Source organism: Nicotiana sylvestris, chromosome 12 (assembly GCF_000393655.2).
Source record: "Nicotiana sylvestris chromosome 12, ASM39365v2, whole genome shotgun sequence".
NCBI lineage: Eukaryota > Viridiplantae > Streptophyta > Magnoliopsida > Solanales > Solanaceae > Nicotiana > Nicotiana sylvestris.
In genome coordinates this window covers 164259039-164331127 of record NC_091068.1, presented here as the reverse complement: position 1 = coordinate 164331127, position 72089 = coordinate 164259039, and the positions used below count along the sequence as shown (strand labels likewise).

Below are 72089 nucleotides of genomic sequence, written 5' to 3'. Positions count from 1 at the left end.
AAGGTTTTATATGTATAGTACTTGTATTTTATATTTATTTTAGTTGTTTCTCTTGTTTTACTGCTAACTTTAGATGTTCTCTTTAAATGTCATTTCTTTTGGATGTAGGTTGTCCAATGGCTTCAAAATACTTTAATTTTAGATGGAAACTTGGGGGGATGTTGATGAGTGAAGTAGGGCCACTGTTTGTTGGGGGTAGGATTGAATATTCCTTCAACATTGACTTTGATCACTTGTCTATCCAGAACCAGTAGATATTGCTAAAGATTTTGGGATTAAAAAGTCAGGGACAACTTATATTGTACCTTCTAAGGGTGGCAAAGTGGTAGAATTAAAACAGGACAGGGATTTATTAGACCTTGGAGTATTGTTAAATGATGGGGACACAATAGATATTCTTGTCTGCAATGACTCTAATTTTGAGGATGTGGGGCATATTAATCAACATGTGACAAGTGAGGGAGGAGGTGGTAGTGAATTAACAAATGTAAATGGGGGCAGCAGGGAATGTGGCCCTATTTTTAATCCCCAAACACCAACTATAGATCTAGATCTAGTAGAAGATATTGTCAATGCTGCCAGTGATGATTTACAGGGAGAAAATATTGTTAGTAGTGATGTAGAAAATTCCAATACTTCATCAGTATCTGAATTTGAACTTTCCGATGACTATGGAAGTGATATTCATGAAAAACTTAGGGTTGTGAAACAAGATCTGAAGGCTTACAACAAAAAAAAAGGGAAAAAATGATAGGAAAGAAAAACCAGATGGGTTTCTAGGTGAGGCTGGTCTTGATGAAGGTTATGAAGATATTGATAAAGTTAAAAAAAAATCTAAAAGATAAATTGGGAGGTGATGATGATAAGCCATATTATGACTCATCAGATGCAGATAGTTTTGCTAGTGAATCTGATGGTGAAGCTGTCAGTGATGATGAAGTAGGAGGAGGGAACTTCAGGGAAAGGAGAAAAAGCAACAGAGTAGTATATGATCCAGATTGTGAGAAGGTTATTTGGCAAATTGGTCAAGTCTTTGAAAATGTGAGTGAGTTTAGAGAGGCTTTGAGCAAGTATGCTGTAAAGAAAGGGGTTCAGTTGGACAAATACAAGAATGACCCAAGTAGAGTTAGGTGACAATGGACGAAAATTATAGACAAAAAGAAAACATATATAACAAACCCAACAAAAATATACTAAAATTGGACCTTCTAAATAGCAATAATATGACTGTATTCATACTTTATAGTTTCTGCATCCAAGAAATCTCCTGCCGGGATTAGCATTTGACCAAGAAATTTTTACACATGCCGGATATCCACATCAACAAAGTGTATTCATCTTTAATGTGGGGTATGGTGGAGAAAAATAGGACAGAAATCTGAAAATGGAACTAAGTAATTTAACTAATAAAAAAGAAAATCAAGAATTATAAGGAACTTGAGTTTGGCTTCAATAGAGGATGTTATAAATAGGAAGAAGAAGGATTGTAGCCGTTGGGATGTTATTTGGGGGCCTGTTTTTGGTGTTTGAGAGCTCTCTCACGCGCCTAAGTGCATCTGCCCCCACTTGCTATGCCATGTGGCAGATCAGGGTTTCTACATTTATATAGTCAAGTGTATGGGGTAATTAGGATCGGGCATAGTTCAGGGAGGACACTAATAATTTGAGCCAATTTTAGGGGTGATTTAAGGTATTTTGCCTTGTTTTTAAAGTCTGAATCTTAATTATTCTGATCTTAATCATTAAGTGTGTTTTTTTTACTTCACAACCAATTAATGGGTCTGAATATGTCTGTTTGATTAAGATCTATAACATAGACTTAATTTCATTAAGATGCTATCACATATTCCTTATTAACTGTCGCCACCGCCTACCATTATCAACTATCACTATGCCACCACAACCACCATACTCAACCACCACCACCACGGCACCATAATCCTCAATCATAGCCTCCAACATTATTGACCATCACCACCCACTATCCCTACCACTCCGACCACCATATAGCATTCTCATCCACAATCAACATTCATCCACATCAAATACCACAAATGACCACTCCATCACCATCAACAACCCTAGCTGGAACTGCCCATCATTATAACCTACTACCACCCACCCATCACATTCCTCAGTCACAACTACTATCACCACCCGTCATTATTAACTATCATCATCCATCACCACCATCCTCAATCATAATTGCCACCACTACCAATCACTACTAGCTACTAGCACGAACCACCATCATCAACCAAAACTACCACAAACCACCGCCTCTAGTCGGCATTCACCCGTTAGCCATCACCACCAACAACTATCACATTTTAAAAAATTATATATTTTATTGATAGAATATTGGATTAGTTAGTATTTCATTTGAATTTTATATCTATTAATTTTTAAATAAAGATAAGTTTTATACATTCAGATGTTAAAAATCAAACAGTCTTAATTATTTCTATTCAGATCTTAATACACATCTTAATATATTCAGATGTGTATTCAGATTTAAATGTCTTAATCTTAATACACATCTTGATATTCAGATGTGTATTCAGATTCAGACGTCTTAATCTTAACAAAACAAATGAGACCTAAGAGTCCTTCTTTCTTCATTCTTTGTGTATTCCGAAACAATAGCCTATTCATTCATATTAAGAGCCATAACATAAAGAAATTTTATTTAAGATTTTATATTTTATACTTTTAAATGGCAAGAATCTTTCATAAAGCATAATGGTGTTTTGCTCAATTTAAATTGAATTTACCTTTACAATGATAGTTATTGGAAAAGTAATGCAAAGTATTCTGCCATGAACTCATGAACCATAAGTATATATTATAAGAAACAAGTTTTGTAGGTAAGCATATATTATTAGTTGTAACTACACAGTAAAAAAAAATTACAAATATAACTACGATATTAAAACAGAAGTAAAAATTTCTTTTCCAGATAAAAGCTAAAATACATACAGCAAAAAATAATTATGTTGGTAATGGCGTAATGGCCGATGATGGCCCAAAAAAAGAGAAATATACATGGCACGTCACTTTTTTAAAAATATTTAAGAAAATGTTAGCAATCTTTATTTATTACATAAAGGGAATATTTTTTTTACATTTAGAGCATATCTTAAAGATAACCAAATAATTAGTTACCGTGGCAAAAGGCACAGATCATGGGATCTTTGCAATTTCACATTCTCTCTCATCGTTAAAAGAAATCAGATGCACTCTCTCTTCATAGTATCTCCTTCTTTTCTCCAATCACTCAAACTATCAAAATATATAATAAATTAGGCTGCATATTTCTCTCAGTCGATCCACAATTGTAAATCACGGAGACTTTGTGCCTTTTGCCATGGTACCATAATATGGATTTTCGGAATTCGCTTAATTGTTCAGAAAAATTACGGAGATTTTGCTCAATCATTCCAAAAATTCACAAAGATTTCGCTCCACTCTTCTTATCCTTTCGCTCAATTGTTTGGGATTTCGCTTAATTTTGAAGAATATTTCACGGAGATTTCGACCATGATTTCATCCATTTGCTCAATCAATCTCTCCAAATAAACCCACAATCCATAGAAATGGTATATATATATATTTGAGTTGTATATCTATTTTTGTATTATTTCTATTAGGCTTTCCAACTGTTTTTCCATAGAATATGCAACAATGGCAAAGTTAAAACAAGAAACATAAGAAGTAAATACGGAAATAACAACATTTATATGAACCATAATACATAATGCATTTTTACTAAACTACTGTTTCAACTTGAACAAAGCTTTTCTTTAAAGACATCATAAGCAGACTAGCATAAGAGCTAAGCACTATTTTGGAGGATTTCTGCAGGTTTTCCGGTTGTGACCTTGTTGTCCACACAAACCACATGTAATGTTACACCTTTTAGCCTCGGACTCACCGGCACCTTTGATTCTCATCTTCTTTGGCCTTCCAGGTTTAACTTTTACTTTTGGTGGCTTAACCGCATCCCCTAATACATCTTCGAGGATTTCCCATTGACTTTCGTCAGGAATTGGATAAACCGGAAATTCATAGGTCTTCATCATGTAATCCTTGCTATAGTATGCCGAGCAATATAATATTGGTATTCATCCATGTGGTATTTTGTCACAATCGCCCATGCATGCTCACATGGTATCACATCCAGTTAGAACCTTCTGCAACTACATTTTCTTTCCCGCATGCACACCACAAATCGCCTCCTATCATGTATACAAGTGTTTATTTGATGGAGTAACCTACATTAAGAAAAGTAAAATATTAACTTTATAAATTGTATAAAGTTTATACATTTTAATCATTATTTCCGGCTATTTTTATAAAGAGCCCGTACAGTCAACTTTTTCACTCATAAAAATTGAGCATAACTTATCCAAGTACTAAGGAAATTGGAAACCATTGAATGAAACCATTTAATCCATATTTCATTGTAAAAAGTTTATACAATGAAATGAGTATATGCGGTATATTTTTACATAGTTTAATATGTATTATGATGTAGTAACGTTTTTATCAGTACACTCTAATTTCATTATATATTCTAAGATTATACCTTGTATGTCAATTTAACTTACCGTCATGCTTCTCAACGCAATGATTTTTTCCCTCAGCATTATTTCATACTTTGTGCTAAGCATTGTACCAGTTGCCAATGCTGCGTTTCTGTTTGTGTTATTCCAAGCCCCAACGAGCTTCATCAAGTAGTCAAGCAGATCGTAGATAGGTAGATCCCTCGCTGCCTTATTCACAGAATTCATGGATTCCGCAATATTTGAGGTCATCACCATGGACCTGTTAACGATTGAATGCGCTGCCGACCACCTATCATATCCAATGTTGAATAAGTACGGTTTAACTCTCCCATCAATATTACATATTTCTGAGATGTATTGGTTGAATTCCTCAATTGTGTATGCTTTAGCCATAGCAAAAAATAAGGGCCTTATTTTCTTTTGGCTTTTCTTGAACCTCAACTTTATGTTGTTCCATAGATGGAATATGCATACACATTGAGGCACTTTTGGATACACAACTGACGTTGCCTTCAAAATGCTTTCATGCCTGTCAGATACGATGCACATTCCTTCTCTTATACCATATGTTTCTCGCAAATTCTGGAAGAACCACTCCGATGATGCATCATTCTCCGAATTAACCACAACATACGCGATCGGGAATATTTTACCTTATTGAACATCACAAAAATTAACTTTCTTTAAAATTTAAATTATACAACATATCAAATACGATAAAGCGGATTTGTTGTAAAGGTATGACGATATGATATGTTATACTAAATGTAGAGCTGCTATAGCACCAAAATAGTCGGATAATTTATGCACGTTATAGATGAAATAATTTCCATTACGATTATTATATTCAATCAGCATCTTGGGTGCAAGCCGTTAGTAACGTCCCTCTGTGTGTTGATTTTAGAAAGCTAACCTCGACAACAACATTAGGCATGCAGTACTCCCACCCTTTAATTGATGAGTAGAGTGCTACATATACATATAAGAAGCACCCGTCATCTGATCTTTCTAACCTTGTCACTGACCCAGGATTTGTATGCATTAACATATACAAAAAACCCAGCAGCTTATTATACGAATCGCTTGGTTTACCTCTCAACAGTTCAAACGTTTTTTCCCTCGACCTCCATGCTTTCATATAGTTCAAATCAACTCCATAATCCCCCTTGAGGTCACGTTGTATTTCTGCTGGAGTATACTCCAACTTTGGATCATCTAACTTGTTCATTATCAAACTTCCAACGAGATTAGAGGTAGCCTGCGGCTGTGAAAATAATCTGGAATTATTTCCACATGTGTGGACTTTCTTAAACTTTCTCACCTTAAATATATTCGAGGTGTTTAGGCTTGATGCCTTAAGATTCCATGAGCATTGATCATCCACACATACAAGATAATACCTGCAGTATAAATACATTAGTTACTTTTTTGGTTTCAAATACAAAAATTAAATTAGTAACTTGGTTAAAAACTCGAATTATATATACTGGCACATATAAATCATACATATACCATTCCATGTATATTTCGTGCATATGCTCTAAACCATCAGTTTAATCTTTTTACCCAAATATTATACTAAATTTATACCATTTAACAGTAGTATATGTGAATATACAGTTACTAAATACTAAATTTACAAGACATGAAGTACACTTGCTACAATTAGCTATATGCACGTATCTTCAGCCGGCCATATGTAGATAATGAGTGAAATTTATATAAGATTATTCGATAACTTTACATTTACCTTGTTTTATTTGAACGATCAACCTTGAACTGGAACTTCTCTCGGATTGCAAGATGTTTCATAGCGTTTTGCAGTACATCCTTATTTTTGTACAACTGCCCTTCATTACCCTCTTGATGTGTACTGATGCCGATTATACACTCTTCATCGGTATGCATAACATCATTGTCCTCTCTATTTTCGGAATTATTCCATTCAACCGGTTCCATATTAATGTCAACCATTGGCAAATTCTGAAAATGACTGGAGTTTGCCTTGTTAACAACAGGAATCGAGTATGTAGCGTCATTACCCTGCCCTTTAAACGTTATACACAATGGATAATCCGTGAAAGATAAATTTTTGCTTTTCAACTCCAAGTACAAGCCCAAACTCCTTTCGTCGTATATTTTCATGGGTGGAAACTTTCACGGAATATTCAATATCCATCATATCAATATTTGCGTCGACTCCAAGTATCTTTGATATCTCCAAACGAATCGATTTAAAATTGCAATCCATACTGATCAATACCCCATCGACGCTAAAATTCTTAAACTTGTGTTGCATATCCCATTCACCGCTATGTTGAACCAAAATTGTGATTCTGTTATTCATGGCAGAAGAAGTATATGAGATTTTTCAGTTGTTTGCTACCTATTCGTTGCTGCTCATCTGTTTAAGTAATACTATAGGGCTTATGGAATGCGGCAGTTACAAATAATAAGATTTGCTGACAATAATGACTAATTATCTTAATTAAGTAGTAGTAGGTAACTGAAATGCGTGATTGAAGTTACCATGTTTAAAGAGTTTTGGCTAGGAATATAAATATTTGCTTGCCTATATGTAAAAGACATAATGCTGCTATATGTGCGGAAATTTTCCTACAATTTTGCCTAGTTATGTTTTTTGCTCCAAAAAAAAAGTACCGGATTTGATGTTACTGTTAGCATAACAGAGATGTGAAAACATTAAGTATTTTAGTAAAATATTATTATATTTAATATATCTCAAAACTAGTTAACTATAGTTAAATACTAATAATTCTAGTTAAACAAAGTTACATGTTGATTGTTTAATGGCCGGGTGTAAACACCTGGTGTGGGTAAGTTTTACACCATTTCTATCAAACCTCACCATTTCACGGAACATTTTATGCTTTCACTCACAGGATTGCATCAACTTTAGTTGTTAAATCTTCTGTGTTGTCTATGATGAATAAAACAAGATGAAATTCATGTAGTTCATTCAGGGCGGCTCAAGCACATATGTAGCCTAAAGTCATATTAAATGTGGTCTAAATTTTTAAAAGAATGTTATGATGTTTGTTTTATTTGAAATCTATTTTCCTAGCTTTTTGAGAAGCAAAGTTCCTTTTCTGAGCCGAGGGTCTATTGAAAACAACCTTTCTACCTGCATTAGGTAGGGGTAAGGTCTGCGTACAAACTACCCTCCCCAGACCTCACATGTTGGGATCAAACTGGGTTTGTTGTTGTTGTTGTTGTTTTGAGAAGCAAAGTTGTTTTATAATTGATTTCTTCTAATAATTCCTTTTCAATTGATAATATAGTCAATCTATTTAATTTTTCTTAAGACATTGTTGGTCTTAGGTACGATTTTATCAATTTTAATTTTAAAAAACTTATTTTCTTTAAGGCAACTATTGCAGAAAAACTTTACTTTTGTACTAAAAGTACTAAATGTTAGTATTATTTTTAAATACTTATAAACCAATTATTTTTTAAAAAAATGGGGCCCCCAAATTTGGGAGCTAAGGCATAAGCCTTACTTGTGATAAGCTTAGAGCTGGCCCTGAGTCGATTTGGAATTTATAAGTATGCAAGTGTCCGTTCTTGTTATTGTACGTAGTAGAATAAAGCTCATCTACATGTAGTTTGACAATTTTAATTATCAGGTCAATTATAAGTTGTGAAGTCTTGTTAAACATTCCGCTGTTGTAATTTTCTCTTTTCCTATTTTTGCTTACAGCTTGTTTGGATGGTTGTTACCTATTGTATTGTATCATATTGTTACTTTAAATATAATGTTTGTTTTGATTGTTACTTAAATTTTATTGTATCGTACTGTCAAATCCGTCGTTACGTAATGACGAAAAATGTCACTTTATGTAACGACAGATTTGATGTGATGGCTGTATTGGTCAAAATCTGACCGCTGTGGTCGACCCAATCGGGACCACGTCCAAACAGCGGGATAAGGAAAGACGCCATGACTTACTCCAAACCACGTATTCACAACGACGAAAATGGATGTGGTACGAAGTGGCTATGGCCCGAAAACATAGCAAGGACATCGAGACTATATATATATATATATATATATAGGGAGGGGACCTTCCTAAAAGGAGAGGGGGAGCTTTTTCTCTCCCTCGACTCTGTAATCTCCTTAGTGAACCGATTGGTGAAAGAAGAAATGAAAGACTTTGATAATTTATTGCTCTTATTTCATTTTTACGCATCATTTTCTGGTTTGTTTATAGATCTGGAGTTTACTATGTTTGACTAAGATTTACCTCTTCAACTTCTTTAATTGATTTAATAAAAAAGGTTTCAATATCTTTTGGTCAAACAATTTGGCGCCGTCTGTGGGGATTTCTTAGTGAAAACTTCCTAGTCTTCTCTAGATCAAAAACCGGAAACATGGCCACCCACCAAAGAGAACGATAATGATAGCTTGCAACTGTTTCAAAGAAAATGGAGGAGACGAAAAAGGAGAATTAAGCACTCCGTGACCAAATGAGGGGAAAGAGAGCTGAATACGGTTACCTAATTCAGAAAACATCACCCCCATCAACCATTAAAGCGCCAAGCAAAACGAGCAACGCCACAGATCTACCTTCATTCCCCAACTCATTGAATCGGAATAAGGAAATATCATCCTGGCCCACCTTCTGCCGATTACTCGAACAAGAACGCAGGCGCCACGCGAGCGAGCGAGGAAACAACTCAACTGAAATAGGGGAAATTACTACCAAACAATTTGGTTGTCATCCACCAAACAAACCCAACCCCTAGGAAACGATACCCCTTGAGTGGTCCTCCCTCACCCTCGCCAAGAAGGCTTCCAAAGAGGGCCTTCCTGGGGACCTAAAAACCCGGCCGACGAGGGGGAAATCCCCGAGTCAAAGTGTAATTCATCGTCCCGCCCGCCAATGACATTTCCAGACCGGAAAGTAAAAACGTTAGACAGGGAAACTCCAATATGCACGTGAAACGAGTGTGAGCAAAGCAGCAGTGTTTTCTGCTCCCCGATATCACACTCCCGATGTAAATAAAATCAGGCGAACTAGGACTTCCCCAGAAAATACCCAACTCTCCAAAAAACCAGGACTCACGACGGGTTAATATTTCGACGAAAGTTCGAAATAACACCCTTAAAGGCAAGGGCCTTCGCCAAAAGAGATGAGTTCGACTTCGATCGAACGACGACGGGTTAATATTTCGACGAAAGTTCGAAATAACACCTTTAAGGACAAGGGCCTTTGCCAAAAGAGATGAGTTCAACCTTGATTAAACGACGACGGGTAAATATTTCGATGAAAGTTCGAAATAACACTGATCACTGCCAACTCCACACTACTAAAAGGTAGGAAGAGAGGGTCGCAATAGCTTTTACCCGATATGAGGTTCGTGATCGATTTCCATAGGGAGATAGGAATGGAGTCGAGTATCTATCTAGACTAGAGTTGTGTATTTGTTCCTAATGTCACTTCCATACATTTTTGGGTTTTTGATTATAAACTACTATTATCAAACTATTAATTGAAACTAGATTATGCTACGAGATAATTGCTAAGTTGTATCTAATGGGAAGAAGGGTACTAGGGTCATGACATTACCTACGTGGCTAATTGACAGGTAGATGTTACTAAAGTTCGATTGACATAATTGGGGCTTATTGCTATAACCGTTGCACAATTTTACCCACTCTCACACCTCTCGGTAGAGAGAGTGATTTTGCCCAATTGACTCTCTCGAGACCAAATGGGTAGGCAAATTAGCTCAAGCAACTAGGGTTCAAGTTGGGTAATTACTCTCTCGAGGTTTAACCCTTTAATTGGGACTATCAATTCTCTTGAGTCCATCCCAATTCTTTGTTGGGTCAATTTTGGAGACTTAGACTCTCTTTCTCAAGAAGAGCCAAGTCAACTTAGCACAAACCAGTGTTTGCAACCACCAATTCATAGATTAAACCATAAAATTGACCCAAATAACAAACATCCATAGTCAATCTAACAATAGATGGCAACACTCATCAATTACCCATACTAGGGTTGAGCCACAACCCTAGCTAATGGGTTTATCTACTCATGCTTGAAGAAGAAAATAGAGAAATAGATGAAGAACAAGGTATATTAATTAAATGCTAAATTAAAATACAAGAATCTGTCGTTAATTTGAAGTTAAGATGCCAAAAATGGATACAGATGAAGTTCCCACGAGCGCAACTAAGTTCTGGATATATCTGATGACCTAAAAATGGTAAAATATTCTATTTATACTATGCTGGAAAAACTGGAAAAAATACCCTGCGGGGTAAGCGCGGGCCGCATAAAATGGACCGCGGCCATGCTAGGCTCTTGGACTTTAATTCTGGGCTCTCTGACTTGGGCTCTGCGGACCGCGGCCGCGGAGGCAGCTGTCGCAGTCCGCACAACCATGACCGTGAACCGCATTGGCATTTTCCATCTTTCTGAACCGTGAACCTTCACCGCGGACCGCACAATGTGGACTGCGGCCGCGTTGCCTGAAGCCTGGTTTTGCCATCTCTCTGAATCACCTAGTGCGGCCGCATTCGACTTTGTGCGGTCCGCACTAGGCTTGTTTGCCCTCAGTTTACTTTGTCTTTGATACTTGAGCAAGTTTCACTCCTTTTGAGCCGATTTTTGACATTTCGTCACTTTGTCGATCAAACCTGCAATCAAGCACAACTTATGAGCTTTTTGGGACTATTTTGTAACGATTTATAATCAAAGCATAGGCAAGAAGGAGCATGAAACTCGTTAAAATCCCTACTTATCAACTCCCCCAAACTTAAGCCTTTGTTTGTCCTGAAGCAAACAAAATAAGACTCACCCCTTAAGGGAAAATCCAAGTATTTCCAACTATCCTAAAGTAACCTCAACAATCATCATTTGTGTGACGACCCGACCCGTCGTCTCATGAGTTACCGCTCCGTTTCCCCCCATTTTCAGCTTCTTTATGCTTCATTATCCGTATCTTGTGTGATCGAGTTGATTTGGAGTGGTTTTAGTAGGAAATGAGACACTTAGTCTCTTTTAAGGAAGCTTAAGTTGGAAAAGTCAACCGGATGTTGACTTATGTGTTTGAGGGCTTGGATGTGAGTTTCGATGGTTCGGTTAGCTTCGGAAGGTGATTTATGACTTAGGAGCGTGATCGGAAGGAGTTTTGGAGGTTCGTAGTAGATTTAGGCTTGAATTGGCGAAGTTGATATTTTGGCGTTTTCCGGTTGATAGGTGAGATTTTGATATAGGGGTCGAAATGGAATTCCGAGAGTTGCAGTAGTTCCGTTGTGTCATTTGGGATGTGTGTGCAAAATTTCATGTCATTCGGACGTGGTTTGGTTGAGTTTTTGATCAAAAGGGTAATTTAGAAGATTTTGAAATTCTTAGGCTTGAATCCGATGCGAATTTGGTGTTGTGATGTTGTTTTGAGCATTCCGAAGGTTGGAACAAGTTTGAATGATGTTGTGGGATATGTTAGCATGTTTGGTTGAGGTCCCAGTGGCCTTGGGTGAGTTTCGGGTGGTTAAACGGACTATTTCATCTTTGGAAAAGTTGTAGTTTTTTTTTAGCTTCAGCTGTGCACCAGAAAATTTCTGGTGCGAGGAGTCCAGTATGGAAGCTCATTTCTTGAAATATATAAGGAATCAGAAAAAGTGCAAAACATGTAAGTTGTAGCCCTTTCATTCTAGTTTTCAGAAAGTTAAACCATTCATGATTTTGATATTTTATCAGAAAATTATGACGAAGCGAATATGGCTGGTGGATCAGTTTTGACAGAATTTTCTGATGCATTTTAGAAGCTCATATCTCGGAATATATAAAGAGTTATATGGTGTACAACCTATCAAATGAAAGATTTTAGAGTCTAGTTTTTAAATATTCAAGCCGTTTGTCATTTGAATATTTCCATAAGGAGTTATAGGCGTTTTAACGGGAGGTGTACATCAGGAAAAATGGTAAGAGGATGTACAACCTGCACAGCGCAAGGTACACCTCGATGAAGCCTGGGCAGAATGTTTTTAAGTCCTCTTGTCCGCGATTTGGGTACCCTTTTCAGCCATAGTTGATCATTTTGAGAGCTTTTTGAAGGAGATTGAAGAGGGATTCAAGGAGAAACGTTTGGAGGTAAGAATTTCGAACCTAAAACTCATTTATATTGTGAAATCCACCTAGAAAATCATTGAATTCTTGCTAAAAATGGAAGAAATAGGGCTTGGGATTTTGAGATTTTGATTGGGGATTTGGAGGACCATTTGGGGTCGGATTTGAGAACTTTTGGTATATATGAACTCGTGGGGAGATAAGGAACCCGTTGATGTAAAAATTTCTGAATTTCGAGAAGTGGGTCCGGGGCTCGGGTTTTGCTAATTTTGGGATTTTTGATATTTTTTGATTGTTTTTGATTGGGTTTTGTTCCCTTAGCATATTGTGACGTATTCGTTCTGGTCAGATTCGATGCGCGAGGAGGCTGATTTGAGAGGCAAGGGCATAGCGAGCTAGAGATTTGGCCGGTTTGAGGTGAGTAATGATTTTAAATGATGTCCTGAGGGTTTGAAACCCCGAATTTTGCACAACATAGTGTTATACTGAGATGAGACACACGCTGCGTGATGAGCGTGGGGTTCATTGCTACTGGGGATTGTGACTTGGTCCATCCCAATTGATATTTTCACTACATTTTTACTGAGACTTATGTATTGTCATCATGACTTGGGCTAGTTGCCATGTTTGGGGCTTTGTGCCGACCTGTAGAACCCTTATGGGATATTTGACTGATTTTCCTCACTTATTTGCTAAAAATCATATCCTCAATCATGTTTCTAATTGTTTAAAAATGATATGAATCGGGTTATGAAATGTTAATCATAAATGAAAGAAATATGTGGGCTGAGATCCCTACCTTATATTATTGTGCCCGAGAGGCTGTGATTATAATGACTGAGAGGGGTTGAGGACCCAATAGTGAGGATATTATATATGATATTGGATCGGGCTGCACGCCGCAACAAATATGTAAATATATATATATATATATATATATATATATATATATATATATATATATATATATATATATATATATGGATCGGGTTGCACGCCGCAGCAATATAGAGCTTGGTTGTAGGAGCCCCTTCGGAGTCTGCACACCCCCATTGAGCGCAGTTGACTATTATTATTATGGATCGGGCTGTGCTCCACAGCGATATAAGGATCGGGCTGCACGCCGCAACGGTATATGTATATATATGTTTCGATTTCGGTTATTGTGAGAAGTATATGAATTGAGTATTGAGGGTAAGAAATAAGTAAATGAACAGAAATGCTCGAAGAGCGGATTTATACTAGATTAATGCCTGTCAAACTACCTATTTTCACCTGGTTCAAAGATTTTCATTCAATTTTCTTTACTACTTGCTCTTTAAATGGTTTTACTACTTTGATATAAAACTGCTTAGTGCCTTTACGTGATTTCATACTGTCAGCCATTATTTATTATTATTACTCACTGGGTCGGAGTACTCACATTACTCTCTGCACCGTGTGTGCATGTACAGGTGTCCCTGAGGTGTAGAGCGAGTTTTCCTGCCGACCTGGACAGGCTGAATATCAGGAACATCTTGTGGCTGACTGGAGGAAGCCTCCGATGGGTCTGCCAACTGGATGATCGCCTCATCTGCACTAGGGAACTTCCTCTTCTTCTTAGGAAGCCTCTGTGTCTGCTCCTGCTGTGGCTCTGCTGCTAGTACTGTTGCTGGAGCTGGGTCCTCAAATAGCAAATCTAAAGGCAGCTGGTCTGCCTTCAGTCTGTCCACATCCGCTCTAAGCTCCTTCACAGACTCCTTGGAAGCCCATGTTTTGCGCAGCTTCTTGTGCTCCTTGGCAAGATCCTTCAGGGCCTTGCCATGTGAATCCACTGCCTTCGCCAAGGCAGCCTGAGAATCAAGGATCTTCTGCTGGTTGGCAAGAATCTACTTAAGTGAATCCTCGATAGACTGGGGCACCTGCACTGGCTGTGGTGCCGACTGAGCCGTAATGGTGGAGGTCAATGTAAACAACTTGGACGAAGCAGTCGCCATCCAGTTGTTCAAGCTATGAAGTGTCTGACTCAGCTGGTGGGAGGTGATAGGATGGGCCCGGGAAGATGGAATTCCCGGGCCAGCTGAAGTAGAGAGGCCAGCAGTAGTGGAAGGTCCGGGAGGCATGTCAGCAACTGTGGAGGCAGGCTCAGTGGAGGGCTCTACCATAACCGGCTCTTAAGACTGGCCAGTTGGGGCAGAAGCACGCGGCTTATAATTCTTGTCCTTGGGGTTGTCTGACCCCTTCAAACTATACCACGAAAACGGAGCCACATGTTTGACCTTGATGTCAAAAGGTCTCTTCTCCACCTCCAGCTCCAGGAAATACATAGTGAGGGTGCTGGGAAAAGGGTAGTTCCGGTCATGCTCAACCCCCACTGCAGAAATGACGCGGGACATCACATTGCCCACATTGATTGAGTATCCCGCCATAATAGATGCAACAAGAACAACCCGGGTAAGTGGAATAGTCTGATCATGGGTAGTGGGGTCGAGTCGACTGCACACAAAAGTCAACCACCCCCTAGCCTCAAAGTTGAAGGTCCTCCGAAGTATTTTGGCCCCTGCTTGCAACCACTCTGGAACCGTACCCGGGAGTGCCAGGTATGAAGCTAACCACGAACGAACCTCCTCGCCCATTGCCAACTTTTCATTGTAAAGGGACTCATCTTCTTCATTGAACCCCAGGTATTCATTTAGTGCCTTCCCGGTAAATACCACATTTTTGTTTCGCACTTTGGTCACTTTAGTGCCCTTCAAGATGTGGGCCACATTGTTATAAAACTCCTTGACCATATGCTCATTCGCCTTCACACAATTATCTTTAAAGTGCTCCCAACCCACTCGAGCTCGAAACTGTCTATGTACATTGGGGTGTAGGGGTAGAAGGTCTCTGTCAATGAAGCTCCTCTCAAGAATCAACTTTCGTGCCGGCCACCATTCCCTAAACTTGTGGAACGCCACCTGGCTGATGAATCTATCTTCCCAAACAGCGGGATTTCTAGTCCGGTCAATACCCCCAACCTGAGGCACACCACCCCCAGGTAACTCCCCATCTCCCTCATCACCTCTAGCACCCTCTCCAGATATTGAAGCTGTGGGAGAGGTAGAGTATTCATCCCCACTACCTGCTGCTGAGCCCTCAAACGACCCAGAAGAAATGTTGATTGAATCTTGAGCATCGGGGGAAGAGGGAGAGTGTCTTTATGTATGGCCCTCTCCGGATAAGGGATGTATAATGGGACTGAATCCGAAGAGATCTCCCGGGAAGGCTCGTACTCACTCCCCGAGTTGTCAATGGCTCTGTCAGCCGCTTTTATGGCCTTTCTCATGTCTTTGATGTTTTTTCTAGCCTGTAGAGTGAGTTTTACCATCCTTTGCTTCCCTCCCCGGGAAAAATCACCTAGACCGGGTTGTTTCGAGCCTTTGCCTCGTTGTTTAACCATTGTCTGCAAGCACAAACATCTAGCTTTGTTAGTATCAGCACAGGTAGTGAATCAGTTGTGAAAAATGAATTGCAGAACAGAAGCCCAAAAGTTGCAAAAGATATTGTAGACACAGTGCACCGCGGACCGCACAAAAAGGAGTGCGGCCACACTGAAGGCACCGCGGACCGCATAAAAGCAACCGCGGTCTGCATTGGGGGTAAGGGCTAAAAATTCATCCTCTGAATCTCACCACCGCGCTCCACACAAAGTGGCATCGCGGCCGCAGTGGGCCAGTGCGGACCACACAAAACGTAGTACGGCCGCGCTGGGCAACAAGTCAATCTTTCAGAACATAAGCACTACGGTCTGCACAAAGTGGTACCGCGGACCGCATCAGAGCACTGCAGATCGCACAAAAAGGACCGCGGTCGGCGGAGGGTGCTTAGTCAAGGCACTGAGTTAGGGTTCATGGGTTTTGCCTTTTTGTTCAAGTTTTTACCTAACTTTGTCCCTACTCAATTTACCCAGTTAATAATACTCCTCAAGCACACAAAACTTAACAGTTAAACTAAACTAACATCAAAATTGAAGAATTACAGGGGGGAAGAAGTCTACACAGTTAATAGAAAATGACATAAAATGAAATTAAATACTTAAAATAACAAGAAGTGGTTGAATTGTTACCAGATATTGAGAAGAAGTGAATAAACACAATGCAAACAAGCTAGTACGAAGAAGAGGGAAGATGAACAATAATTTTTAGGTATCTGAGAATCAATTTTTTGAAAAGGGTAACCGATGACCCATGTGGTCTATTTATAGAAAAACATGTGGGACCCGATCATGCCTACCAGCGCGGCCGCACAAAACGGACCGCGGACCGCGCTGGGTTTGTTCAGAAGAAGCTTGATAAGGCAACCTCTGCGGTCCGCACAAAACAGACCGCGGTCGCGGAGGTCCACCACGGTCCGCACTAAATGGAATACAGCCGCGGTGGCAATCTTCAGAGAGTACCTCACTTGGCATTCACCAGTGCGGACCGCACAATGTGCAATGCGGCCGCACTAGCAACTTCAGAGACTGTTCAATTTTTCCAAAATGTTTTGCACTGTATCAACACAATCCCCGCAACATTTCACAACGAATTAGCTCAAAAATCAATCCTACACTACAAAGAAAATCAAAGAAAACAAGAAGAAAAAGACATGGGTTGCCTCCCAAGAAGCGCCTGATTTAATGTCGCGGCATGACGCATGTTACCATCACATCACTTTAGATGAAGAAGTGCCACCACGTGGCTGTCATCAAATATTCCAAGATAATGCTTGACCCAGTGCCCATTAACTCTGAAAACTTCACCATTTTTGTTCCTTAGATCAAGAGCACCAAATGGGGTCACAAACACAACTTCAAATGGCCCACTCCACTTTGACTTGAGCTTACCCGGAAACAGACGTAACCGGGAATTGAACAAGAGAACCATATCTCCAACCTTGAACTCCTTACCCCGAGCATATTTGTCGTGAAGGTACTTCATTTTGTCCTTATACAAGGATGAACTTGAGTAGGCATAGAATCTAAACTTATCGAGCTCATTGAGTTGTTCAACACGAAGATTTGCCGCAACATCCCATTCCAAATTCAACTTCCTCAAAGCCCACATGGCCTTGTGCTCTAACTCAACCGGAAGATGACAAGCTTTTCCAAACACCAACCGATACAGAGACATACCAATCGGAGTTTTGTAAGCCGTCCGATAAGCCTATAGAGCGTCATCCAACGTTTTCGACCAATCGGTCCTATAGCATTGACACTTTTTGACAAGATGCTCTTAAATTCTCTGTTGGAGACTTCCACTTGACCACTAGCTTGAGGATAATAGGGGGTAGAAACCTTATGATTGACACCGTTCTTGGAAAGCAACGTGTCGAAAGCCTTGTTGCAAAAGTGATACCCCCCATCACTAATAATCGCACGAGGAGTGTCAAACCTTGTGAAGATGCTCTTTTTAAGAAATGTCACATCACTCCAGGCTTCATTATTAGGCAAAGACACGGTTTCAACCCATTTTGAGACATAGACAACCGCCACGAGAATGTAAGTATTCCCACAAAAGCTAACAAATGGACCCATGAAATCGATGCCTGAAACATCAAAGATATCCACTTCTAGAATCGTATTGAGAGGCATCTCATCTCTTTTTGAAATTCTGCCCGCTCTTTGACACTCATCACACCTCTTCACCAAATCACCCGCATCTTTGAACACGGTGGGCCAATAGAATCCACAACTAAAAACTTTCGAGGCGGTCCTCACCCCACCATGATGGCCACCAGAGGGTGAAGAATGACAAGCCTCTAAGATACTTAATTGTTCTTCCTCCGGGACACATCTACGAATCACACCATCCGTGCAAATCTTGAACAAGTATGGTTCATCCCAAAAGAAATCCAAACTATCCCGCTTGAGCTTATTTCTTTGGTTAGAAGAGAGCTCACACAAGATTATTCCGGTCACAAGATAATTGGCAACATCAGCAAACCATGGCATATCCTTCATTGACACCGCAAGGAGTTGTTCGTCGGAAAATGAATCATTGATCTCAAGGCCGTCACAAGGCCTCCCCTCCTCCTCCAAACGGGACAAGTGGTCCGCCACTTGATTCTCACTACCTTTCCGGTCAATAATTTCTAGATCAAACTCTTGAAGAAGTAACACCCATCTCATCAATCTTGCCTTGGAGTCTTTATTGGTCATCAAATACCTAATGGCAGCATGAGCATTATGCACTATAACTTTGGCTTCCATAAGGTAAGGTCAGAATTTTTCCATAGCAATAGCCAACAACTCTTTCTCGGTGACTGTATAGTTCCTTTGAGCCTCATTCATGGTCTTGCTTGCGTAGTACACCAAATGAAATATTTTGTTGATTCTTTGGCCCAAAACAGACCCAACCGCAACGTCTCTAGCATCACACATGAGCTCGAAAGGCAAGCTCCAATTTGGTGCGGTAATGATGAGGGTAGAAGTCAACTTGAGATTGAGAAGCTCGAATGCTTGCATACAACTCTCATCGAACAAGAACTTTGCATCTTTCTCTAGCAACTTGCACAAAGGGTGTACCACTTTGGAAAAATCTTTTATGAACCTCTGGTAAAAACCCGCGTGCCCAAGAAAACTCCTCACCCCTTTGATAGAAATAGGGGGACGAAGCCTTGAAGTCACCTCTATCTTGGCTTTGTCAACCTCAATTCCTCACTTCGAGATTTTGTGACCTAACACTATACCCTCTTCAACCATGAAATGACATTTTTCCCAATTAAGTACGAGGTTTGTGTCTTCACACCGGGCCAATACTCTATCCAAATTTTTCAGACACTTATCAAAAGAATCCCCAACCATGCTGAAATCATCCATGAAAACCTCCAAGATATCTTTCACCATGTCGATGAAATAGCCATCATGCAACGTTGGAAAGTCGCCGGAGCATTACACAATCCGAATGGCATTCGAGAGAAAGTGAATGTGCCATAGGGACATGTAAAAGTTGTCTTCTCTTGGTCCTCCGGGGCAATTAAAATTTGATTGTACCCCGAGTAACCATCCAAGAAGCAATAGAAAGCATGCCCCGTAAGATGATCTAGCATTTGGTCAAGGAATGGCAATGTGAAATGATCTTTTCGGGTCACCTTGTTTAGCTTTCGGTAGTCCATACATACTCTCCACCCGGTGACCATGCGAGTAGGAATGAGTTCATTGTTGTCATTGGTCACCACAGTCATACCACCCTTCTTCGGCACATATTGCACCGGAGAAGTCCAAGAACTGTCAGAAATAGGATAAACCACACCAGCGTCTAACCACTTGATAACCTTTTTCTTCCCCACTTCTTGCATCGCCTCATTTAATCTTCTTTGATGCTCCAAGGAAGGCTTTGCATCCTCCTCCAAGATGATTTTGTGCATGCAAAATGCGGGGCTTATTCCCCGAATGTCAGCTAGAGTCCATCCAATTTCCCTTTTTCACTTTTGAAGCACCGCCAAAGTGGCCTCAACCTGCATGTTAGTAAGGCAAGAAGAAAGAATGACTGGTAAAGTAAAATTTGAACCCAAGAATTCATACCTGAGGTGTGGAGGAAGTGGCTTCAAATCCAACACCGGTGGCTCCACAATTGATGGATTTGTTAGTAGAGTTTTCCGGTTTTCAAGATCCAAAGATAGCTTCCTCGACTCATAAGAATAAGAGCTCATCCCATATAGGGCATTAACAAATTCCACTCTACTAGCATCATCATTGACATCCATGTTCAAAAGCACGGCCTCAAGAGGATCCTCCACATTGATCATAGCACTGGTATCATCCACAATCACAACTGTGACAAGGTGTACAAATGAGCACACCTCGGTGCTATTGGGTTGCTTCATAGATTTGCAAATGTGGAAAACGGCCTTTTCATCTCCCACTCGGAAAGTGAGTTCACCGCTTCAACATCAACCAATGCCTTCCCCATTGAAAGGAAAGGTCTTCCCAAGATAATAGGAACTTCATAGTCCACCTCACAATCCAAAATCACAAAGTCGGCCGGCAATATGAATTTATCCACCCGTACAAGCACATCATTAATAATGCCCAAAGGTCGCTTCATCGATCGATCCGCCATTTGAAGTCTCATTGAAGTTGGCCTAGGTTGCCCCATACCTAAAGTTTTGAAAACCGAGTAGGGCATCAAATTGATACTAGCTCCCAAGTCACAAAGAGCTTTGGCAAAATCCGCACTTCCAATGGTGCAAGGAATGGTGAAGGCACCGGGATCTTCAAGCTTAGGGGCCATTGAATTCACTATAGTACTAACTTGGTGAGTCATCTTTATAGTTTCACAGTCCATAGAATGCTTCTTTGTAATCAAGTCCTTCATGAATTTCGCATAACCTGGCATTTGTTCAAGCGCCTCCACCAGAGGCACATTAATAGATAAGCTCTTCATCATGTCAATGAACTTTTTAAACTTATTATCATTCTTCTGCTTTGCGAGCCTTTGAGGATAAGGTGGAGGCGGCCTTGGTAGAGGAGCCTTGGCTTTTGGCATAACCGGCTCGGGCATGTCAATCACGTGTTCCCTAGACGGGTTCATGGCATCTTGAGTTTCTACATCGCCCTCACCAGTATCAATCCTTACATCATTGTTCACATTTTCTTCAACCACCTCTTCAACAATCAAAGGTACATCATCATCCCTCAACTCAACATCTTCATCCACAACTTGCTTTTGCTTTGAGGCATTCACATCACCGCCTCTCCCACTTTTTGTTGTAACCGCCATCACATGATTGTTATTTCCACCCTTCGGGTTCACTACCGTATCACTTGGTAGAGCACCCTTCGGGCGAGTATTCAATGACTGAGAGATTTGGCGTAATTGCACCTCCAAGTTTCGGATAGAGGTGTTGTGAGAAACTAACTGTGCATCCGAATCCGCATTCCTCTTCATCATCTGCTCGAACATCATTTCAATTCTACCCATATCATTACCAGAAGAACTAGGACCATGAGAAGGGAAAGAGGGTGGATTGTTCGATTGTTGGTACATTGGGGGCCTTTGAAAGCCTTGCCTCCGGTTGCCTTGGTTTCCATTGTTGTTCCACCCGCCTTGATTGTTGTTGTTGCCCAGTTGTTGTTATTTCCATTCCAGTTACCTTGGTTGTTGTTCTGATTACCCCAATTGTTGTTTTGGTTGTTGTTCCAATTGCCACCACTTTGTTGTTGATTGCCCCAATTTCCTTGGGGTCGCCATTGTTGGTTTGAAGAGTTGCCTCTATTGCCTTGATAGTTGTTGACATATTGTACCTCTTTACTTTGGTCATCATAACCATCATTTTGACACCCATCATATTCATCAACAAACTACTCAGAATTTCCTTGCTTTTGTTGCCTCCTTTGCCTTCTCTTGTTGACAAGCATACTAACACCCTCCATGGCATTCACTTGGCGAGGATTCTGAACTTGTTGCAACTGTGCCTTAGCCAGTTGATTCATCGTAGTGGTAAGTTCAGCTATCGCTTGCCCGTGATCATGTAATTCCTTGTGCAAATGGATAACAGTAGGGTCACCTTGAGACACATTTGCTCTACTCTGCCATGCTGAAGAAGTGTCCGACATTTCATCAAGTACATCACATGCCTCCTCATAAGAAAGTTTCATAAAATTGCCCCCGGCCAATTGGTTAACAATGCATTGATTTGTAGTATTTATACCTCGGTAGAAGGTTTGTTGGATCATGACCTCGGTCATATTATTATTTGGGCACTCTTTCACCATCGTTCTATACCGCTCCCAAATCTCATGCAAAGGTTCCGTTGGCTCTTGCTTGAAGGTTAATATTTCATCACGAAGTACCGCCATATGACTAGGAGAGAAGAATTTGGCAATGAAATTATCCTCCAACTCATCCCAAGTTGTGGTGGAATGGTTGGGGAGTCTCTCGAGCCAATCCAATGCCTTTCCCTGAAGTGAGAACGGGAAAAGTCTCAATCTCAACGTATCCTCGGACACATTCGTCTGTTTGCTCCCCCATCATGTATCTATGAACCACTTGAGATATTTGTAGGCATTTTGATTTGCAGCGCCCGTGAAGTACCCATGCTACTCAAGTAAGGTCAACATCACATTGGTTATCTGAAAGTTGCCCGCCCAGATTCGGGGTGGGACAATAGCACTTGCGTAGCCCTTGTTCGATAATACTCTGGGAGCTACTCTTAGAGCAACCGGGGGAAGGTCTGGAATATTGTCATTTGGATTAGCATTGGCATTACGGCCTCTCCGTTGAGCTTGAGGTGCAAGAGGCACCTCATCTTGCTCAAGATCATATACCTCTTCCCCCGCTATCACGTTTCCAAGAGGATCATTAGCATTGTTTAAAGCCATGTTGGTACCTGAGTAATGATACAAACAAGTAAGTAACAAAGAATGAAAGAAGAACAATACACAAAACTAACTAAATAGATAGCCAAAACCGTTAGCTCCCCGGCAATGGCACCAAAAAGTGATCACTGCCAACTCCACACTACTAAAAGGTAGGAAAAGAGGGCCGCAATAGCTTTTACCCGATATGAGGATCGGGATCGATTTCCACAGGGAGCTAGGAATGGAGTCGAGCATCTATCTAGACTAGAGTTGTGTATTTGTTCCTAATGTCACTTCCATACATTTTTGGGTTTTTGATTATAAACTACTATTATCAAACTATTAATTGAAACTAGATTATGCTACGAGATAATTGCTAAGTTATATCAAATGAGAAGAAGGGCACTAGGGTCATGACATTACCTAGGTGGCTAATTGACGGGTGGATGTTACTAAGGTTTGATTGACATAATTGAGGCTTATGCTATAACCGTTGCACAATTTTACCCACTCTCACACCTCTCGGTAGAGAGAGTGATCATGCCCAATTGACTCACTCGAGACCAAATGGGTAGGCAAATTAGCTCAATCAACTCGGGTTCAAGTTGGGTAATTACTCTCTCGAGGCTTAACCCTTTAATTGGGACTATCAATTCTCTTGAGTCCATCCCAATTCTTTGTTGGGTCAATTTTGGAGACTTAGACTCTCTTTCTCAAGAAGAGCCAAGTCAACTTAGCACAAACCATTATTTGCAACCACCAATTTATAGATTAAACCATAAAATTAACCCAAATAACAAACACCCATAGTCAATCTAATAATAGATGGCAACACCCATCAATTACCCACACTAGGGTTGAGCCACAACCCTAGCTAATGGGTTTAGCTACTCATGCTTCAAGGAGAAAATAGAGAAATAGATGAAGAACAAGGCATATTAATTAAATGCTAAATTAAAATACAAGAATCTACCATTAATTTGAAGCTAAGATGCCAAAAATGGCTACAGATGAAGTTCTCATGAGCGCAACTAAGTTCTGGATATATCTGATGACCTAAAAATAGTAAAATGTTCTATTTATACTAGGTTGAAAAAACCGGACAAAAATACCCATACAGGGTCAGCGCGGGCCGCATAAAATGGACCGCAGCCGCGCTAGGCTCTTGGACTTCAATTTTGGACTCTTTGACTTGGGCTCCGCAGACCGCGTAAAATGGACCACGGCCGCGGAGGCAGCTGTCGCGGTCCGCACAACCATGACCACGGATCGCATTGGCATGTTCCATCTCTTCCGCGGACCGCACAAAAAGGCAGTGCAGCCGCGAAACCTTCACCGCGGACCACGCAATGTGGACTGCGGCCGCGTTGCCTGAAGCCTGGTTTTGCCATCTCTCTGAATCACCTAGTGCGGCCACATTCGACTTTGTGCGGTCCGCACTAGGCCTGTTTGCCCTCAGTTTACTTTGTCTTTGATACTTGAGCAGGTTTCACTCCTTTTGAGCCGATATTTGACATTTCATCACTTTGTCGATCAAACCTGCAATCAAGCACAACTTATGAGCCTTTTGGGACTATTTTGTAATGATTTATAATCAAAGCATAAGCAAGAAGGAGCATGAAACTCGTTAAAATCCCTACTTATCAAACACCCTTAAGGCCAAGGGTTTTCGCCAAAAGAGATGAATTCGACCTCGATCGAACAACAACAGGTTAATATTTCCATGGAAGTTCGAAATAACACCCTTAAGGCCAAGGGCCTTCGCCAAAAGAGACGAGTTCGACCTTGATCGAACAACGATGGGTTAATATTTCGACGAAAGTTCGAAATAACACCCTTAAGGCCAAGGTCCTTCGCCAAAAGAGATGAGTTCGACCTTGATCGAACGACGATGGGTTAATATTTTGATGAAAGTTCAAAATAACACCCTTAAGGCCAAGGGCCTTCCCCAAAAGAGAAGAGTTCGACCTCGATCGAACAACGACGAGTTAATATTTCGACGAAAGTTCGAAATAACATCCTTAAGACCAATGGCCTTCGCCAAAAGAGATGAGTTCGACCTCGATCGAACAACGACGGGTTAATATTTCGACAAAAATTCGAAATAACACCCTTAAGGCTAAGGGCCTTCGCCAAAAGATATGAGTTCGACTTCGATCCAACAACGACGGGTTAATATTTTGATGAAAGTTCGAAATAATACCCTTAAGGCCAAGGGCCTTTGCCAAAAGAGATGAGTTAGACCTTGATCGAACAACGACGGGTTAATATTTCGACGAAAGTTCGAAATAGCACCCTTAAGGCCAAGGGCCTTCGCCAAAAGAGATAAGTTCGACCTCGATCAAACAACGACGGGTTAATATTTCGACAAAAGTTCGAAATAACACCCTTAAGGCCAAGGGCCTTAACCAAAAGAGATGAGTTCGACCTCGATCGAACAACGATGGGTTAATATTTCGATGAAAGTTCGAAATAACACCCTTAAGGCCAAGGGCCTTTGCCAAAAGAGATGAGTTCGATCTCGATCGAACAACAACGGGTTAATATTTCGACGAAAGTTCGAAATAATACACTTAAGGCCAAGGTCCTTCGCCAAAGAAAAGAGTTCGACCTCGATCGAACAATGGGGGGTTATTATTTCGAAGAAAGTTCGAAATAACACCCTTAAGGCCAAGGGCTTTCGCCAAAAAGAAAATTTCAACCTCGATCGAACAACGACAGGTAATACTTTGACAAATGTTCGAAATTACACACTTGGGGCCAAAAGCCATTGCCGAAGAGAGAGTTCGAAAATATCCCTTAGGCCAAGGGCCATCAAAAAAAAGAAAGGGAAAGAAGGACTGGGACTTACGACGTGATAATACTTCAATGTAAGCCCGAAAGTAACATCCCTTCGGCGTCGTTATTAGAAAAAGAGTTAGATACCATTCGGACTATGATGGGACAACATCTCGACACAAATTCGAAAACACTGTCTCGCCAGCCAAAGCCGTCATCAAGGTCCCATTCAATCCGTATGACGCTAAATTCCCAAAAAGTAGGGAACTCATCATGCGGGAATCTACTTCGCACCAAAGTTATGAAAAGAAAAACAGGGAAAAAGTACAGAGGGCATATGACAATGAAAAATTCCTCTTTATACAAAGTCACTACGCAAATAGTCGCAGATTACATACGACTTGAACTAATAGAGTCTAAAAAAAGAGAAGAAACAACAACAACAACAAACAACGAATAACAAAAAAAATAGAAAATAGACAAAGACAACAATTCTTTCACTCGGCGTCATCATCGCCACCCTCTTCACCACCATCTCCAGGAAGTCCTCCCTTGTCTTCCGCTCCCTCATCAGCTTCTGGCGTCGCGGAGTCATATCCACAATTAACACGAGCCTCTCGTGCCTTCACCTGTGCTCCTTCATATGCTGCCTCAGTAACATTGCCCGCCTCCCACAAACTCTTATATATGTCCCCCTAGGCTTCAGCATGAACCTAAAGTTCGTGCAAATGACGGGGAACAGCGGTAGAGGAAGATTCGACTTGAGCCAACAGTTGCTCCTTTTCGGCCTCAAAGGCAGCGACCCGGTCTCCTAAGGACGACGCATCCCAGTCGATCTCACCGATGCGCTCCTCGAGCCTTGCTTCCCTTAGCGTGGTCGTCGCCCACTCTGACTCCTGCTCGGAGCGGAGGACCCAGATAGTGTTCTCTAGGTCCGCCGCCCTCGCCAACGCCGACGACTAGGCAGTCTTGATGTTCTCCAACCCGGTTACCTTTCTCTCCAACTCGGCCAATTTTTCCATCCACTCCGCGCTCATCGCCTCGACCTTGACAAGATTCTGATCCATCTCAGACTGCATCGACCGCAGCTTCCCCTGAAGATATTCACGCTCCGTAGTGACCCCTTTTCCCATCTCAAGCTCTTCGTCCTTTGCACGAAGTTGCTCCTCGAGTACGCTTTTATTGCGAATAGCCTGCATTAATTCCCGATCCCTCTTCTCCAATTCCTCACCAAGAGATCGATCACCAAGGTTCGCCTTCAGCCGCTCGTGCATCTCACGGCACTGGTTACGATAGCGCCGATACTTCTCCAACATCTTCAAGAAAATCTTGGCCCGAATATTAGCCCGGCGAGCACTCTCAATTTCCAGCATGTACGTCTGAAAAACGAGAAAATGGGTTAAGACCATATCACCGAGAAAAACGAAAGGAACATGAAAAGAAAGTGTAACGCACTCTCAGGCCCATAGCGGCCACTTCATTCATCAAGTAAATATTGGGAACCTCCCGAAGAGCCGCATTCTCGGCAGCAGAGCACAAGATGTCGAACTGCGGCACCAGGTCCTCCGTGTCCCCCAGGGGATTGATATCCGACAAGATCTCAAGAATACGGGACGGGCTTCCCGAATGAACCACCGAACGGGTAAGACCCTCTTCAAACATCCGAACATCATCAGGATCAAGGTCAGACTCAGATTCGTAGTCGTCGACCACGACACCCTTTCCCCTCTCTGCGACCGATGAGGAAGCACGACATTGCATTGAAGATGACGGCCCGTCCAAAGCAGCAACATCGGTCTCGGGAGTCTGACCCCCCATCGCGGCAAGCTGCTAGTCAATCATAGCAATCGGGACCTCCACGGCTGGCTCTATCTCCACGGGTGGAGTGGCATCAACTCCCGCCTCAGACCCCGTCAGGGGAAGGTCTTCCTCTAGAAGTATCACGGCCGCATGAGCTGTTTCATACTCCACACGCCGTCTCTTTGACGACCCCTCCCCTTCTGTGGCACGGGTAGATCCCTCCATTGGGTAAGTGACAAGGGTCAGATCCCTAGTTCTAGGGGTGGCCTCCATGCGTACAGTCACGGCCGTAGATTCAACTGAGGCGGACCTCGACGAAGGTCGAACAGTAGATGCTGAAGCAGGGCGAGCAAACAATGTAGGCTGACGAAAGGCTAGTGGAGGAGCCCACGCTCTCCGTACTCTCCCTGACATCGACGAACATCACATAAAAAACAAAGTAAAAAGGGTAGGAAGAAGAACAACGAACGAAAATGATATTACTCACCAGTAAGGGGCTTGCGTCCACATTTCTCATAGAAGGACGACCATATGCGGACCCTCGCCGTATGAGGAAGGATGACGTTCACCCACTCGCGGATACTATCAACAGGTGCATGAGGCAGTTTCGCGGTTGCAAAAACATAAACAGTTTTAGTACTATTCAAAGGAAAGCAGACGGGTACCATTCTGACCCAAAGTATAAGGACTTACGTGCAAAGTTCCATTTCTCAGGGAACCCCGTAGGATCCGCCACAAGATGCTCGGTCCGCACATAAAAGTAGTTCTTGTGAAGAGACGGTTGGTTCTGCGTCCATCTTTACCACCAAGCTCTTCCACCCTCGGTGGTGTAGACATGTAATTTGTGACCCTCCCCAAGATTTTATACATTTTAGCGTAAATATTTAATTTAGGTTTAGTATCGCTAATCTAATTAGTGTTGACTCTTTTACTTTATTTTTATCATGAAAAAATAAAAAAAATACAAAAAATATTTTTTATCTTTAGGTTAAAGTCAATTAGTATATTTATATTTATAGTATTATAATTTTTGAAAATACAAAAAAATTAGTTTCACTCGTAGTATTTAGTTTTATATTAGTTTATTTTAATTTAGAGTGATATTAACATTTTTATAGATAAAAAAAAAACCTGGTAGGGGTAAGGTCTGCGTACACACTACCCTCCCTAGACCCCACTAGTGGGATTATACTGTGTTGTTGTTGTATTTACATTTTTATAGATACATTGTATTATTTGGTCTTTGTAGCCTAAATTCAAACACAAAATATATGGTCCAACCCAATTACCCTTAGCCCATTCTTCCCAACCCATTAGCCCATTTAAGTGCAAGATTTAATCCTAGCCATCTATTTTCTTCTAATCCAATGGCCATAATCTCTTCTCACCTCCATATAAAATACCCAATTATAAAAAGCCTACCCTAAGTTTTCAATTTCTAGACCTAGACCTAGCTAAGACAAAAAATTTCCTATACTCAAAAAGAGGACAGCCGCATAACCCTTGAAGGCATTCTCACATACACTGACTTTGATTTTTCTGACTCTCATCGTCTCATCTTTAAAGAGAATTCATCTTCATTCTCTTCACAGGCAAAGTTGAAAGTTACGATTGAAAAAAAATCAAAATTCCCTTGTTTTGAGTTGTGATTGTTCTAGCTTTAAAACTGAATTGGAAAACACAAATCGATTGGTTGTTTGTTGTTTATTGAAAGAGGTTTTCCATATTGTCTTCTTGGGTTCCAAAGCTGGTTTTTATTTGGAATGGAAGATGTTTGTTGCTGTGTTACTGCCTGAACCTATTTATCTCTGCTTATTCTAGCTTGAATCTACCCTATCTAGCTTTTATTTGGCATTTGTAATCTGTTTCTGCACAACCAGTTGCCAATTTTCTTCGTTGGGGGAATAATCAATGATTAATAGATTCTAACTTAATCATTCCTAATCGACCACATCCATAATCACATCCTCCAGCCCGTAACGCCGTGAATTGAATTCACACATCCGCACGACCTCAAAAACCTTGTAAACGACATTCGTGATCTTTCAAAACACGAGCCTTTTATTTTGGTATTTGCAAGAGCAACAGTGCACTCAATATTTGAAAATATTAAGAAGAAGCTATACTTTTCGGCATTCAGATATGTGCTATCAATTGCAATTTGTCACTTTGCAATGGTTATGGATTTGTTGTTGTCGGATAGTTGAAGGTTTTAGTTTATCGTTTGACTGAGATCGATTTGGGTTTCGAGCTTTTCGGTGTCGATTCGAGGTTTTGATTTGTAATTCCGGTATCTCAGTCCAAGGATTGTTGCTTTGTTTAGTCCGATTGATTTGCAATTTTCAGCATTGTTCACCAATAAAAGGTCCATTTCTCAATTATCATTCTCATTTCATTGTGTTATGATAGCTTGATACGCGTGTTGGTTGATTTGTGATTCTACGTTCTTTGAGTATCATGTTTTAGTTTTTTTTTTTAAAATTTAAATTGTTTTAATTAGTTTTTATTTCGATTTGGATGTATGCAGTCTTGGTTCTTGAATAAATACTTTTAATTTGGTAGATAGAAATTGAAGTTGTTTTTTCTTGGCAAGGAATAAGAATGGTCCATAAGTTGGATCTTGAACCCTAAGGAATTTGGGTCAAGTAATAGATCATGCTAGCTAGCCTATTTACTACCCAATAATATCTCGTTCATAAATTTGACATCACAATAATCTCAACATTTAGGAAGAATAATAAACACCGTTAGAGAGCTTTTTAAATTTATTATCGTGATTATGTACACGTTCGTGTGATATAATTATGATTCCCAAAATAAATCGAGGTATGCGTTTGCGCAACTTCGGCTAAACTTTCTTAATATTAATAAAGTGTGATTAATTGTGTACACGTACGCGTAACATGATTCTTGATGCGCCGAACAAAATGAGTACACGTATGCGTGACTCGTTTCGGGTTAATTTCTTAATTAAAAGCGGTAAAAAGGAAAATGTGCATAGGTTATAAAATAAGTAATCAGACAATTTAATTAGCCAGGTATGATTAAAGCGATCGTGCTAAAACTACGGAACTCGGGAATGTCTAACACCTTCTCCCGGGTTAACATAATTCCTTACCCAGATTTCTGTGTTCGCAGACCATAAATAAGAGTCAATTTTCTCGATTCGGAATTTTAAACCGGTGACTTGGGACACCATAAATTATCCCAAGTGGCTACTCTGAATTTAATATAAATAATCCCGTTTCGATTGTCACTTAAATTGGAAAAACTCCTTTATACCCCTTCCGGGGTAGTAAAAAGGAGGTGTGACAGGTGGCGCATGTGAATCATTGTGCCACAAATGAGTTGAGGGGAGAAGATATTGAGCATATGCCCCAAAGTGATCTCACGACCGGCAAGCTCCTCAAATTTGAGCAGCATGAGGAACAATTTATACAGGTACGACGTAAGTTGAGCCGGGCATACCTCGTAAAAGCGGCAAAAATCTATCACTGAGAGAGGGAGAGGAAGCGTGTACCCAACAATAATGGGGTAGGCGTAGAACACACAATACCCTGGGCGGTCAAAATGGACTCTGTCGTTCTCCACCGCCGGCGGTATTTCGACATAGTGAGGAATTCCCCACCTAGCCCTCAAGTCTGCAACCCCCTCCTCATTTATGAAGGAGGAAGCAGGTCTCGGTTTCTCCCCGGCGGCACTGTGGAAATCAGTCCATGCTTTCCCAGGGCGAGGCAAGATCTCAGCTACCGACGGGACCTCCTCATCTTCTGCCACTTCTACTCCTCAAGTGGCCAGAATATCATCTTCCGGTGCCGGAATTGTGGCGGGGAAGTCAGCGCGAGTAGAATCACCAGCCATTTGTATCGGTTTGATAAAGGAAAGAGGCATAGAAAAGAAAAGATGAAAGTTCTTAGCTAACCGAAGAAAATCAAAAATCCGAAGTATCAAAAGAAAGGAAGATTCACAAAGTTCTTTCAAGTAAAGGCAAGGAAGTTCGTCACTCGAATGTTGCATTCCTTCTATATAAGAGACATAAATTCCCCAAGCACGAAACCCAAGAGTCGCCAATTGAAGCTGATGGGGCACGAAACGGTTCAATCCCCTGGGAACGTGTGTCATAATGGCGGCAACCACGAACAACTTTCAAGTTAAACGATGTTTCGGTTCCGAAACAGCCGCAAAGGTTCAGAGATATCGAAAGGGTGCTGTTATGCTACTTGGTTATGAAAATCATACCCAAGGGGTAGACAGTCAGATTTCTCTTAGATAAGCGAAAATCATCATTCATCTACTGGGCCCGGCAAGGGACGACCCTGGCAGACGGAGGGACTAACTGTATTGGTCAAAATCTGACCGCTGTGGTCGACCCAATCGGGACCACGTCCAAACAACGGGATAAGGAAAGACGCCATGACTTACTCCAAACCATGTATTCGCAGGACGATGAAAACAGGCACGGTACGAAGGGGCTATGGCCCGAAAATATAGCAAGGACTCCATGACTATATATATAGGGAGGGGGCCTTCCTAAAAGGGGTGGGGGGTGGGGGCTTTTTCTCTCCCTCTCCTCTGTAATCTCCTTAGTGAAAAGAAAGTAAAACAATCTTCCATTGATTATGTACAACAGTCATCTTCACCGATTGGTGAAAGAAGAAATGAAAGGTTTCGGCCATTTATTGCTCCTATTTCATTTTTACGCATCATTTTCTGGTTTGTTTACAGATCTGGAGTTTACTATGTTTGAGTAAGATTTACCTCTTCAACTTCTTTAATTGATTTAAATTAAAAAGGTTTCAATATCTTTTGGTCAAACAGTCGTTTCGTTACCTTGTTTATTTTCTCACATTTTCCCCTTCTTTATTATTAAATAGACATATTTTACCTTTACTCTATATTTTTATATAATGATTCTACTTCGTATTCTATTTTTTCTTAGTAATATTACAATTTTATTCTTTATATTTTTGGTGCGTGACATCATGAAACGACGACAAACGATACAATTTATCCAAATATTATATTCATCAAACAATACAATATAGTACAATACAATACGATACATTATGAAATGACGACATGTAGCCATCCAAACAAGCTGTTAAGCATTCCCATTTTAATTCCTGCCTTTGTCTTCTCCTGGATGTTTGTTCTATCTCGATTTAGTGTTATGGCACTATAGAAAGAGCTGTGTGATATGTGTGTTGAATATTTATCTGTGAGATCATAAACATGCTGATTTATAAACATAAAAGTAGAAAAATTAATGATCTGCCAACAATCTGATCTGTTCATTTAGATAGGCTATTTAATTAGTTAATCTTTCGTGTCAGTCGTGCTAGCTTGTTTACTAATATTAGCAGCTTGATGATCAGAAAAATTAAACTAGCAGATCGACATATCCAAATCACATCTCTCGTTGATTACAAGTTAATAATAGTGGGAGGGCAAACTAGATATCCAGGATCAATTTAAGAATAAGACAACCGTTTACAACTCATTCGAGCAATTAATACATGATATATACTTATCATAAAAAATAAAAGCTAGAATATCATATGGCACCCCCGTATTTGGATCAAATGGCAATACCTGTATTTGCTCCCTTAGCTCTATTTTATCCTCCTCCTTCTTCTCATTCGATTGGCGGTGATGAATCCTATTCCTATGATTTGATCCCTGCTTTGATCTATATAGTGTTTGAGCACTTGAATTGTAATAAAATTCATGAGAAGTTTTTGGTATTTCATATACTTTGGAGTAATTGTTGGTACTGATATTTTATACTTCAATACCACACAAGATGGGGAGGGGTGATTTGTGTGGTACCCAATTTTCGCTTAACTGAACTATAGAAGGACCTGGTTCTTCTATGTGTTCCAACTACTACTGTTTGCGGAATAATAAGTAAAGAAAATAAAGAACACAGAGATTTTTACGTGGAAAATACCTGGCTCAAAAGGTGAAAAAATCATGACCTACTACTCAGTAGGATTTTCCCAAACTTCCACTAAAATTACTGAGCCAAAAACTGCATTTATAAAAACTCCTTTGTAAACCTAGGATTAACTCTAATCCCGTTGTGGCACACAACCTCAACTGTTGCGACAACTTCCAGTTAACTCTAACTTGAAAACTCTAAGTACCTAATACAATTGCTTCTATAAAAGTTGAAAGGTACAATGTAAAATCACCTACTACAATTGAACTAGAATAAAAGATAGACACTTGGAACTGATTCTTCTATCTCGTTCAAGTAGCTTCAGGATTGCATACTTGAATCACACATAAATTGCTTGCAAAATTGCCTTGCTCTTTTGCTCTCAATTTAAGTTTAGCTTCTGCTTATGTGCATTACATGTAAAAGAGAACAACACTGATATTTAATGTGTTAGTAATTAGAGATTGATTGGGATTCAGATACTACTCTTCTATCGTAGAAGAGTTCTAGTTGATCTCATACTCTAACACTATCTTCTTCCTAAACTGTGTTCTCTTCATGTAAGGAGTTTTTCTCTCCTTATCTAATATGCAACCTTTTCGATCAGAACAGGAGATATTACTTCTGATAAGTTAGATTTATCTCATTCACGTGCATCTCACATGTTTGGGTTGATCATGACTGTGCTTCACAAGATGAACCTGGTCCAAGTCTGAGTTCTTTTGTCAGTCTTCAAAACTTCACTTGTACTTGGACCAATAAATTCTCCCTTTTTGATGATGACAAACTCTGTGCTTTTTACTTACTTGGATCCTATAAGAACTCAGCTTAACCATCAATACAAAGTTTAAAAAATTCACTTATCATCAAGGACCAGGTTAATTAGGTTATAAATATCACATATTCAGAATATGTAAAGCATAATATCTCTTCCCCCTTTTGGCATTATCGAAAAGTTACATACAAAGTGTGCGTCCCAGAATTTAATAAGTACTCATGGCTACTGGGGCAACTGCAAGTGCAATCATGGATTAATCATCGGTAATCAAGCAAACATATTTAAAACTATCAAGGAAAGATTAATATTGAACAAAAGCAAAAACAGTAGATATCATTAATAGAAGATATGTTGCTACCACAATCCACAACCAGAAAGCAAAAACATTCAAAACATGAGCAAAAAGAGAGAAAAATCCCTAATCCGGATCACTGAAGGTACTAGATAGGTTCAGGAGATAAAGGCTAGAATTCCTAAGGCTTGGGAGAGCTAGAAGGTTGGTTGTGGGCTTGGAGAAGGGTCAACATATTATGAAGAATCCCATCATTCTTCTTCTTTTCCTTGGTGAGCTCAGTTCTGAGAGAATCCCTCTCAGGTTCAACCTCTGCTAAGCGAGCCTTTAGCCTAGGTATCCTAGCATCTTTTGCTCCACTCTCCTGCACTAGGGCTCTGACTTTGCTGTTTATAGGTGTCTTCTTGGATAAACCAGGTTCATTGGGAATGGCAGTGATCTTATAATCACAGGCAACCAAAGTGTTGATTCCAAAGTGATCTTTGCTTGAGGCCATTTCCCACTTCTTCAGTGGCACCTTGCAGCGATCAAGAGCAGTAGTCAGAATGAACCCATAAGGAGTAGCATGGGCCTTGGAGCCATTGATAACCCTGCCCAGCAGCTTGATAATGAATGCATGCCAGTTGATCTGCCTAGCTCTTTCAAAACACTCCATCAGCACCAAGTCCGTGTAATTAGCAATGTGTCTCCTCTCCTGTCGAGGCAACAAACATTTGTTGACAAATTCAAACAAGACTTTGTGTTGTGGCCTCATTTCACTCTTCTGAACAGCCCTAGCCTCCTTCGCATCTGTAGCATCACAGAACCTTCTGGTAATTTCAAGGGAAGTAGGAAGGGAGTCCAGACATGGCCATCTTTGCCTTGTATAGTCATCATACCCTTCAGAGGGTATGTCAAGGATTTCACCTAGCTTCTTTGCATCAAAGTTCACTTGAACTCCTTTCACCAGGCTGCTAACTCTATCATTCTTAACCTCTACATTTGCCATGAACTCAATGATTTCATTCCTGGCCAGCCTTCCATCCATCTGAAGGACTATGTCCTTCTAGCCTTGAGCAGCTAAGGTATCCACCAGTCTAATCATTCTTGGTTCCATCAGGTCTTTCAGCAATCTACCCTTCAAAAATTTTCTCTTGCCAAACTTGGCCAGCTTGTCTTGTTCACCATCAGACTCACTTTCTTCTTCACCACTCCATTCCTCCTCTTCAGAAACTCTAACTTGTTTACTTTTTACTACAGACCTTGTCCTCTTGGCCAATGAGGGTTCAACAGCCTCAGACACAAAGGAAGACTTCTTGGAAGAAGTCTTGGGCTTTTTGGGCTTGGGGGTCTGAACCTCCACTATTGTAACTTCCTCCTAATGGACCTGTTCCATCTGCTCAATATCAATAGCTTCTGAGGACTCTGCAACCTTACCCTTTCCTTTAGCCATCCTTTTCTTCTTACTTTTAGCCAGAGCCTTTTGTAGATCACTCTCACTCTGTTTCACCCTGCTTCTTGTGGCTCTTCCCTTTGGCAAGGAAGTTTCAGTAGGTGTTGGAGAGGAAGCCTTTTGTTTCTTTGAAGGTTTAGGAGCACTAGGGGGTTCTGGTGTGGGAGTTCTCCTTTTCTTTGGATCGTAACTTGCACCTACCCTTTTCAAAAGGCTTGCTAGGGTCTCTACAACTGATGAACCAGGTTCATCTCCCTGTGAACTTAGATTAACTAACCCTTCAGTAGCTTTATCAGAACCACTTCCCCCTGACTTTTTGCCACTTTCTTCAACAATGTCTTGTGCAACCCCACAAATAACAGGTAAAAGCAATACAATAGTGGGTGAGTAATCAGCCACTCATTTCCCTTTTTCCCTCACATCACCACATTCGCCCTCTCTCTCCTTTTCTTTTTTAAATTTCTTTTTACCTCCACTCCTTCGTAACTTAGGTAATTCCACATCCCTAATAGACCCAACCAAAATAAACCTATTTTCTAAATTCTCAGTCAAAGAAGAACTCACCTTAGAAGGGGATTCTTGAGCCTTCTCAAATTCAGAAGACCCAGGTCCTTCCCGCTTACTAGCAAATTTGTAAGACTCAGAATCAGAGGTAGAATCAGAATTTTGAGCCTGACTTGCCTTTAATTGCTCATTCGATTTCTTTGAGAGATCACCAGATATCACCGTTTTGCGAGCAAGCATTTTTAATCTTCTTAGCCTGGGTTTGAGAGTCAGGCTAGGTGGAGGAGGGGTAGATGAATCAGAGGGAGTGGGCTGTGGAGGAGTTCCTGGGTTGTCTTGTGGGTTTGTCATTGTCGCTGATTTCTTGAGAGAATTGGTGAGTTAGAACTTTGGTGAAGAAAGCAATTGAAAGTGAAGAAGTGTTTTTGACGGTTTAGAATTATGAAGATGGCAGGAGGTAATGGTGCGTATTTAAAGAGAAATACACATTTAATGTATAACAGCAGCTTTAGCAGTGGTCAATTAGAGGTCTAATCAACCTGAAATTTCAGGTTTGAATGAACGGTTAAGCTTCCCTTTATTTTAGGCAAATTTTGTGGTTTAGAGTTCTAAAGCTAACGGAACTGGTTAAAAAATGAACGGATAGAATTTTCTAAGGAGTTGAACAATTGTAGGACTTCTGCTCATGATTTAAATATTTATATTTCTAATTGTGCAGAGTATAAAAAACATTCCTTAGCATTCGGATGAACCAATACTGATGAACCAGGTTCTTCATTTAGAAGTCTCTTGACCATGCCTCGATTAACCATAATAGAGAAAATTTTATAAGAGATCAGTGAGTCATATTAACACATGTCAGAGGAGTATATTAATTATAGTATGAAGCTGAGTAAAAATTAATCTAGATATTTACACAAGTTCAGATTTCCTAGCCAATTTTTTTTTTGAATTTTTTTCATTTTTTTTCTTTTCTTTGTGCATTCTGAGCTGGTCCCATTAGGTGATCTTAATCATCCCTAATTCCAACTTGTTCCTTTTAAAGTTTTCTCTACTCGGTGCTTTATTAAAGATGTCAGCAATTTGTTTATCAATAGCACAAAATTCTATGGTGATCAATCCTTTCTCATAGTTATCTCTTAAGAAGTGTTGTCTAACATCTATGTGCTTAGTCCTCTTATGATGAACATGGTTCTTTGTCATACTTATAGCACTAGTGTTATCACAGAAGATAGGAATGCAACCAACTTCAATGCCAAAATCTATTACCTGATGTTTGATCCACAGCAATTGAACACAACAAGAGGCAGCAACAACATATTCAGCCTCAGCAGTGGATAAGTCCACTGAATTCTGCTTTTTAGTGGCCCATGATACAAGACATGAACCAAGAAAATGAGTCATACCTGAGGTGTTCTTCCTATCCATAAGGAACCCTGCATAGTCAGCATCAGCATACCCTACTAGATTGAAATTACTACCTTTAGGGTACCAAAGACGCAGATCAGTAGTACCTTTCAATTATCTCGATATCCTCTTGACAGCAGTCAAGTGAGATTCCTTTGGATTAGCTTGAAAACGAGCATAAAGCCTTACACTAAAAACTATGTCAAGTCTGTTGGCAGTAAGGTAAAAAAGTGAACCAACCATACCCCTATACAACTTCTGAGCAACAAATGGACCAGGTTCATCTATGTCTAATTTAGTAGCAGTTGCAACGGAAGTGTCTGTTTCCTTTGATTCGTCCATCTTAAACTTTTTGATCAACTCTTTTACATATTTCTATTGATGGATCATGGTTCCATTTGGGTTGTGTTTGATCTGTAAGCCTAAGAAAAAGTTAAGCTCACCTATCATACACATTTCAAACTCACTCCCTATTAATTTGGCAAATATTTACTTAGTTTGTCAGTGGTTGCCCAAAAAATTATGTCATCAACATATATTTGTACCACAAGAAGATCTTTACTTTTATCCCTCAGAAATAGAGTACTGTCAATTTTAACTCTTTTGTAGCCATGTTCAAGCAGGAATTTGGAAAATCATTCATACCATGCTCTAGGAGCCTGCTTGAGTCCATAGAGAGCCTTGTCTAATTTGTACACATGTTCCGGACACTCCTTGCTCTCAAGCCCTAGAGGTTGTTTAACAAACACTTCTTCTTTTAGGTAGCCATTCAGGAAGGCACTTTTACATCCATCTGATGAAGAGTGAATTCCATGTGTGCTGCAAAGGCTGTGAGGAGTCTTATTGCCTCCAGTCTTGCAACTGGAGCAAAGGTCTCATCATAATATATACCCTCCTCTTGGCTATAACCTTAGACCACCAGTCGTGCCTTGTTTATTGTAACTATTCCATCTTCATCAAGCTTGTTTTTGAAGACCCATTTAGTGCTAATTACTGATATGTCCTTGGGTCTTGGAACTAGATGCCAAACTTGACTTCTCTCAAACTGATTGAGTTCATCTTGCATTGCATTTACCCAGTCTGCATGCAAAGCCTCAACAACATTTTTAGGTTCAATAAGAGATAGGAAAGCATCAAAAGCACACAGATTCTTTAATTGTGATCTAGTTTTAACTCCAGAGGTTGGATCAGTGATTAGGTTCTCAATGGGATGAGAACTTTGATACTTGTGAGGTTTTACAACCAACTGATTTCTGCTTGATGTTTCTCCCATGTTATGTTGCTGAGGAACAGGGCCATGAACCGGTTCCTTTAGGGGATTGGTTTTAGTTACTCTTTATTCAGTTCCCCCTGTCAGGTTGCCCTGGATGGAAGAACCTGTTCCATCACCTGTTCCTTCTTTTGGTGCAACTTTAGCTTGAGCTGAGACTTCACTCAAATCTTTTACCAGCCCAATTGCTTCATCTTCATATTCCTGTCTCTCAGAAAGAATGTTAGTTTCATCAAAAACTACATGTACACTTTCTTCTACACACAAAGTTCTTTTATTGAACACTTTATAAGCTTTGCTATGTGAGGAATATCCCAAGAATACTCCCCCATTACTTCTGGGATCAAACTTACCTAGGGAGTCCTTTCCATTATTGTGCACAAATCACTTGCATCCAAATGCCCTATGATGGGATATATTTGGTTTTCTCCATTTAAGTAACTCATACGGAGTCTTCTATACAAGAGGTCTACTCATGCATCTATTAATGATGTAACATGCAGTATTTACAGCCTCTGCCCAGAAGCTATGAGGCAGTTTACTAGAAAGAAGCATAGTCCTAGCCATATCTTCAAGAGTCATGTTCTTTCTTTCAACTACTCCATTTTGTTGAGAAGTCCTAGGAGCAGAAAAATTATGATCTATACCATGATCATCACAAAATTCAGCAAACTTAGCATTTTCAAATTCAGTTCCATGATCAGACCTGATTGATGCAAGTTGATTACCTAGTTGTTTTTAAGTTTTTCTAACAAAGGCAGTAAACATGTCAAATGTTTCATCCTTAGATGTTAAGAACAGTACCCTGGTAAACTTAGAGTAATCATCAACAAGTACCATCACATATTTTTTACCACCTCTGCTCCAAGTTCTCATTGGACCACAGAGATCCATATGAACCAGTTCCATCATCCTGGTTGTGCTTACCATTTTCTTGCTTTTAAAGGATGATCTTACCTGCTTCCCCCTTGCACATGCTTCACAAACTTAGTCTTCCTTGAACTTGATGTTAGGTAACCCTATCACCAGGTCCTTGGAGACTAGTTTGTTGAGTTGATTCAGACTTGCATGACCAAGTCTTTTGTGTCATAGGAGGTGATCATTGTCCAATATAGGGGTGTTCATGGTTCAGTTTAGATCGGTTTTTCCCTAAAAAGAAACCAAACCAAGTAAGTCGGTTTTTCAAATATTAGAACCAAACCAAACCAATTAAATCAGTTTTTTCTCGATTCGGTTTATGTCGGTTTTTCGGGTTTTTCGGTTATTTATCGATTTTTTCTTAAATATAAGACATACACTACCAAACACATATTTCGGCGACCACATTTTTAACGTAACACTATCAAATCAATTGCCCTTTGAGAAATCTATTATTTACCAAGATATATTGATGATAATTGAATCAAATAGTGATGAATAATTTAAGGACTCAATTAAAAATTTATTATTTTTAACATGAAATAGATTCTTACATTTAACAAAAGAAAACTACTAATTAAACTAGAATGTAAAGGTAAAGAACTGTACTAAAAGTGAAAACGATTAATATTTACTATAAAAATTTTAAAACTTTGTATAAAAGTACGCAAATATATAGGTGTAATAATAAATTTAAAATAGCTACTCCTATATTCGGTTTGGTTCATTTTTTTTATTAAAACCAAAACCAAACCAAATTTGATCGGTTTTCAAAATTTCAAAACCAAAACCAAACCAAACCAAAAAGTATCGGTTTTTTGGTCGGTTTGGTTTGGTTCGGATTTTTATGAGCACCCCTTGTCCAATACACTCAGGCAAGTGAGTTTATTTTCTAAAAGAGTGGACAAATCTACAATGTAAATATTGTTAACTCTTTTTCCCTGCAAAACAATCTTGTTAGTGGTAAGATTAATCGCAAAGCATTTGGTAGAGGTAAATGCTACAAGGCTACCTCTGTCACACAGTTGTGATACACTGATTAGGCTATATTTTAATCCATCTATCAAGTAGACATTCTCAATGGAATGTGAGTATCTCTTACCTACCTTTCCAACCCCAATAATCTTACCTTTCTTCCCATTTCCAAAGGAGACATTACCTCCTTTTAGGTCCTCAAGTGAAATGAACTGGTTCTTGCTTCCAGTTATATGTTTTGAGCAGCCACTATCCATGTACCATGTTTGGCTACTTCCCTTGACTTGGACCTGCAAAAAGAAATCAGGGGTTAGTCTTAGGAACCCAAACTAGTTTGGGTCCCTTTCTATAGGCAAAAGGATAAATTAAATTCCTTTTAGCCCACCCAGACAGCCTATTTTTCTCTTGAACAAAAGTTTTATTCTTTTGACTGGCCTTTTTTTTTGGATTACATTCATTTTTGTAATGACCAGTCTTGCCACAGTGTGTGCAGATTTTATTTTCAGGAAGAGTGATGTACTTACTTTTGGGGTCCCACTTAGGTGCTTTGGTCCCATAGCCAAGTCCTCTCTTGTTGCTAATGTGATGTTCTTGTAGCCAGGATAGTGCATTAGAAGCCTTATCCATTTGCAAGTTCTGTCTAGTTAATGCTTTACCTTCCCTAGGTCTTCTTTTAAGACTCTTATCTGCTCATCTTTCTTGTACATCTCATCCTTTATTTTTCCTAGGTTTTCTTCTAAGGTGATATGTGTGTGATCAACTTTATTCTTACCCGTTCCTAATTTTAGTTTTAAATTTTCAGACCTAAGTTCTAGGAACTGGTGTTGAGCTCAAGAACCTGGTTCTTCAACTCAGCACTTTTACTGTCACTCTCATTAGCCCTAGATTCTAGATTTTTGCACTTGGCTTTTAAGATCACACACTCCATAGACAGTTGTTCCTTCTCATTGTTAATTATCTCAGACTCATCGATGAAGTCTAGCAATAGTTCAGATAACCTTTCTTTGGACAAAACTTTAATCTTATCTTTGAGATGAATCACACTTACCTCTTGTTCATCATTCTAATTCTCCGATGGCCATAAGTGCTTGTTCATCTCCAGCTTCATCTTCTAAATCCTCATCTGATGTTTCTCCCCAAGCAACAACCATAGCCTTTGTTGATTCTTTGTTCCTTTTGGGTTGAACCTGTTCCTTCTTCTTGTTCCTTCATTCAGCCCTTTCCTCCTTCCATTCAATTTCCCACTGAGGACAGTTCTTGATCATGTGATCAGTCTTGCCACATTTGTAGCAACCCTCGTTGGTCTATTTCTCAGGAGCCCTTGGTTTGTTGAAGGTTGTACCTCTTAAAGAACCGTTTCATCTCATTAGGTGCTTTCTGAAATTCCTTGTGATCATGACCATTTCATCATCCTCCAGATCTACACCTTCAGCTATTCTGAGAGCCAGACTCCTTTCCTTCTTAGGTGCATCCATTTTTATGGTTTGCCTTCTCAGTTCATAGGCAGTGAGATTTCCAATCAGTTCATCCAACTTGAGAGTAGCAATGTTCTTTAATTCCTGAATAGCAGTGATTTTGCTTTCCCAAGTCACTGGTAAGACCCTTGTCAAGATTTTCTCAACCTTGTATTCTTCAAGGATAATTCTCCCAAGAGATTTAAGTTCATTTGTTAGTGTTGTGAACCTTGTGTACATCTCCTGGATAGTTTCTCCTTCCTTCATAGTGAAATTCTCATATTGAGAATATAGCAGTATTCTTCTTGATCTCTTTACTTGAAGAGTTCCTTCATGAGCCACTTGTAAATTGTCCCATATCTCCTTAGCAGTGGTACATCTTTGAATCCTACTGTACTCGTCTGGGCCCAGTCCACATACAAGCCATTTCTTGGCCTTGGCATTATATTTCCATTTCTTTAAATCTTCAGCGTGCAATCAGCTTTTGTCTTTGGCACGTCCACTCCTCCAGCATTCTTCTTTGTAGTAGCCAGGAGACTATCCACGACTATGTCCCAGAGTTCATAGTCTTCTCCTATGATGTGATCTCTCATCCTGTTCTTCCACCAAGAATAGTACTGACCATTAAAGAGTGGAGGCCTAGCAGTGGATTGCCCTTCCCAGTTTCCAGGTGGTGCACTCATCTTGATCTTTTCCTAAGGTTCTAACATCTTCAAGGATAACCCGCTCTGATACTAATTGATGTTTTATACTTCAATACCACACAAGAGGGGGGTGATTTGTGTGATACCCAATTTTCGCTTAACTGAACTATAGAAGGACCTGGTTTTTCTATGTGTTCCAACTACTACTGTTTGCGAAATAATAAGTAAAGAAAATAAAGAACACAGAGATTTTACGTGGAAAACACCTGGCTCAAAAGGTGAAAAACCACGACCTACTACTCAGTAGGATTTTCCCAAACTTCCACTAAAATCACTGAGCCAAAAACTGCATTTACAAAAACTCTTTTGTAAACCTAGGATTAACTCTAATCCCGTTGTGGCACACAACCTCAGCTGTTGCGATAACTTCAAGTTAAATCTAACTTGAAAACTCTAAGTACCTAATATAACTGCTTCTATAAAAGCTGAAAGGTACAATATAAAATCACCTACTACAATTGAACTAGAATAAAAGATAGACACTTGGAACTGGTTCTTCTATCTCATTCAAGTAGCTTCAGGATTGCACACTTGAATCACATATAAATTGCTTGCAAAATCACCTTGCTCTTTTGCTCTCAATTTAAGTTTAGCTTCTGCTTATGTGCATTACCTGTAAAAGAGAACAACACTGATATTTAATGGATTAGTAATTAGAGATTGATTGGGATTCAGATACTACTCTTCTATCGTAGAAGAGTTCTAGTTGATCTCATACTCTAACATTATCTTCTCCCTAAACTGTGTTCTCTTAATGTAAGAAGTCTTTCTCTCTTTATCCAATATGCAACCTTTTCGATCAGATCAGGAGATATTACTTCTGATAAGTTAGATTTATCTACTTCACGTGCATCTCACATGTTCGGGTTGATCATGACTGTGCTTCACAAGATGGACCTGGTCTAAGTCTGAGTTCTTTTGTCAGTCTTCAAAACTTCACCTGTACTTAGACCAACAGGTACCAATCGAAGTCATGCGTTTGTGCCTAAAGTAGACCTTTTTGACTTGGCATTATATTGATGCAATATTGAGTTAAATACTTGGAAGGAGATTTTGTCACTTTTATTCCTTGAGGACAAGCAATAGTTTAAGTGTGGGGAGTTTGACAAGTTGGTATTTTACCAACGTATCTTGTCTTTAAGCTTAGATTTTTGCTATGTTTGAGTGATGAAATCATGTGTTTAACATCGTTTACTTCTATTTTATAGGTTCTATGTCATTTAGAAGTGATCATGAAGAAACCAAGTAAAAAAGAGTCAAAAAAGAAGTTGAAAATAAAAAATCTAGAAAATGGCCTTAGATGTCATAATTGCGACACAGATGTGGGAAATGCGAAGAAAGCAGTGATCGCAAATGCGAAAAAGGGTTTCGCAAATGCAAAGTCAACCCAGGCAAGCGGTCTTCGCAAAAGTGAAAAAGGGTTTTGCAAATACGAAGTCAACCCAGGCAAGCAACCTTTGTAAATGCGATAAAAGGCTTCGCAAATGCGAAATCAAACTAGACAATCAACTTCACAAATGTGATGGTCAACAGGATTATCATTGTTCGCAAATATGAAGATCGCGCTTCAGTTTTGGGTACTTATGTAATGTCATACTTTTTGGCCCTAAACCTTTAATAGATGCCCTAACTTATTGGAAAGGTATCTTTGGCAGTCTTTGGACATCTTTGGACTAGAGAACACAAGTTTTGAAGCTAGGGTTCTTGCACACGCACTTGGGTCTTGAAGATTTGAAGCTTTTGGTTGAGAATTTCTTACCCATTTATGTTCATTTCTTCATTTCCTTGCTTTGTATTGCATATCTAAGTGTGTAGTATTTATTCCAACACTTGAATCTTTTTTATAGGAATATTCATATTTAAAGTGTGGATTAAATATCTTGTTGTGCTTATGTATTGAACGATTTTTATTTATTATGAAGTGAGTTATTGTTTCTTTAGTTATTCTTGTTCTTTAATGTTTACAAAGGGATTAACTAACCCTAGGACTTGACCATTTACTTCGAATTAATTTTGTGAAAGATAATTTGGGTTTGGAAAAGATTAATTAACAAGAACTTGAGGCTTTAACCCTCATTTTATAGATTCTACCTAGGGATAGGATTGAACTACTTGTAGCCATATTCGGGTGTGCTTAATCTCTTAATTATTTTAGGGATAATTCAATTAGGAAGTCTTGTTTGTCTTTGGAAGAAGCTAATATAGAATTATTACCCGAGACTAATTAATATAAACTCACTCATATTTGTAAAATCGTGAAATATATTGGATCGTTACTTGAGTGTAATTCCCCGTGTATCCATGCTTGTAGCCACTGATCATTTTATTTGCTTTCTAGGTTAGTTTACATTTTTGCATTTAGTTATAAATATTTTCTAAAAACCATTCTAAGTGTTTGGCTTAGCATAACAAGAGATAATTCTCTTACACGCCTAATCGCCCATATATTGTTCTTTGTGCGATTCGACCCCGACTCATAGTTGGGTAAATTATATTACATGCGACCGTGTCCATTTATTTTTTAGTAGTGGATTTGGATGTCAACAGCTATAACACACGAAAATTTTGAAATCGCACGGAATTTCAATTTTATGGACGTATAATTCTACAAAACAAGGAATGATCATGGTAGGGCGGTGACTATGGTTTCTTAGATCCTTTTTTACGGCCTGAAATTTTTTTAGACGATCCAGGTCTGGGGTCCCAGGCCCATATGGAAGGCGCAATATATAGCACACGAAAATATGAGAATCGGGCGGAATTCAATTTATGACCGTAAATTGCCAAAAAAACGAGGAACAGTCATGCCAGGGCGTTGATTAGAGGTGTACATAGGTCGGTTAGTTCGGATTTTCCAATTATCAAATCAAACCAATTGTGTCGGGTTATTAAATCTAAAGACCAAACTAAATCAATAAAAGTCGGGTTTTTTAATCTCGACTTTTCCTCGGGTTGTTTTTAAATTTGGGGTTTTTCCATTTTTTCTCATCAAGTCTTCATAGCACAAAACATAGAATTTGTGTTCCAAATATTTCTTTAATACTAGTAAGATAGGACTATATAAGGTATTTTTCAATAAAATGACATAAATATGAGATGAGTCATGACATTGTACTAAAATATTCAACAATAAAGATAATAAAATTGCATAAAATAAATATTATTAATAAGCTATAATAAAAAAAATATAATTTAAAATTACTAAGTTGCTAAAATAAGTACAACTAATAAGTACTATTATTTACATAACTAAACACTAAAAAAAATAGGTTATGCGTTTTATCTAAACCATGAAAAAACTAAAAAAAGATATCCAACACTATTTTCATTCATAGTACAATTGAATTCCAAGTCTTTTATTAGCATTAGTATTGATTTGATTTCCGTTTACAATTTATTTGAGTAACTAACATTTATGAACTATAAAACTTATTGGAGCATCCAAAAATTATAAGTCCAAGCTTTAGATAATACGCTACAAGATAAAACTATGAAATATCTTAGAAATATTTATAAACTACACTACAATAAATATTTTTATGTATTAAATATATTGAAAACTTATATACATATAATGCCGGGTTGGTTTGGTTTTGGTTTGACTTTTTTTAGTTAAAAACAAACTAAATCAATTACGGTCGGTTTTTTTTTTCAATATCAAACCAAATCAAACCAAACCATAGTTGGGTTTTTTTCTCGGTTTGACTCGGATTATCGGGTTGGTGCGGTTTGTCGGTTTTGTTTGTACACCCCTAGCAATGACTATGGTTCCTTAGATCATTTTTGATTACCTGAAAACATTTAGGCGATCCGGGTCAGGGGGACCGGTACCATGCGGAAAGCATGGGCTATAGCACCCAAAAACTAGGTATCAGGTGAAATTCTAGTTTTATGACCGCAGAACGCCAGAAAACGAGGAAGGATCATGGCGGGGCGGTGACTATGGTTCCTTAGGTCCTTTTTGATGGCACGAAATATTTTTTGGAGATCCGGGTCAGGGGCCCGGTCCAATGCGGAAATGGTGGGCCCTAGCACATGAAAATCTTGGAATTTGTTGGAATTCAAGTTTTATGGCTGTAAAACGCCAAAAAATGAGGAACGATCATAGTAGAGCGGTGACTATGGTTCCTTAGGTCGTATTTGATGGCCCAAAATTTATTTTGACAATCCAGGTCCGGGTCCCTGCGAAAGGCATGGGCTATATCACACGAAAATCTAGGAATCAGGAGGAATTTCAGTTTTCTGGCTGTAAAATGCCAAAAAATGAGGAACGGTTATGGCGGGGCGGTGACTATGGTTTCTTAGGTTGTTTTATGTCCCAAAATATTTTTAGGCAATTCGGGTCCAGGTACCCGGGCCCATGCGGAAGGCATGGACTATAGCAGAAGAAAATATGAGAATCGGGCGGAATTCAAGTTTTATGGCCGTAAAACGCCAAGCAATGAGGAATGGTCATGGAGGGGCAGTGGCTATGGTTCCTTAGGTCGTGTTTGCTAGCCTAGAAAAATTTTAAACTATCCCGGTTCGGGTGCAAATGCAGGAGGCGTTGGCTATAGAACACGAAAATATGAAAAACGGGTGCAATTTCTATTTTATGGCCATAAAACGATAAAAAACGAGGAATAGTCATGGCGGGGCAGTTACTATGATTCCTTAAGTCATTTTTTATGGCCCGAAAATATTTTAGGCGATCTAGGTCCGAGCCCATGTGGAAGGCGTAAAGCATAATACAAGAAAATTTCGGAATCGGGCGGAATTACATTTTATGATCATAAAACGCCAAAATATGACAAACGGTCATGCCAAGGCGGTGACTATGGTTCGTTAGGGCTTTTTTGATTGCCCGAAAAACTTTTAGGTGATCCGGGTCCGGAGGTCCGATCCTATGCGGGACGCATGGGCTATAGCACACGAAAATCTAGGAATTGGGCAGAATTCTAGTTTTATGGTCATAAAACGCCAGAAAACTTTACGGCCATAAAACGAGGAACGGTCATGACGGGGCGATGACTATGGTTCCTTAGGTCATTTTTTATGGTCCGAAATTTTTTTAGGTGATCCTTGTCCGGGGACACAGGCCCTTGCTGAAGGCGTGAGCTATATAACACATGAAAATCTTGAAATCAGGCGGAATTTTAATTTTATGGCCGTAAAACGCAAAAAATGAGGAACGGTCATGGAGAGGTGGTGACTATAGTTCCTTAGGTCATTTTTATGGCCCGAAATTATTTTAAGCGATCCTGGTCCGGGGGCCCAGGCCCATGCGGAAGGTGTGGGCTATAGTATACAAAAATCTTGGAATCGAGCGGAATTCTGGTTTTACTATCGTAAAACCCCAAAAAACTAGGAATGGTCATGGCGGGGCGTTGACTATGGTTCCTTAGGTCATTTTTGATGGCTTGAAATATTTTTAGCCGATCCGGGTTCGGCGTCCTAGGGCCATGCAGAGGTGAGCAATATAACACGCGAAAATCTAAGAATCGAGCGGAATTCCAGTTTTATAACCGTAAAACGCCAAAAACAAGGAATGGTCATGCCGAGGCGGTGATTATGGTTCCTTAGGTCATTTTTGATTACCCAAAAAGTTTTTTGACAATCCAGGTCCGGGAGCCTGGTCCCATGCAGAAAGCATGGGATAGCACATGAAACTCTAGAAATCGGGTGTAATTCTAGTTGTATGGCTGTAAAATGCCATAAAATGAGGAACGGTCATTGAGGGGTGCTGACTATAGTTCCTTAGGTCCTTTTTAATGGCCCGAAACCTTTTTAGGATATCCGAGTCTGGGGGCCTGGTCCCATGCGGAAAGGGTGGGCTATACTACACGAAAATTTTGAAATTGGTGGAATTCTAATTTTATGGCTGTAAAACGTCAAAAAATAAGGAACGATCATAAATGAGCGGTGACTATAGTTCCTTAGGTCGTATTTGATGGCCCAATTTTTTTTTGATGATCCAGGTCTGGGACCGAAAGGGATGGGCTATAGCACACAAAAGTTTAGGAATCAGGCGGAATTTCAGTTTTATTGTCGTAAAACGCCAAAAAAGAGGAACTGTCATGGTGGGACGGTGACTATGGTTTCTTAAGTTGTTTTATGGACCGAAATATTTTTAGGCAATTCGCGTCCGGGGGCCTGGGCCTATGCAGAAGGCGTAGGCTATAGCAGAAGAAAATATAAAATCGAGCGGAATTCTAGTTTTATGGTCGTAAAATGCCAAACAGCGAGGAACGGTCATGTCGGGGCGGTGACTATGTTTCCTTAGGTCGATTTTGGTGGCTTAGAAAAGCTTTAGGCTATCCTGGTCCGGGTGCACTGGCCAATATGGAACGCGTGGGCTATAGAATACGAAAATCTAGGAATCAGGTGGAATTTCATTTTTATGACTGTAAAACACCAAAAAAACGAGGAACAATCATGGCGGGGCGGTGACTATGGTTCCTTAGGTCGTTTTTGATGGCCCGAATTTTTTTTAGGCGATTTTGGTCCGGGGGCCCAGGCCCATGCGGAAGGCGTGGGCTATAGCACACGAAAATTTGGGAATTAGGCGTAATTCCAGTTTTATTAATCGAAAACGCCAAAAAATTAGGAACAGTTATGGCGAGGCGTTGACTATGGTTCATTAGGTCATTTTTTGATGGCCCAGATTTTTTTTTAGTTAATCCCTGTCCTGGAACCCGAGCCCATATGAAAGTCGTGGGCAATAGCACATGGAAATTTGGGAATTGGGCGAAATCTCAATTTTATGGCCGTAAAACGCTACAAAACGAGGAACGGTCATGGCGGGGCGGTGACTATGGTTCCTTAGATCCTTTTTGATGGTTTGAAAATTTTTTAGGCGATCCGGGTCCAGGGTCCCGGGTCCATGCGGAAGGCGTGGGTTAAAGGACACGAAAATCTACGAATCCGGCAGAATTCCAGTTTTATGACCGTGAAATGCCAAAAAATGAGGAACGGTCGTGACAGGGCGATGACTATGATCCCTTAAGTCGTTTTTGATGGCCTGAAAATATTGGAATCTGGGCCCATGTGGAAGGCGTAGGCTATAACACACGAAATATTGAAATCGGGCGGAATTTCATTTTATGACCGTAAAACGCCAAAAAATGAGTAGTTAGTTATAAGGGTAAAACAAGGAAAAAAAATTATCTTTCTCTTGATTTGCTAAAATGGATAACAACAACAACAAGGATAGTGTGTACGTAGACCTTACCCCTACCCGATAGGGTAGAGAGGCTGTTTCCGATAGAATAGGTGAAATGGATAAGTAAAAGTGAAAATATATTTTTAAAATAGTAGACAAGTAAAAGTGAACGGCGGGAATAGTAATTATGATACAAGCACAGATATATGTATGTTCAAATTTATAAAGAGACAATTTCAAGTGGATGATAGTATCATAACATAAGCAGTAAAGGAAAATTAAGTTCATTAATTATGATCCATGTGAATGGAGATTGGAGTTTCCAAGTTGACTTCGCCCTCTCCTCTCTTTCTTGTTAATGCAACTCTTTCCCTTACAATAAATGATGCTATCAAGATTGTCGATCTGTTTCATTTAAACAATATACACATCTACGCCACTATCACGTTGAAAAAAATTAATTATTACGTAATATGGGATTCACTTAAATCCTTCTTTTCTTATGTAACTTAAAAAAATTAATTCCAAGCAAAAGCAAGACATAACGATTTGTACATAAGTGTGGAAAGTGCAAGGGGCTCTTCAAAAAAGGACCTATTGTATTTATACAAAACAAATTAAGAACTGAAATAAATTAGATATGGTTGAATCAATGATTCTTTCCAGAAAAATGATCAAGCCCTCCTCCCCCACCGATATTAGTCGTCACAATCTTTCTTTCATTGATCATATAGCTAGTTCTGCATATGTTCCAGTTGCCGCCTTCTACTCCAAACCTGAAAATAACATAAGCCAGATTCTTGAAAACTCCCTTTCAAGAGTATTGTCCTCTTATTATCCCTTTGCCGGAATAATCATGGATAATAAATATGTCGACTGCAACGACACAGGTGCTGAGTTTCTCAATGTGCGAATCAGTTGTCCAATGTCTGAAATTCTCGATCACGCGTACAATGATGTTACTGATGTTGTCTTCCCACAATATTTGCCTTGGAGTAGTTACTCAAACGGAAGTTTATTGGTGGTCCAATTAAGCCATTTCGATTGTGGTGGAATAGCAGTCAGTGTATGCCTATCACACAAGATTGCTGATGGATATAGTCTTTGTAAATTCCTTAATGATTGGGCTGCTACAGCTCGACATGAGTCGGATTTCAAACCATCTACTCAATTTGATGCTTATTCTTTCTTCCCACTAATGGATGATCCTCCAGTTCTACGCGATATTGTGCGTGAACCTCAACGATGCGTATCTAGAATGTACCATTTCTCATCCTCTAGTTTGGGCAGACTCAAGGATATTGTTTCAACGAATTCACAAGTGCAGAATCCAACTCGCGTTGAAGTTGCCACAGCACTGCTTCATAAATTTGGAGCGGCAGTATCAATGGCGAATTTCGGCATGTTCCAACCATCTATATTGTCCCATTTAATGAGTTTTCGCCCACCATTGTCTCGGAACACCATTGGAAATGCTTGTTATTTCTTTGGATCAATAGCATCGACGGAAGATGAAATAGAATTGCCCCACTTCGTTGCTCAACTACGAAACGCTAAACAATATCTTCAAGACAAGTCGAAGGATCCAAATACGCTAGCCTCACATGTACTTGAAAATGTCAAAGAGCGTGCAAACAAATCAGAGAAGAGTACCAAATTTGATTTTTATATGTGCAGCAGCTTGTGCAATTTAGGAGTATATAAGATTGATTTTGGATGGGGTGAGCCCATAAGAGTGACACTTGCAAGAAATCCGATGAAGAACAACTTCATTTTCTTGGATTCTCCAAATGGAGACGGGATAAATGTGCTAATCACTTTGAGAGAAGCTGATATGTTAATATTTGAGAGTAACAAAGAGCTCCTAGAGTTTGCTTCTCCACTAGTTTAGTAACTCAATAAGTCTAGCGCCATATTTCTCTATGTGATCTTCATACAATACTAAGTGTGTTTTTATTTTTCTTGTATTTTGGGAAAGTTGTGCAATTGTTCAAGTTTTCGTTTCAATTCATTTGTCGTTATCAATATTGGACCTTTTTTAGCGTAGTGTAACGAGATACAATTAGAGTCACCACCCTCTAACCAAGGCATACAATATAGAGCCAGATCTCTCTATAACAATAGTATTACATAGCAATCATTCACTATAAAAGTCAAGTTTTCGTTGGAATCAATTTTCATGCTATGCTATAATATATGTTCTTTATAATAGCACTTCGTTATAACAATAAAAAAAATCGTAAATAAATAAGGCTGCTATAAAGAGGTTTGGATGTATACCTACGGAGAAGCAAATCTTGATTAAACTTATATTTGCTCAATGAATCCAATCCTCATGGTAAAACTTCATATGGGTTCGATGTACTTTTATCTTCAACGAGTGTTGAGTGGCCCAGTATTCAATTCGGGTCGAAGGAACTGACCTATTCTCCTTTAGCATAAGGAACCTTTGGCTTAACAGGAACAATAATCAGTAATTACAACAATAACTTCTTCAATCACCTAGCAACGATAAATATCCTTACTAGCAAGGAAGTGATTAAATATGATATGCTTCTCAAACCATTCACATTTTTTTTTATTTATAAAATTCCCAGTAGAGTCTTGGTTGTCATTGCATAACTCAAACCATTCACATCAAATGACATTCCCTTCGTTTAGGTAATTATAAGCTTAATATTAATGGAGCTTCATCAAAAGACAAAGAAGGTATCAACGGCGGCGTCACTAGAAACAGCAAAGCAGATTGGGTTGTCACGTGTGGTTATTCAACTTCGAGTTTGTAATACAAAAATTATTTTTCTATTTTTTATCACACAACTCATTCAACCTAAAGTTTATCACACAAAAGTCACTTCTTTTTTGTCACATAAAAGTCATCTAAGTTTAACTAAGTTAACTAAAAATAAATCCCACCTCAAGTTTTATATTTTATATCAAAAATTATGACATGACACTCCAAGATAGTTGGTTAGCTTAATAAACTATAGTATAAACGGTTTAATTTTAGAGACCTTCCCTATGTTTTCTCTTTGTAACACTAATCTCCTTTGTAGTTTACGAAATTATGCTTATTTTTTTGTTTTGATTATTTTGTAACAATTCAAAGGCATGAGACATATCAAACTTGTAATTTTGTGTTTGATATTGAATTGTTTGAAGCTGTAACAACGAATTTTCTACTAATTTAAAAGGTGATTATAAAATTCACTAAACACATGAGTGTATTTTTACTAAGGGAGAAATAGTCAAATCATATTTTTTTGCATTAATAATGAGTTAAAATATTATTACAAAGAAATCAAAACAAGAAAAGTAAACATAATATCATTGGAGATTAATTCCAAATGTTATTTATTTATTTATTCTGGAGTGCCATGTCATGTAAAAATTCAAGTGAAATTTGCTTTTAACTTGTTGTCAACGAGATATGCATGTCATGTTACCATGTAATTTTCATTTCTTATTTTTAATGACAACTCAAACTGTATAGAATATGTGCTATCAACTGCTGGAATATGTATTCTGATGAATAGGGATTCATCAAAATATTTGCTCTAATGTCGTGCTTATTACTCTATTTTGAACCTTCAGAGCACTTCTGGAGATATGTGGACTTTAACCCATTATTAATTCTTTTAGTGTGTGCACACGAAAAGAAGAAGATTCACATAATCTTTTTGAGCTGGAGATTACAAATTATTTGATTAATCAATTTAAACCTTTAAGTAAGCGGGGAGAAAAACAACTTGGCCAAATAGGCTCTTAGTAGGTGTTCAAATGTATTTGGCCTATTTTTAATGAGAAGTCAAACTGTATCGTGTGCTATCCACGGATGGAATGCGTATTCTTATGAATAGGGATTTGTCACTCCAAATTTGTGCTATTATTGGAACCTGCAGGGCATCTCCTAGAGATCTGCAAACTCTAAGACGCGAAACATAGAAGATTCACATAATCTTTTTGAGCTGGAAATTACAAAGTAAATTATTTGATTAATCTAGATAGTTAAATATCCTTCTCAAACTATTCACATCAAATGGCATTCCCTCCACTTAGGCCATGACAAAGAAGGTATATACGGCGTCTTTAAAAACAGAAAAGCAAATTTGGTTGTCGGCTTCTACGATGGTCAAATCAATACAAATCATTTAAGAACTGAACTGATCATGGCTTTATTAATTACGTGGTTTTGAAGATACCCCGTGATAGTTTGCCGGCAGGGGCGGATCCGGCCCTTCGATACCGGATTCAATTGATCCCAATAATTTCGTCGCAGAGTACAATTTACATATAAAATTTATTACAGTTGCAACAAATAGAAGATATGAACTCATAACTTTAAAAATATAATAATTTAATATTAAAAATCTTAAAGGTTAGACTCACCTCTATAATTGCCGGCCTCCCATTATTATTAACTTGTAGTCAACGGGAGATACATATTCATGTTACCGTGTGATTTTCATTTATTATTTTATGACAACTCAAACTTTATAGAGTATGTGCTATCTGTTGAAAATGTCAAAAGTCCCACATCGGTGGGTGACATATTTGGTTGAGATTTTTTTCCTATAAAAGGAGGCCTAATGTTTAGGATTTAAACACACCTCTCATTTGCCTTCTTATCTTCTTAAGGCATTTGTATCTTCTCTCTTTAGTATTATTTCACTTGTATTTTTGGAGTGGAATAAAATATTGGTTGTGTCCGAGGAAGTAGGCAAAATTGGCCGAATCTCGTAAATTCTGGTATTCATTTTATTGTTGCTTTATTATCTTATTTATTATTTGGTGGCTGTCATAATTTTTGGTATAGTAGTTGTGACTCATTCACACTATATACATTTGGCTTCCGCAACAATTGGTATCAGAGCCAAGGTACTGTCTAAGTATGCTCTGTGGTTGCAGCATAGTCTGATCTTCCATATCAGAAAAAATTTATCTTGGTAACCGAGTCAAGATTCTATCTGAGTATGCTCTATGGCTGCAGCTTAGTCTGATCTTCCACACAAGAAAGGAAATAATCTTGATTTGAGTCGTCAACTATTAAATAATATTTGTGTCAAAAATGGGAGATAATAAACAAGAAGAATCTACATCAAGTGTCAATAATATGTCATCATTGGCATCATCGCTTATGACAAGAATTGTGTCAAATGCGAAATTTGCGGTAGAAATTTTTGACGGGTCAGACATTTTGGGATGTGGCAAGGCGAGGTTCTAGATGTCCTTTTTCAACAAGGGCTAGATCTTGCTATTGAAGAAAAGAGACCAGATGTTATTGGAGAAGAAGATTGGAGAATTATCAACCGTGTTGCTTGCGATACCATTCGATCCTACCTTGCTAGAGAGCAGAAATATCCATACACGAAGGAAACTTCTGCAAGTAAATTATGGAAAGCATCGGAGGATAAAATTTTGAAGAAAAACAGTCAAAATAAATTGTACATGAAGAAGAGACTGTTTCGCTTCACCTATGTTCCTGGTACCACGATCAATGAACATATCACCAATTTTAATAAGTTGGTCACATATTTGCAACAATTTTTGCGGAAGCCAAATGTATATTGTGTGTTTAAATCCCAAACATTAGGCCTCCTTTTATAGAGAAATATTCCCTACCAAAAGGCTAAACCACCGATGTGGGATTTGACAAATTCAACAAATCTCCACCTTGGCAAAATTCCACATCTTCACTTTTCTCTCTATAACAAATTTTGGTTGTATCTTCGTCTTCAATCTTCAGTGTTCAACAATGTTGATCAAATCCAAACAATGTTGAAACTTGACCGTAGTCACCACCTTTGTCAGCATATCAGCAGGATTCTCCGTAGTATGAATTTTCTTCACTGTGACTCCACCTTCTTCTATGATTTCTCGTACGAAATGATACCGAACATCAATGTACTTCGTCCTTGCATGATAAACTTGGTTCTTCGCTGAAAAAGAATAGCACTTTAACTATCATAAAAAATTGTGATACTTTTTTGTCCAATGTCAAGCTCTTTTAGCAACCCCTGAAGCCAAATTGCCTCCTTCACAGCCTCTGTAATAGCCATGTACTCTGCCTCTGTTGTAGACAAAGCAACTGTTGACTGCAAAATAGACTTCCAACTAACTGGTGCCTTTGCAAAAGTAAACACATAACCAGTAGTTGATTTTCTTTTGTCAAGATCACCCGCAAAATCTGATTCACAATATCCAACTAGAGATTGATTGCCTTCCTGCTAAAAAATTAACCCAACATCTACAATATTATGAATATACCATAGAATCCACTTCACAGCTTGCCAATGCTCCTTTCCTGGATTATGCATATATCTTCTAATAACTCCAACAGCTTGTGAAATGTCAGGTCTCGTACAGACCATTGCATACATCAAGCTACCAACAACATTTACGTATGGTACCCTTGACATATACTCCTGTTCAGCTTCATCTTTTGGCGACATAGTAGTACTTAGCTTAAAATGGTGAGCAAGTGGAGTACTAACTGGCTTAGTCTTCTCATCTATGCCAAAACGTTATAGTACTCTTTTCAAATATTTCTTTTGAGATAAATAAAGTTTCTTTGAACGTCTATCTCTTATTATCTCCATGCCAAAAGTTTTCTTTGCCTCACCCAGATCCTTCATCTCGAACTCCTTCTTTAGTTGAATCTTCAACTTATCAATTTCTTTCGAATTCTTGGAAGCTTTGAACATATCATCAACATATAGGAGAAGATATACAAAGGAACCATCTTCAAGCTTGCGCAAATACACACAATGATCGTATTTGCTTCTCTCGTACCCTTGCCGCAACATAAACTTGTCAAATCGCTTGTACCATGGTGCAACTTTTGATGATGGTGACTTGGCCTTGATGTTGTTGGGGTCACTTCCCGATGAGTACGAGCATCTTGAAACTACTCTACTCCATGGAAATGACGAAATTTCTCTTAGAGAAGTTTGTTCGGCTTTGTACAGCTATGAACAAAGAATGAGAGAAAAATAGAAGGGCGGAGAAGGAGAAACACTGGTTGTGAGGGGTCGTCCTCAAAATCAAACGAGGACAAAGAAAGGAAGATCCAAGTCAAGATCTAGACCCAGCAAAGATGAATGTGCCTTTTGTCGAGAAAAGGGACACTGGAAGAAAGACTATCCGAAGTTGAAGAATAAGGCCAAACATAATAATGGAAAGATCATTATGGATTCAAATATAGCTGATGGTGATGATTCAGACTTCTCATTAGTTACAATAGAGCCATCAACATTATCAGACATATGATTGATGGACTCGGCTTGTAGCTATCATATGTGTCCCAACAGAGACTGGTTCGTGGATTTTCAAGAAGGAGAATATGGAGTCGTCTACACAGCGGATAACAACCCTCTTACCTCATATGGCATTGGTTTAATACGATTAAGGAACCATGATGGAATGATCAGAACATTAACAAATGTTCGATATGTACAAGGTTTGAAGAAAAATCTCATCTCTGTGGGAGCCCTAAAATCAAAAGGGTTCAAAATCATTGCAGAAAATGGAGTGATGAGAGTATGCTCTGGTGCACTAGTGGTAATGAAGGCCAATCAGAAGAACAATAACATGTACCATTATCGCGGTAGTACAGTTATTGGGACAATGACAGTAACATCCAGTAACGAAAAAGAGGCAGAAGCAACCAGGCTATGGCACATGCACTTGGGATATGCTGGAGGAAAATTCTTGAAAACTTTATCAGATCAAGGATTGTTAAAAGGAGTAAAGGCTTGCAACTTGGAGTTTTGCGAGCATTATGTCAAAGGGAAATAGACAAGGGTTAAATTTGGTACAGCGATCCATAATACTAAAGGCATTTTAGATTATGTACACTTTGATGTTTGGGGTCTTTCCAAAACACCTTCATTGGGTGGGAAACACTATTTTGTAATCTTTATTGATGATTTTTCCCGAAGAGTGTGGGTGTATACAATGAAGAGCAAAGATGAAGTTTTGGAAATTTTTCTCAAATGGAAAATGATTGTGGAGAATCAAACAGAGGATCAAGTGTGTTCGCACAGACAATTGAGGTGAATACAAAAATGATCATTTTAATAAGGTCTGTGAAAATGATGGCATCGTCCGACACTTCACTGTCAGACATACACCACAACAGAATGGAGTGACAGAAAATATGAACCGGACCTTGCTGGAAAAGGTACGGTGTATGTTGTCCAATGCTGGCTTGGGCAAAGAATTTTGGGCTGAGGCAGTTACATATACATGTCACCTCATTAATCGTCTACCATCTACTACTATTGATGGCAAGACACCATTTGAAAAATGGTATGGAAAACCTGCTGTAGATTATGACTCTTTGTACGTGTTTGGCTCAGCCGCATATTATCATGTGACAGAGTCAAATTTGGATCCAAGAGCAAAGAAGGCTATTTTTATAGGGATTACTTCTGGAGTCAAAGGATATCGTTTATGGTGTCCTATGACAAAGAAAGTAATATTCAGTAAGGATGTTATCTTTGATGAATCTGCTATGGTAAATAAGGTAACAAAAGATACCAAACAAAATGAGGGTGCTTATAAGCAGGTGGAGTTTGAGGGAAAATTTATTTTTCCTACACAAGAAGCAGAGGAGGAAACACATGAAGATTATCCTTTGGAAGAAGAGCCAGTAGAGAGGGAGATTCCAACTCAGGAACCTCAACAACAACTTGAATCAATAGCAACCAGCAGACCAAAAAGGACAATAACAAAACATGTTCGTCTTATAGAGACGATTGCTTGTGCCACCTCAATTGTAGCCGATGATGTTCCTACCACTTATAAAGATGCTGTCCAAAGTTCAGAAGAAGATAAGTGGAGGATTGCCATGAATGATGAAATACAGTCCCTTCATCAGAATCATACATGGAGATTGGCCAATCTCCCGAAGGGAAAGAAAGCAATTGGGTGCAAATGGGTATTTGCAAAGAAAGAAGGATTTCCTAACCAAGAAGATGTTCGCTACAAAGCAAGATTGGTGGCCAAAGGATATGCTCAAAAGGAGGGAATTTATCACAATGAAGTGTTCTCTCCAGTTGTAAAACATTCCTCTACTAAAATTATATTGGCTTTGGTAGCACAGTTGGATTTGGAACTAGTTCAGATGGACGTAAAAACTGCGTTTTTACATGGAAACTTGGAGGAGGAAATCTACATGACTCAGCCAAAAGGATTCAAAGTTGCTGGAAAGGAAAATATGGTGTGCAAACTTGAAAAATCGTTATACGGATTGAAACAATCTTCTAGACAACGGTACAAACGATTTGACAAGTTTATGTTGCGGCAAGGGTACAAGAAAAGCAAATACGATCATTGTGTGTATTTGCGCAAGCTTAAAGATGGTTCCTTTATATATCTTCTCCTATATGTTGATGATATGTTAATAGCTTCCAAGAATTCGAAAGAAATTGATAAGCTGAAGATTCAACTAAAGAAGGAGTTCGAGATGAAGGATCTGGGTGAGGTAAAGAAAATTCTTGGCATGGAGATAATAAGAGATAGACGTTCAAAGAAACTCAGTTTATCTTAGAAAGAATATTTGAAAAGAGTACTACTATGTCGCCAAAAGATGAAGCTGAACAAGAGTATGTGTCAAGGGTACCATACGTAAATGTTGTTGGTAGCTTGATGTATGCAATGGTCTGTACGAGATCTGACATTTCACAAGCTGTTGGAGTTATTAGCAGATATATGCATAATCTAGGAAAGGAGCATTGACAAGCTGTAAAGTGGATTCTACGGTATATTCATAATACTGTAGATGTTGGGTTAGTTTTTGAGCAGGAAGGCAATCAATCTGTAGTTGGATATTGTGACTCAGATTTTGCGGGTGATCTGGACAAATGAAGATCAACTACTGGTTATGTGTTTACTTTTTCAAAGGCACCAGTTAGTTGGAAGTCTACTTTGCAGTCAACAGTTGCTTTGTCTACAATAGAGACAGAGTACATGACTATTACAGAAGCTGTGAAGGAAGCAATTTGACTTCAGGGATTGCTAAAGGAGCTTGGTATTGGAAAAAAAAAGTATCACAATTTTTTGTGATAGTCAAAGTGATATTCATTAGCGAAGAACCAAGTTTATCATGCCAGGACAAAGCACATTGATGTTCGGTATCATTTCGTACGAGAAATCATAGAAGAAGGTGGAGTCACGATGAAGAAAATTCATACTACGGAGAATCCTGCTGATATGCTGACAAAGGTGATGACTGCGGTCAAGTTTCAACATTGTTTGGATTTGATCAACATTGTTGAACACTGAAGATTGAAGATGAAGACACAACCAAAAATTTTTATTGGGAGAAAATTGAAGATGTGGAATTTTGCCAAGGTGGAGATTTGTTGAAAATGTCAAAAGTCCCACATCGGTGGGTGACATATTTGGTTGGGATGTTTTCCCTATAAAAAGAGGCCTAATGTTTAGGATTTAAACACACATCTCATTTGCTTTCTTATCTTCTTAAGGCATTTGTATCTTCTCACTTTAGTATTATTTCACTTGTATTTTTGGAGTGGAATAAAATATTGGTTGTGTCCGAGGAAGTAGGCAAAATTAGCTGAATCTCGTAAATTCTGGTGTTCATTTTATTGTTGCTTTATTATCTTATTTATTATTTGGCGGCTGTCATAATTTTTGAAATAGTAGTTGTGACTCATTCACACTATATACATTTGGCTTCCACAACACTATCTACGGCTAGAATGCGTATTCTGATGAATAGGGATTCATCTAAATATTTGCTCTAATGTCGTGCTTATTACTCTATTTTGAACCTCTACTGGAGATATGCGATCTGTTAATCCATTATATTATTCAAGTGTGTGCATACCGAAACGAAGAAGATTCACATAATCTTTTTGAGCCGGAGATTACTAATTTTTTGATTAATAGATTGATATCTTTAAGTAATCGGGAAAAAATCCATTCCAGTTGGGCCATGATTTAAATAATGAAAGGGGATACAGATTATGGCTGTCCAACGGGACGGAATGTGACCAAATTAACGGGACGGCACGGGACGACATTTAAGCGGGATGGTAGCGGGACGGGACGAAACGGGACGGGACAAACGGGATGAAACGGTCGGCCCATTCCATCCCGCTAACAAACAGGATGGGATGGGACGGAATGAGACGGGACGGGACGGGTTCGCGAGTCTTAAGTGTAGTTTTTTTTAATAAAAAAAACGTCTAATTTTTTGAAAATGACTAAGTTTTAAAAGTTTACAATGGCTAGTTTTTTTGACTTATTTAATAAACTTAAATGTTAAAAAGAAAATTAGAAAACTAAGTAAAGAATTATAAAATATTAAAACAATAGACTTGTAATGAAATATTCTAGTAATTGTAAATTTAAAATAGAGTTATAATTTTTTTAATATAATTTCAAGGTATTAAGTAACTAAGACAATTCATAAAAAAAAATTCAACGCTTAGAGCCTGTTATTTTATTAATAGAACTTTAAAATCTCACATACGAATATAATTCTTTTGAAGAGCACCTATTCTACACAGCCATCTTCTAGGAAGGTTTCTGTTTGAATTAGGCCTCTATGATCTCCGATTTAAAATATTGTTGCGCTAAAAGCATTCTACGATGCTAAGAATCAAGTTCATCATCAATAGAGGAATCAAAACATGTTATATAATTCATATTTTCCTATAGAACTTCTACTCTAGACTTAGAAGTAGAAGGAGCAGTTTCACCACCTGTTATTTCCATAGATTTATATTTATCAAACATTGATCTAGATTCTAGCACAAGAATATATGTTAGCTTGGAAGTCTTCGAGAGATGGTTGTTCATTTTCTTGAATTGCTAAATTTTGATATATTTCGAACAAGTCCCTTTGTACCTCTTATTTTTAAATATGGTTTAAGTATTGTAGAAATTAAATAAACTTGGGGAATAGAGAAAAAATACATTTTAAATTTTGCAATCATTTCATTAATGGCCGGTGCATAAGTTGAATTTGTTTTATACTTACCAAATACAACAAAAATTCCACAAATATACTATAAAAACTCGCGGGACAGGCAGGACAGATGGGACGAGACGGAATGGGATGGGACGGGACAAGCGGGACGAGACGAAACGGGACGAAATGAGACGGGACGAAATGGTTGTCCCGTTTAACATTGACCCATCCCTCTTAAAATAAAGTGGGACGGGACGGGACGGGACGCGGGACGAAATCGGGACGGGCCGGGACCTGGACGCGCCGTCCCGTCCCGTTGGACAGCCATAATACAGATCGATACAATTTCAATAATTTTGAGTCAACGATTGAGAAGTTCTCTACACGTCTCACTTTCAGTTTTGCTCTTTTTTGATAAAACACTCAAAGAATTATACATATTTTATCTTCAGGTTGTGGAGAAGTAGCGGAGAGCTTCTTCTAAAATAATCAGAGTAAATAAGAACGACAAAGAGAATGCTAGAAGCTGATGTGAATTAAATAAATAGCAAATCTAAATCTACAGATCAGATTGTTGGTTAATCCATCAGCAGAATATTAATTAAATCTTATACTTCTATGCTGATTATTTAATCAACGTATATTTCATGTCTCTCACTTTATATTTATATACATATATCCACAAGACACAGCTCTTTTTAAAAACGTCAGGGCGGCTCAAGTATATACGAGGCGTAAAACTAAAATTTAATATGAGATTTAAATTTTTAAAAGAAAGTTATACGATATGGTTTTATTTAAAGTCTATTTTTCTAGCTTTCTGAGATACAAAATGTTAATAATCTTTCAATAGTCGATTTTCCCTAATAAGTCATTTTTAATTGATAATATAGCCAACTCATATGATCTTTCTTGAGATATTGTTAATTTTAGATAAGATTTTATAGAGGAATAGAAGTATAGAATTATTGGAAGCTTAAATTTCTTGGAGAAAGAAGGTGAGTAAGAATATTAAAGAGAAAGATAGAAAATATGTAGGGTTTTTGAAATACGAAGAGATCGGGAAAAGAAAGATTGACTTGGACAAAGAAAGGAAGAGTAAATTTTTTACACGTTATCTAATGAAGGAGTAAGAAGTGAAAAATTGAAATGTTGGGAAAGCTATTCATCTACCCATGTTTAATTAAGTCAAATTATTACTTTATTTATGTATCTAAAGAATTTTCTTTCTTTTTATATTAAAAACTCTACTTTTGTATTAAAAGTACTAAATATATTTTTTAAATACCTATAAACTTATTACTTTTTTAAAAAAGGGCCCTAAAATTTGGGGGCCTAAGGCACAAGCCTTACTACTCAACACATTGAGCCGGCCTGGTCCAGAGACACTAAGGAAAAATTAAAGTTTTGATTTATTACTCCCTCCGGGCTCCGGTCCATTTTAAATTATTTTTTTTGGCTCTTTTCACACATATTAACCAAATTTCCCTTTTAACATTAATTAACAATGAAATTGACCATATTAACCTTAATTTGCTCATTGAAAATATAACAAACTACTCATACGCTTTTTATTCCAAAGATAACTTTGGAAAAAAGAAATTAATTTCTTCTTGATATCTGAAAAAAACAAATATTGTGGACTACGAAAAAAGCCAAAATATCGCTTAAAGTGGGGACTAGAGAGAGTATTAAAAGATAAAAAGAACATCATAATGGTGCACCATCTCCCGTAGACTAATAGAGAGAAAAACAAACACTTGATACATCACTATAATATATAAGCAGATGAAAGTACTTAATGTTTGTATAATTGAGTGCAACGACCTAACAGACAAAAATAACCAGAAATTTAACTAAAGTAATTAGCCATGGAAGGAAAGATTGAGATAGTTTCTGTGGAGCTCGTTAAACCTCTTTCTCCTACTCCCAATCACCTTAGATGCTTCGAATTTTCTCTTCTGGACCAAATGGCTGTAGACATGTCTGTTCCCTTAGATCTCTTCTATCCTCCTCCCTTACATAGCGTCGAATCATCAAGATTACTCCTTTTGAAGAAATCTTTGTCTGAAATTCTTGTTTTACCCTTTTGCTGGCGCGAATTAAGGATAACTCAGTTGAATGCAACGACGATGGAGTACCTTTTTACGAGGCTTTTGCTCATAACTATCGATTGGAAAATGTTCTTAGAAAGCCTGCATATGTCAACCAAAAGTTCCTCCCAACTACTGTAGAAGAGGGATCATTGATGCCTGATTCAGCCTTATATCCCCTACTTGTTCAAGTCACTATTTTTGAGTGCGGAGGTATGGCTATTGGTATACGTGCTTCTCACAAAGTTGCTGATTGTGCCACATTGTGCACTCTCATCAATGCCTGGTCAACAATTGCTCGAGGTAACATTGAAGTCGTTGTGCCAGAATTCGTTGCGGCTGCAAAATTCCCCATGTTCAATCCAAGCCTATGAAATTTGACGTACCCAAAGATCTTTTTGATAAGAAACTTGTCGCTAAATTTATTGCCTTTGATGCTTCTACTATAACATCCCTCAAGGCTAAGGTTGTCAGTGATTCTGTACAAATGCCTACTCGCGTTGAAGTTGTATCAGCTGTGATATGGAAATGTGCCATGGTCGCTTCAGGGAACGAGACAAGGTTATCCAAATTGGTGCACAACGTAAATATACGAAAGCGTCTTGTCCCTCCACTGCCAAACCATTGTGTAGGAAACGTTGTTACACCTGCCACAGCATGTAAAGGCTAGAATGATGGCTCTGACTTGCCCACTTTGGCCACTTGTATAAGAAGAGTATTATCAGAAATAAGTTCCACATATATGGATTATAAACAGAGTCGAGATGAGGCAATATTGGCTATTCCCTATGACAGCGCAGAGTTCTTTGCAGCATGTTCCCGAGGCGAGATAGATATACATACTATTAGTTTGTGTAGCTACCAATTTTACGATGTTGATTTTGGCTGGGGAAAACCTTCATGGGTAAGCTTAATTCGATCTTTTGGCGTAGGTACTGTTATATTGATGGATTCAAGAGATAGTGGCGGAGTAGACGCATGGGTATACTTGAAAGACAAAGACAATATGTTAGTTTTTGAGCAAGAGCTGCAGCTACTAGCATTTGGATCTGCCAAATAATTGAAGAGCTTGCTGCATCAACTTAAATTGTTATTGCTTTAGTTCCTTTGTTGTTTCTGTTTATGGGTGGCATTCGTATTTGTGTTTCCGGTTTTTATATTTTGTGCATGTCTTTTGGATATACTAGTCTATAGTACGTGTGTGTATCAATATCTAGGAATATAAAGTTTAAAATATTACATGAAATCTGGAGATTGATTTGCAAATTATTTTATTAATAGATTGAAATCTGTAAGTAAGCGGGGAGAAAATTCCATTCCAGTTGGCCATGCTTCAAATTATAAAAGCAGATACAGATCAAGACAGTTTCAATAACTTTGAGTCAACGATATATGTACTTTCCGTAAATTTCAATTTTTTTTTTTTTTGGTGAAACAGAAAGATTTAATTCACAAATAAACAAAGCTCTTTACAATTTTCCCCTCATTCCCCGTATTTGCCTCTATCTTTCTATATCATTCCTATACTTTCCTTTACTCATTTTTCAAAATTTCCTATACAGTTTATCTATCCATTCTCTCTCCTTTCTACTGCATTTTTTTGTTTAACATGGGTACTATTCTAGCCTTACATTCTTGCTGTATTTGTACACATATGCTTCTTGGTGATGGTCAACTTTGATTCCATAGCGCTTCATTTCTAGCCCACCATATCTTGTATATTAGTGCTGCAATCACTGATGTAGCAAACACTACTAGAATTCTGGGAAAAAGAGACCGCAAAAAGCGATCAACTTTGGTCGCTTTTTGGCTAAATAGTGACCAAAATGCGACCAAAAGTGCCTGGTAGCTATATTGATGGTCCTTTTTATTTAGGGACCAAAGTTGGTCGCTAATTAGCGACCAACTTTGATCTCTAAGCTAAATGGACCCATTTTTCCGGATATTGACTATAGAGACCAACTTTGGTCGCTTTATTAATTTAATAATATAAATTTAGCGACCAAAGTTGGTCTCTAAATAAAAAATACATTATTTATTTATTTATTATTAATCACTAAAAAGCGATCAACTTTGGTCTCTAAACCAAATATTATATTTTAAAATCTGGAAACTAGAGACCAATTTTGGTCGCTTTTGTATTCAATTATTTATTTATTTTATTAAACTAGCGACCAACTTTGGTCCCTAAATACATGGATTTAATTTAATTTTTAAATATTAGCGACCAAGTTTGGTCGCTTTTTGTAGAAATCTGGGTAAATAGCGACCAAAGTTGGTCGCTATTCTCCAGAAAATTATTTTTTTTTAACATGAAAAGCGACCAAGTAGAGACCAACTTTGGTCGCTTTTCTGTGTATTATTTTGGCAGAAACTGTCTGTTTTTGCAGCTACACCACCTGCAAGCCATACCAATTTCCTAAATAGGCATTTTATGCCAACAACAACAACAATAAAAAGCAATTAAAAGCAACAAAGAATAAAGTTCAATAGAACTAACACATTAAGCTAACAAAACTAAGTTAACGCTTATTACAAGTCCATTCGAACTAAAGAGAACTAACACAATAGTAAATTGGTATGTAAATTAGTTCTAACACAATAGAACTAACACAATGTAAATTAGTTCTAACACAATAGTATATAAAGTACTGAAGGAGTGTTCTTTCATCATCCTCGTCTGCAAGTTGGATTGCCTCGCTCGGTTCATTAGGTGATTGACTGCGTATGAATTCCACCACGTCAGATGTGAAGCGAATTGAACCTATATGAAAAATTATATTGAATTAGTATTTCAAAATTTATATAAAAGCAAATCAAAATATTTAATGAAAAGTAAAAAACTTACATGTATGTAGTCGAGGCTCGACCCTCCTTTCTGAATCAGTCTCTTTCTTCTTCTTTACAATACAAGTTTCATTGAATAGCTCATCTTGCTTCATTGGCATCATAAAGTTGTCTGGTGGCTTTGGTGATTATCCTCGTGGTACTATTACTCGAGATGAACTTTGATACAGAGAATAACTTGGATACGGTACATGACGGAGTGTGTCTTTGATCAATTGTTTATCTCATTAGCTACAATGATAATAAGAAGGCAATGACATGTGTTTCAAAAAAGTGATGGTGTAGGTAGGATTTAACATTTCCTAAGTAGATAAAAGAGGTTATAGAGGAATTTTGTACTTCATTTTCCATGAGGAAAAGAAGTTTGATTGAGAGTGACAAGGTTGATGAAGACGGATGGTTTTCCGTTGGTCGTTGCAGTTCCCATAAAACGTGGATCATAAGATTTATGATGATAAAGATTATAGGAAGTTGTGTGCTCAACTTTCTGTAATGACCCGAACCATTGTTTCCTGTATTTTCGTCTCGTATTCCTCGTTAAATGCTTATTCAAGTTTAAATATGTGTACTTGGTGAATTTGAGTCAATTCGGATCAAGTTTGGTATGAAATGGGACAATTAGTCTCTTTAAGGAAGAATTAGTTTGGAAAAGTCAACCGGACGTTGACTTGTGAGTTAGAGGGCTCGGAATTGAATTCCGATGATTCGGTTAGTTTCGAGGGATGATTTAAGGCCTAGGAGCGCAATCAGGATTAATTTTGGAGGTCCGGTGAAGAAATTAGCTCATTTTGGCGAAGTTAGTATTTTGGCGATTTCCGGTTGATAGGTGAAATTTTGATCCGACGGTCGGAATGGAGTTCCGAGAATTTTTGTAGCTTCGTTATGCCATTTTGGATATGTGTGCAAAATTTCAAGTCATTCGGACATATTTTGGTCGAGTTTTGATCGAAAGCGCGTTTTGGAAGTTTTAAAGGAACTTAGACTTGAATTCGGTGTAATTCGATAATTTTGGTATTAGTCGAGGTGTTTTGATAATTGGAGCAAGTTTGAATAATATTATAAGATGTATTGGTATTTTTGGTTGAGGTCCAGAGGACCTCGGGATGATTTCGGATGGCTAACGGGAACTTTTGAAGTTGGAAATTTCATAGTGCGTTTATAAGGCCTCACTTTGAACGATAATATCTCTTGTTATATAAGGATTTGTGTAAGCTACAACCTATTAAATTAAAGCCCTTTGAGTCTAGTTTCCAACGCAACAAACCGTTCGTCATTTGGAAGTGTATACAGGAAGTTATCACCATTTCACTGGTCAGGTGTCAGAGCGCGCGAAGTATCGCACGAAGTCGCGCATTTCGCGCGTCTGAGGCAGAATGCTCAGCAAAACGCGCGAACAAACGCGCGAACAACACGCGAACTACGCGACTGAAGGTTTTTAAGTACTCTAAAGACCGGAAATGAAAGGAATTGAGTCATTTCTCAAGCTTAGGGCTTCCTCTATACCCCCAATTCGACCAAGGCACCTAATTGCACTCCTAAGGTAAGATTTTTGGAGTATTTTGAGTTGATTACTACTCCCAAACACTTATATTAACATGGATTGATCTTAAAAATCCTTAGATTTTCAAGAAATTCCTTCAAGAACTCAAAGAAGGGTTTTGCAAGATTTCTTCCAAAAGGTAAATCCTACACCTTAGACTCACATATATGGATATATTATGGAAATATGAGTATGAGTCAAGTATTACAACTTATTGTATGGTGGTTGGAAGCCATAAATTCCCTATTTAAATACATGAACATGGTAGGGATTTAGAGGTGTTTATTTGATGGAATTTTTGTTGGTTTGGGTGTGAATGGTTGATCACACATGTGATGTTAGGAGTATAAATTGTTAAAGAATAATAGTGTGATGAATTGTTGGTTAATGGTGATAGTTGGAGGAACCAATGCTATAGTTAAGAGGTGTAAATATTTATACCTACAAGATGTTTGATAATATGCCTAAATGGCATAATTTATGGGATCTAGTACTAATATTGGCCATATTGAGTGTTATATTGTAGATTGAAGTTACATAACTGTATGGGATCATTATAGTATCATTAAGGGGCGAATTTCAGATATGTATGGTTAAAACCCCGTCTTTTAGAAATCGAACTTCATCGAGGTTTGTGTGATTTTTGGCAGATTCGTCACACGAGGAGGCCAATTAGAGAGGCAAGGGCATAGCGAGCTAGAGGTGAGTAATAAATGTAAATGCTGTTCTGAGGGTTTCAAACCCCAGACTTTCACATCGTAACGCTATATTGAGGCGTGACACGCACTCCATGGAGAGTGCGGGGTCAGATACTACTAGGGATTGTGACTTGGTCCACCCCATGTGATGTTTATACTATACTGGTGATTGATACACATGCTTCATTGATATTACTGGGCTTGATGCCATGTTTGGGGCCTTGTGCCGATTTGTAAAATCCTTCGAGGATTGATGTTACTGCTTAGCATGATTTGCATATCATTTAATTTCAGTCCAAGGTTTTAAATGCTGTTTTGTAAACTCAGCCATAATTCTAAGTGTTGAAAACTTAAATGATATTTTTAAATGTATTCCGGGCTGGGAACTTCTGTTTTGTAAATGCCCAAGGGGCTTATTATATTATTTTCTGGACTGATTATAAAGTGACTTGAAATAGTGGTAACAATGACACTGTGTGATATACTTGAAACAGTGGTAACAATGACACTGTGTGATATACTTGAAATAGTGGTAACAATGACACTGGATGATATACTTGAACAGTGGTAACAATGGCACTGTATGATATAAATTGGTCAGGTAACAATGGCTGACCGGTCAGGTAACAATGACTGACCAAGATATTGCGCTTGGGCTGTAGGAGCCCCTCCGAAGTCTGTACACACCCCCAGTGAGCGCCGTCGACGATAAATAAATAGGGATGGCTCGGGCTGCACGCCGCAGTGGGTACGGGAATGTACCATCATATGCATTGCATTGTATTCATGTATTTGTATCTATACTGTTGTTTAGCTGCTCAGTTCCATATGTTGCTGCATATTTGGATTTTAGCTTACTTTGTGTATTTACTAGGTTTTCTTATCTTCGGACTATAGTTACTTTTATTACTCACTGGGTCGGAGTACTCACATTACTCCCTGCACTATGTGTGCAGATACAGGCAGAGCTGAGTTCGCTCATGAGCGCTGATTCTTTCCAGGCCAGGCGGTGACTAGGGGTAACGAGGTAGCTGTTGACGTCCGCAGCCCCGTTTTCTCCCTTATCTTTGTTATTTATGATAATTCCAGACTTTGTAAAATATTAGTAAACTCTGTAGTAGCTCATGACTTGTGACACCCCGATTTCGGGCTGAGTTGGGATGGTTTTCCTTGTTCTATCACGTTTATTTCGCATTTAAGATTATATTGCCCATGATTTAGACTTATTCCTGCTAAGTAATTATAAAGAGATGTACTGTTTTGTTGATTGGCTGGCCTTGTCCTCACGAGAGGCGCCATCACTACCGGGTTGGGATTTTGGGTCGTGACAAGTTGGTATCAGAGCCTAGGTTACTTGGTCTCACGAGTCATGAGCCGGTTTAGTAGAGTCTCACGGATTGGTACGGAGACGTCTGTATTTATCCTCGAGAGGCTGCAGAACCTTTAGGAAAAACTTCATATTCTTAAATTCTTATCGTGCATCCTTGATTCAGCTTGAAAAAGTATCTTTTACAATTCCTTCCACGTATTCGTATACGCGAACGAATGCTCAGTATTAGATGTGCCTTGATGGATTGTAATTCCCCGATCGAAGGGCGAGACGGGTCGTTTTAAGTTTGATGTTAGGCCAGTCTGGAGGACTTAAGGCCGGATCTTTGCCAATGGCTTTAGCACCGAGGTGCTTATTGTGTGAGCAAGTATTTTGAACTTATATGTTCGGTATTGCCTCTATTAGTGGGAATCATGGCTGGATAGCTACGTGAGGAGTATGATAGTACTGCGATATGTATCTATATGACTTGGAAGTGACGAGGAAGGTCTACTAGATGAGAGATGAACTATTGAGTGTATGATTTCCATTGTGATAGGATGTGTAGTCCCAAGTTATGTGTGCGTGAAAGATCTTTTTATGTCTCCTATTTGGAGTGAAGTAAATTTCATGTTATAGTATGAGTTTAGACTCAGGAAGATTAAGTGATTGTGTAATGTGTATGGCAGTGGAAGGTATACAAAAAATATTAACTAAAGGTAAAACTAGTGGGTAATTGGCTTATGAGGGGAATCTATTTGTCATACTAGTTAGATAAGTCTGGGAGCTGAGATCGCTTCTGTAAATGTATTATGACGAAATCATTGAGTCAAGGAGACCACCTTGAGGGTCGAAAACATTAAAGAAAGAATATGTTCTTACTCGGTTGAATAGCCCAATAATGGAGGATTGAAAGGTATTTTCTATGTGTTATGATTCAAATAGGTGCAACGCATGTCCATGTATCAATTTTGATAATATAATACATGTAATATTGAGATTAATGTTGTTGATATACATTGTGATGCTTTGTCAAGTTGTGGACGTGTTGTTAGGATGGTTTGGTGATTCTCTGGCAGGTGGATAGACCCAATTACAAAGGAGACTCTGCTGAAATTTTTGAAAAATTTGGGACTTAGTAAAAATTTGGTCCCCTAGAGAGTAGGCTTAACTATTATATGAGTGAATACAAGAAAACGCGGAAGAGTTAAAATTTCAGATGAATTGTGTTTCCACAAGCTTATGAAGGAGTGAGTTTAATCTCACTATGGTATTATCTCAGTCTGCCACACAG

General features: G+C 38.7%; 4 protein-coding genes and 1 pseudogene across 4 annotated transcripts; 2 read left to right on the top strand and 3 right to left on the bottom strand.

Annotated features, from left to right (window-relative positions):
• Window positions 1–3842: 3842 nt before the first annotated feature.
• LOC104237775 (uncharacterized) lies at window positions 3843–4961 on the bottom strand. The gene is made up of 3 exons (XM_070164793.1): window positions 4611–4961; window positions 4252–4274; window positions 3843–4092 (listed from the first exon to the last, which is right to left on the bottom strand). The coding sequence occupies exons 1-3, from the start codon at window positions 4959–4961 to the stop codon at window positions 3843–3845; spliced, it is 624 nt and encodes a 207-aa protein (XP_070020894.1).
• A 30643-nt stretch (window positions 4962–35604) lies between these two features.
• LOC138884053 (protein gar2-like) lies at window positions 35605–36846 on the bottom strand. Its single transcript, XM_070164792.1, has 3 exons — window positions 36462–36846; window positions 35926–36329; window positions 35605–35832 (listed from the first exon to the last, which is right to left on the bottom strand). The coding sequence occupies exons 1-3, from the start codon at window positions 36844–36846 to the stop codon at window positions 35605–35607; spliced, it is 1017 nt and encodes a 338-aa protein (XP_070020893.1).
• A 179-nt stretch (window positions 36847–37025) lies between these two features.
• Window positions 37026–38244, bottom strand: LOC138884052 (uncharacterized mitochondrial protein AtMg00810-like). The gene is made up of 3 exons (XM_070164791.1): window positions 38076–38244; window positions 37765–37976; window positions 37026–37034 (listed from the first exon to the last, which is right to left on the bottom strand). The coding sequence occupies exons 1-3, from the start codon at window positions 38242–38244 to the stop codon at window positions 37026–37028; spliced, it is 390 nt and encodes a 129-aa protein (XP_070020892.1).
• Window positions 38245–50980: 12736 nt separating this feature from the next.
• LOC104243317 (acylsugar acyltransferase 3-like) lies at window positions 50981–52406 on the top strand. The gene has a single exon (XM_009798499.2). The coding sequence runs from the start codon at window positions 51005–51007 to the stop codon at window positions 52253–52255; it is 1251 nt and encodes a 416-aa protein (XP_009796801.1). The 5' UTR covers window positions 50981–51004; the 3' UTR covers window positions 52256–52406.
• Window positions 52407–64134: 11728 nt separating this feature from the next.
• On the top strand, window positions 64135–65648 carry LOC104243336 (vinorine synthase-like; annotated as a pseudogene).
• Window positions 65649–72089: the final 6441 nt, after the last annotated feature.

Bases quoted from the DNA above. Each gene is read 5' to 3' on its own strand.
- LOC104243317 (XM_009798499.2), top strand. From the start codon at position 51,005: ATGGTTGAATCAATGATTCTTTCCAGAAAAATGATCAAGCCCTCCTCC.
- LOC138884053 (XM_070164792.1), bottom strand. From the start codon at position 36,846: ATGACAAACCCACAAGACAACCCAGGAACTCCTCCACAGCCCACTCCC. The intron at 36,330-36,461 runs GTAAAAAGAAAT...GGGTTGCACAAG, and splicing joins TAAGTTACGAAGGAGTGGAG to ACATTGTTGAAGAAAGTGGC. The intron at 35,833-35,925 runs GTCCATTAGGAG...TTTGTGTCTGAG, and splicing joins ATATTGAGCAGATGGAACAG to GCTGTTGAACCCTCATTGGC.
- LOC138884052 (XM_070164791.1), bottom strand. From the start codon at position 38,244: ATGGACGAATCAAAGGAAACAGACACTTCCGTTGCAACTGCTACTAAA. The intron at 37,977-38,075 runs GTTTTCAAGCTA...GGTACCCTAAAG, and splicing joins TAGTGTAAGGCTTTATGCTC to GTAGTAATTTCAATCTAGTA.
- LOC104237775 (XM_070164793.1), bottom strand. From the start codon at position 4,961: ATGGCTAAAGCATACACAATTGAGGAATTCAACCAATACATCTCAGAA. The intron at 4,275-4,610 runs GTAAGTTAAATT...TTCTTAATGTAG, and splicing joins TTGCGTTGAGAAGCATGACG to GTTACTCCATCAAATAAACA. The intron at 4,093-4,251 runs GTATACATGATA...GGCATACTATAG, and splicing joins ACTCCATCAAATAAACACTT to CAAGGATTACATGATGAAGA.